General features: G+C 42.7%; 1 long non-coding RNA gene and 3 other non-coding genes across 4 annotated transcripts; 1 reads left to right on the top strand and 3 right to left on the bottom strand.

Annotated features, from left to right (window-relative positions):
- Window positions 1–16,303: 16,303 nt before the first annotated feature.
- Window positions 16,304–16,385, bottom strand: trnas-uga (transfer RNA serine (anticodon UGA)). Its single transcript has one exon. It is a non-coding gene; the product is annotated as a tRNA-Ser (tRNA).
- A 3,145-nt stretch (window positions 16,386–19,530) lies between these two features.
- Window positions 19,531–19,603, top strand: trnaa-agc (transfer RNA alanine (anticodon AGC)). The gene has a single exon. It is a non-coding gene; the product is annotated as a tRNA-Ala (tRNA).
- Window positions 19,604–32,173: 12,570 nt separating this feature from the next.
- trnag-gcc (transfer RNA glycine (anticodon GCC)) lies at window positions 32,174–32,244 on the bottom strand. The gene has a single exon. It is a non-coding gene; the product is annotated as a tRNA-Gly (tRNA).
- Window positions 32,245–36,370: 4,126 nt separating this feature from the next.
- Window positions 36,371–40,211, bottom strand: LOC114430991 (uncharacterized). Its single transcript, XR_003670032.1, has 4 exons — window positions 39,164–40,211; window positions 38,056–38,103; window positions 36,943–37,098; window positions 36,371–36,707 (listed from the first exon to the last, which is right to left on the bottom strand). It is a non-coding gene; the product is annotated as an uncharacterized LOC114430991 (long non-coding RNA).
- Between the last annotated feature and the right edge of the window lie 31,878 nt (window positions 40,212–72,089).

Raw genomic sequence — 72,089 nt, 5'->3', positions numbered from 1 at the left:
ACCAGATGGTGACTGTTATTACCATTCTATATACTCCTACATACCCGGGCATAATAGGCTCGTTAACAATGTCTGTATATCTTTGCTATTGTTACTTTTAATGTCGCATCTTCACAGCTCATCACCGGACAGTTTGAAGTATCGCAGGCACATTGGAACACAGTAGATGTGCAAATGTGGTCATGAAGGCACAAACACTGAATCTTTGCTATTGTTACTTTTAATGTCGCATTTTCACAACTCATCGCCGGACATCTCACGCTGTTGCAGGCAGCCTCCCTGTATAATGCCCTCTTGCCATGGCACAAGTCCTTGTGGTGTGTTAAAAACTCAGTAAAGTCTTTCCTTATAGTTTAGTGGGCGGGCCGTATGAGGAGTTCTGCACACACGCGTCTCGCGGAGTATGGTACCTCAGTGCGGAAAAGACCTTTTTTTTTGTATCTCTTACCACCCGTGGAGCGCGTTCTTCGCTCTTTGTCTCGCGGAGTATGGATCCAGCTTTAGGGCTCTCAAAGTTAACGCCTTCTGTGCCGGGTGGCTCTGTGTCTTGTAGTGCAGGGGTATGACAGCTGCTTTTGGTGCGACAGGTCCTGGTTCGAGACCTCGATGTGCTGCGTGTGTGAAATCTCCCAGTGTGGCGGCACACGCACACACAGGCCTGTCGATAAACAATAAATCAATTAATTGCACGATAACTTTAAATGGGCTCGATAAGTTTTTCGGCCGCGATAAATTACATTTGCACGCTTGTTTGTTTTCCTCTCTCTCTCTCTCGCTACCAAAGAGGCTGGATGACAAAAGGCGTCACTCGGTGCGTCGTAGCGTATAAAGTGTGCCGGCCGTCAGATTTAATATGGCCCGCGGCTTCTGTCTTAAAATGTGTCAAATCAACAGGTAGTTCTTATTTTTTAACTCATTGTGTGACGTTTACGGGATGTTCTGAGCAGACCACGGTCAGCTCGCTGTCTGCGTCGCCACGGTGCGTCACAGCGCTGCAGGGCTTGGACGCTGGTTACAGCAACACAGAGAGCTGTGAAGCTGCTCAACACTGGTTCAACACTTCGACACAATTCACCACAAGACTAAACATGCTTATGAATACAACGTGCCATCAGAGAGAGTCCGCGTTGTACGAGTGAAGTTCTCTGCCTTCTTACTGGCGGCACTCGCTGCAGCGCCACCCAGTCTAGTCCTCTTGCCCAGTCCTCTGGTGCCAGCTCTGCTATTTTATGTGTTTCTGTCTACATGGTGGCGTTTTTAAAATTCGCTGATGCGCATACACACACGCAAACGCGTGCGCACACAAACACATGTGCGCACAGGTGAGCCCACTCCCAGCAGCAGGTAGAGTGTGTGTTGTTTGGCTCTGTTGCTCATGACGTGCTAGTTGGTTTGACTTAACTCCATTGACTATGCTCAGATAAGCCATGGTAATAGGCCTACCAATATCATTAATAATAACAATAATAATAATAGTGTTGATGATTGGGGGCCTTTCCAGTGTTAAATGTTCTTTAGAAATCGTGACAGGCCTACACACACACACACACACACACACACACAGGTTTTGCCGCAATGAGTGCCTTTATAGAAAGTATCGGATCGGGACTCGGTATCGGCAGATACTCAAAATCAAATGACTCAGACTCGGACTCGAGGGCAAAAAAACCTGATCGGGACATCCCTACTTTGCAGAGTTCTTCAATGATCATGTGGGTCTGCTTGGCTCTGTAAAAGACCCATAAGCAGGTCTGTGTTTGTAGATGTATAATAGAAAGTATCAGTATGTATTTATGTTGTCATGTTATCATCTCATGGTGGTTTCTGAAGGCTTTAAGTAAAGGAAATAACAAAGGTCTGCAGTGTCATGTGTTACAACCGGCCAATTCAGAGTGGTTGCGATTCTTTCAAAGGCACTAAAATAGCAATCCACCTCAGACTCTCTGAATGGTGGCACTAAAGCAATGTGCTTGCTCACATCAAATGTGTCACGAGGAGAATGAGGAACCTGTCGTGAGGCAGATGGGTGTGGAGTCGCAGAGGGGAGACGCTCTAGCTCTAAGGCCCTCACCTTCAGGTGCATGGCCTCCACCTCTAACTCGCGATTTCTCAAATCAATTTCTTTTATTCTGAGAGTTAGCTGCATCTCCTCTGCCGTCATAGCAGGCGTAACAGACGGACCAGAGGGAGCGGTTGGGCTGGGCCGCACCGTGTCACGGGAGCTCACGTCAGCTTTCGCCGCCTCCTCTACAGAGGGCACAGACACACACAGACCTTCCTCCACCAGCTTTTCCTGCAAAAGCTCTTTCAGTTCCTCCTTTTTAACGTGTTGAGGCACTCTGACCTGAAAACGCGCAGCAATCATTAATAAATCCACCTTCCTACACTTGTCCAACTGCTGGACTGTAGGATTCTTCACAAAATACTCTAGATCAAACTCCATATTCAGAGCAAAACTGTCAACCAGTATTATGCAGAGTAATATGAAAAATACAATATTCCAAAAAAACGACGAATTGCCAATTACTTACTGACACGAATCAAAACACGAACGAGCCAAATTTAACTTACCGATAACAAACGTTTTACTTACCAACACGCTTTCAAAAGAATCGACGAGCCCCCAATTTATGTTACAACCGGCCTAGGGGAAACCTAGTTGTAGCATAAAGTGACTCTTCCTTCCTGTTCCGACTCCCAAGGTAGATATGAAAAAATATCAACGACGAATGGAATTTATATAAATTTATTTATAAACGAACCGAGACAACAGAAACCTTCAGGGTGAGCAATGCCAAAATAACAAACAAAACAACTAAGGTTCTCAGCTCCTGTCTTTCCTGAACAAAAGAAAAGAGATTCAAACAAAAATACAGGTGACTTCCCTGACTTCCTAACAAAAAACAGGAGAAAACGAATAAACAAAAACGGCTTCTCACTACTACTCACCCCTACTCAAATGTGCCTGGTATGTAATAATAACTTAAATTCAATTACTCTAGGTAAAGCCAAAATCAAACGACGAGTCTAAATTACATAAATTAATATTCACAGTCTAATGTCTAATATACAAGCAAAAATCGAGTGCAGTCTTCTCGAGATGTGGAGAGGAGGGCAAGAGCATCGGGTGGCTGATGTGGAGGGTTTTTAAATTCAGAGCCCATCTGTGTCCTCCAATCCTCGAGCTCCATGTCATCCAGCTGCAGAACCAATAGTATGCTCCCCCCTGTTGGCGGGGAGGGAGAACACTCACACACACAAAATATGACTTAGTCATAACACATGATATAGACTCTATATCATGACACTGCAACATTGTCTGACTGCGATTCATTACAAACCCATCCTGCTGCACATCGCTTAATGTTAAAGAAAGAGAAACATGGTGAGTGGAAGATTTAACTGAACTCTTACAGCTGTGCTGGCAGCCATTAAAGCAGAATATGTGAAGAAGAACAAATTACAAACCTGCTGGATGCAGCTGAACAGTGTGGAGTCAGGATAGTTTTCATTTTTAATACACACATTTTGTGTATTAATTAATTTTCTTCACCAGTCTGTTGACTGTTGTGTATCTGTTTAAAGTGAAAACACATCAAAACACTTAGTGAAGTGATTGTGTTGTTAAATGCTGATGTTTCTGTCACAGACTGCAGCAACCCAGTGTTCAGACTCCTGCTCAGGACGCCATATTTATGGTGAGTACAAACCCAGAGCCTGACCCCTGAGCAAGCATTCACAGAGACAGAACTGTGGTAGTAATACTTATAACTACAGCAGCTGTGCATACACAACACTTCATATCTAATGTTGTAGATTCAAGTAATACATGTATGAACATAAGCTGTAATATCATGAAACACTAAACTGTTATTCTGCTCCTCAAAGTCTGAGAGTTTATACTCTGTTGTTCTGTTCCAGCTGCTGGAGGAGAACATTGTCAGGTTTGTGAAGGACGAGCTGAAGAAGATCCAGAAGCTCCTGAGTCCAGATTACCCAGAATGCTCAGAGAGTCAGAGGGAGGATGAGGAGGATGAAGAGCAGAGGAGCAGCAGAGAGTCATTAGTGCAGATCACAGTGCACTTCCTGAGGAGGATGAAGCAGGAGGAGCTGGCTGAGCGTCTGCAGAGCAGTAAGAGGATTTGAAGAGCTTTAACATGATGGAAAGAGGAAATGAAGTTTACATTTACACACTCTGCTGTTAATATGATGCAGACATCTGTGAATTCTTCTGACTGAAAACACAAACTGTTTGTCTACAACTGATGAACAGATTTCATGGAGACAGAAAATATTTATTTGACACATTTATTGTAGCGTTCACTTATTAATGACATTTATTGTTTGTTCAGGAACTCCTGCTGCAGAGTGTGGACGTAAACTCAAGTCTAACCTGAGGAAGAAGTTCCAGTGTGTGTTTGAGGGGATCGCTAAAGCAGGAGAGCCGACCCTTCTGAACCAGATCTACACAGAGCTCTACATCACAGAGGGGGGGACTGCAGAGGTCAATGAGGAACATGAGGTCAGACAGATTGAAGCAGCATCCAGGAAAGCACACAGACCAGAAACAAGCATCAGACCAGAAGGCATCTTTAAAGGCTCACCTGGAAGACAGGAACCAATCAGAACAGTGATGACAAAGGGAGTGGCTGGCATCGGGAAAACAGTCCTAACACAGAAGTTCTCTCTGGACTGGGCCGAAGACAAAGCCAACCAGGACATCCAGTTCACATTTCCATTCACTTTCAGAGAGCTGAATGTGCTGAGAGAGAGAAAGTTCAGCTTGGTGGAACTTGTTCATCACTTCTTCACTGAAACCAAAGAGGCAGGAATCTGCAGCTTTCAGCGCCTCCAGGTGGTCTTCATCTTTGATGGTCTGGATGAGTGTCGACTTCCTCTGGACTTCCAGAACAATGAGATCCTGACTGATGTCACAGAGTCCACCTCAGTGGATGTGCTGCTGACAAACCTCATCAGGGGGAAGCTGCTTCCCTCTGCTCGCCTCTGGATCACCACACGACCTGCAGCAGCCAATCAGATCCCTCCTGACTGTGTGGACGTGGTGACAGAGGTCAGAGGGTTCACTGACCCACAGAAGGAGGAGTACTTCAGGAAGAGGTTCAGAGAGGAGGAGCAGGCCAGCAGGATCATCTCCCACATCAAGACATCACGAAGCCTCCACATCATGTGCCACATCCCAGTCTTCTGCTGGATCACTGCTACAGTTCTGGAGGACATGTTGGAAACCAGAGAGGGAGGAGAGCTGCCCAAGACCCTGACTGAGATGTACATCCACTTCCTGGTGGTTCAGACCAAAGTGAAGATGATCAAGTATGATGGAGGAGCTGAAACAGATCCACAGTGGAGTCCAGAGAGCAGGAAGATGATCCAGTCTCTGGGAAAACTGGCTTTTGACCAGCTGCAGAAAGGAAACCTGATCTTCTATGAATCAGACCTGACAGAGTGTGGCATCGATATCAGAGCAGCCTCAGTGTACTCAGGAGTGTTCACACAGGTCTTCAAAGAGGAGAGAGGCCTGTACCAGGACAAGGTGTTCTGCTTCATCCATCTGAGTGTTCAGGAGTTTCTGGCTGCTCTTCATGTCCATCTGACCTTCATCAGCTCTGCTGTCAACCTGCTGGAAAAACAAAAAAGAACATCTCTGTGGTCTAAAGTCTTTGGACACAAAGCTGAACTAAAACACCTCCACCAGAGTGCTGTGGACAAGTCCTTACAGAGTCCAAGTGGACACCTGGACTTGTTCCTCCGCTTCCTCCTGGGTCTTTCACTGGAGACCAATCAGACTCTTCTACGGGGCCTGCTGACACAGACAGGAAGTAGCTCACAGACCAATCAGGAAACAGTCCAGTACATCAAGGAGAAGATCAGTGAGAATGTGTCTGCAGAGAGAAGCATCAATCTGTTCCACTGTCTGAATGAACTGAATGATCGTTCTCTAGTGGAGGAGATCCAACAGGCCCTGAGATCAGGACGTCTCTCCACAGATGAACTGTCTCCTGCTCAGTGGTCAGCTCTGGTCTTCATCTTACTGTCATCAGAAGGTCTGGAGGTGTTTGACCTGAAGAAATACTCTGCTTCAGAGGAGGCTCTTCTGAGGCTGCTGCCAGTGGTCAAAGCCTCCAACAAAGTTCTGTAGGTGGATTTATGAACCATTTCAAACATGGTTGATTTTTATATGAACAATAAAACATTGACTTTGTGTTCATTCTTTTTTTTCTCAGACTGAGCAACTGTAACCTCTCAGAGAGAAGCTGTGAAGCTCTGTCCTCAGTCCTCAGCTCCCAGTCCTCTAGTCTGAGAGAGCTGGACCTGGATAATAACGACCTGCAGGATTCAGGGGTGAAGCAGCTGTCTCGTGGACTGGAGACTCCAGACTGCAGACTGGAGACTCTCAGGTCAGGATCCAGCTTTTTGATCATCAGTTAAATTCTGCTTCATGTTCATGTTGAAGATCTGTTGGATTTTCCTTCTTTCTTCTTGAGTTCATGACATGTTTTGTACCTCCAGTCTGTCAGGGTGTCTGATCACACAGGAGGGCTGTGCTTCTCTGGCCTCGGCTCTGACCTCCAACCCCTCCTATCTGAGAGAGCTGGACCTGAGCTACAATCATCCAGGAGACTCAGGAGTGAAGCTGCTGTCTGCTTTACTCAACAGTCCAGATTGTAGTCTGAAGACTCTCAGGTACACAGAGACCACAGAGCATGAGTCCTCCTCAGTCTGTCAGTTTAGCTCATATATCCACAGCTGTTGATGGATGGACTGAAACTGCAGAGGAGAAATAATCACTGATCCCTGATGTTCATCTTCCTCCATCATTAAGTGTCCATCATGTTAACTTCACTTTTCTTTATACACCTTCTTCATGTCAAAATACAAACAGACTGATTTTCAGTCACACTTAGTGCAGATCAAATACTAAATGATGCCCTACTTATTAATGTCCTCAGCTGTAAGAACCACTGAATTATTTCCACAAACAAATGTTCCTGAAACAATCCATATGTGAAGCTTCAGAGGAGACAACAACACAATGGTAGAAGGAGGAGTTCCTTCAGTCAGAGACAGAGAGCAGGGAGACACTACAATATTATCACTGTAAAAACTACACACAGACATGAGTGAATGTATTTATTTGAAGTGTGTCAGAAACTCTTCCATCCATGACACATGTGAACCAGGCTTGTGTTTGCATATAGAGTGAAAGGAACAAACAGTCAGAGACAGTGTGGCTTGTTTGCTGCTTTGGATAAATGCACAATGCTGAGATCAAACCTACACTGTTGCTGCATGAAGAGGATTTTACAGTAAAGCACTGACAGAGAGCAATATTTCACAGAATGGAGGACATGAATAAACACAGAGCAGATCAGGAGAGACTCTTCTGGAGTCGACACAGATGAGTTTCAGTCTGTTTGTGTGTCTCTGACAAACTGAGGAACTCTGCTTCATGTTGATCAGCAGTTTGGACTCATGTTGGTTAGAAAATCATTCTGACTGTGTTTCTTCCTGCAGGGTGGAGCATGGTGGAGAGCAGAGGTTAAAACCTGGGCTGAGGAAGTGTAAGTTTGACTCAGTCTTTCCTCATGTTATTGTGCATGAGTCAGTGTTCTATCAGTCCATCAGAGCTGTTGTAGCGCAGCCTCGGCGGTTGGATTTCTTTGGTGTTTACTGGAGTTTATTACTCCCCAGCAGGAGTTTTAGGTTCCAGCTTTGTCATTGGTTTTCCTTTTTTCTCTTGTTAGGGAGCTTTAGTGTGTTGTAGTGTCTCTGTGTTTGTTTGGGCACTGCTCAGCTCTGAGTTCATGAACTGCAGCCTAACACTGAAACCAGCCTGTGTAGCTGCCGATCTGAGAGTGGGGACGAGTGGGGAGGTGCAGACATGCTGTGTGTGGGTTTCCCCTCAGCCTGGGACATAACAGAGACAACCAAAGCAGACAAAGGACAAAATCCAATAAGAGACCACAAAGGGTTGAAAAGGTCCAAACACAGGAATAAACAGCTCCACAGTCCAAAAGCAGGCAGGACTCAGACACAAAGAATCTCATCCAAAGGGTCAGACTGGACTGATGGACTGAAGAGTGAAGACACTGAGACACTGAGCTGTGAGCAGCATTATTAGGGTTAGGGTTAGGGAGAGCGAGAAACGCCACTGTTTAAGAAAACGAGTTACCACCAAAATAAGTTTCACACGGGGTCTCTGTTTAAAGTTTGTAATCAATTAGTAACAAAACACGTTATCCACCATGTTTCCCTGCACCGCTTCTTCACTTTTTTCCCAATCTGCTACAAACGCCCTGATTTTCAGCACAATGCAGCATTTCCATTCAACCAATCACGGGGCAGCTTTCCAACTGTCATGGCGGAGGGTTTATATGAAAACTAGAAGTTTCATATAAACCCTTTTTGGAAAGAAAACACTTTTTTCTGGATTTATAGCGTTTTGGAAGCAATCTCTTCATTTGTTAGGCGGGACAGCCGAAACCAATTAAACAAGCTTTTACTGACAGCTCTGAACAGACCACATTAACTTATCATTCATTTTAGTGCAGCCGCCACAACTTCCATTTCACAAACCATTGTTTAATCTTCAGTTATTATATTTCCTTTTATTTTGCTTTGTGCTTTGGTTTCATTCTGTAACACTGGACTTATTTTTATGAAGGTTTGAACTCTGACAGTGTTTGAACAGGAGAGAAAGGAGTATAAAGTGTGTAGTGAGGGCTTCACAGCCTTAAAGCATCTAGAATAACTGTAAAAAATAAAGCCCATCACTTCATGGATTTCACCTTTTGCGGGTTATTTTTGGAACGTAACCCCGCGATTAACGAGGGACCTCTGATGAGAAGGAAGAGACTGGGCTCTCAGCTGCAGTAAAGGGGGCAGGTCTGGCTCCAACACAGGTTTCAATGTGCAAGATGTCTTGCCCTCACATTCTTCTTCCATTTCCACTTGTCCTGAAACTTCGGCCTTCGCTGTCAACCTTCCTTTTCTTACTCACACTTGCCATTTTAGAAATGGGCAATAAAAAAACACAGATCACTGGCAAACAGGGTGGTGAGAGTTTGACCATGTTTGCTGCCATCTTGTGGTGAAATGTTAAATATATATAAATAATAATCATTTTTAAACGTGTGATTTCATCCTGTGGACAACAGTACTGGTGGCATATTAGGACATTATTGATTTTATGACAGAGGCTTCGGCCCAGTGAACATATGAACTGGACTTTTGGTCTGTTCTACAGGAAGAACCCTCAATGATAATGCACCAACAATCCCAACCAAAGAAAGGAACATAAGGACAGAAGAACCAAACAGGAAAGAAAATAGAAATAACTATTGTATATATAACCTAGAAAATTTCACAAGAAATTTTGAGTGGGCCAATGCACGCTCACCCACACTCTGCTGCCGGTCCGCCCCATTATATACCACCAAACCTCATTCCTGATCACCGGCAGATGTGAAAGATGCCACTGATGACATTTCATGCTTTTCCAGTGTTTCTGATTGGTTTTATATAAGGTTTAATAGGCCCCAAGCTTCTCCATTCATTCTGAATGGAGGAATCCTAAAGATGTGGATGTGACTTTGGCTGCTATTTTATGAAGTTTGGTAAAAGACATGAACATGAGGACTCAGTATGATAAAGTCCAACTCCTTATGAGCAGTTTGCAGTTGAAATGAATATTCTGTGTAGAGGCATGCCAGACTGATAGGCTTCCAAAGTTAGCTGGGTTTTGTCAGGGATCTCACCAGTTTCCCATTATTTCCTATGAGGGGGGTTAGGTCAGCTTAAGTGGCTTGCCTGTCAAAACAAAAAGTGGCACAGACATGGGGACTCAATATGTCAGAGGTCTAATGTTTATCTACATTTTACATTTTGAATGAAGGTTCTGTGTGAAAGCATGCCCAAACGCCATGCCTTCAAAGTTTTGACAGTGATTTGATGCCTGTGGGGAGGGTCGATCGCAGTTTTTCTGGATTTTTTCAAACACCGTTTATCCGATCGCTACCAAACCTCAGAGGGTAGTAGTCCTGACCGAGCCGGTCGATTTGATGTATAATTTGTAGGGGTGGCTAGCGCTAGTTAGCTGTGTAATGAATTACAGGCTTTTATTTTGAAAATCAGTGTGTGTCTGTGTAAGTGTGTGTGTGTGTGGGGGGGGGGGGGGGGGGGGGGTTGGGGACACTCCCTAATGCATGTTAAAACAGGTTTAAGTGTTTTATTTTGAAAATCTACACGTCAGCATATCCTGTTATTGTGCAGGGTCTTTTATTTTGAAAATCCATGTTTGTGTGTCTGTGTGTTGTCAGGTGTGTATAGTGTGTGTCTGCATATTTCTGGGTGGCTTGTGTGTAGTTTACCAGGCCTAGTAAGGTCTGTAATGATGTGGAGGCTTTTATTTTGAAAATCAGTGTGTGTGTCTGTGAGTGTGTGTGTGTGTCTGAGTGTAGTTGTGTATGTTCCTGTATGGAGCTTTTGGATGATGCTCTTTATCCAATGATATAGTTGATGCTGCTGTTACGGTTACCATGGAAACGGCTCCCTCAGTTTTCGGCTTCCTGGTTTTGTGACTTTTGCCTTTTTCTCTCTCTCTCCCCATTCACCGTCTATGTCGTTCGCCCACTGGTTTTTTTTGCGATTTACGTGAAAACCGTACGTCGGAACGGAAAGAAAAGTCACAGCACAGGTGTCCCGGTACAGCCGGACGTCCTGTAAAAGTTTCAGGTCGCTCACATTAAAGCTGTGGGACTAGTTCTGCTGAAAATGTGTCCAGAAGAAGGAGAATAATACAGAAGCGGAATAAGTATTTACAATAGTAACAGTGGAACAATATCAGGATAGATCAGGAGGTCTGAGTCTGGTCTTTCAGTCCAGATCCTCCTCCAGACTCTGATGAAGGAGCTTTTGGATGATGCTCTTTATCCAATGATACAGTTGATGCTGCTGTTCTTCTCATGTTCTAAATGTGTCGTCTGTCTTTACTCACATTGCTGCAAATATCCAGTTTGTGTTTGAACACAAAGCTGATAGTTGTGTGTTTGTTCATTCAAACATTAGTGACAAAAAGTCTGATGATAAACTTTGTATGAATGAACAACACATCAGTCAGTAAAGACAGAATGAAGCCATCAGATGTGTCAGATGATAAACTGCAGCTGTGTCTTTTTCTCTCCATCAGATTTCTGTCAACTTGAAGTCGACACAAACTCAGTGCACAGAGACCTCAAACTGTCTGACAACAACAGGAAGGTGACACATGTGGAGGAGGAGCAGCCATATCCTGATCATCCAGACAGATTTGACATGTGTCCTCAGCTGCTGTGTAGAAATGTTCTGACTGGTCACTGTTACTGGGAGGTCGAGTGGAGAGGAGTGGTTTATATATCAGTGAGTTACAGAAGAATCAGAAGGAAAGGACTCAGAGCTGACTGCGTGTTTGGAAGAAACAATCAGTCCTGGAGTCTGATCTGCTCTGATCGTGGTTACTCTGTCCGTCACAATAACAGAAGAACATCCATCTCCTCCTCCTCTGTCTCTCACAGAGCAGCAGTGTATGTGGACTGTCCTGCTGGCACTCTGTCCTTCTACAGAGTCTCCTCTGACACACTGATCCACCTCCACACCTTCAGCACCACATTCACTCAGCCTCTACATGCTGGGTTCTGGTTGGGTTCTGGTTCCTCAGTGAGTCTGTGCTGTGTGTAGAAGCAGAGTGTGTGGAAGTGACAGCAGCTTCAACTTTGTGCTTTAAATGTTGATGATGTTTCACTTTCATTTGAATCACTGACTGTGATTTCAGGTCAGAACATGTTTTTGTCTTAGAAGCAGTGAAATGAAGAATGTGAAGCTGAATTTATGATCATGAACTTTGACATGTCCTCACAAATGAAACCCTTACATTAAGAAATGCATGATTCCATGTTGTTATGGCTCTGATATTAAAATGTAGTATTATAATAGGAGTTAATGGACCTAAGTGGAAAACACCATTTAAAACTGCTGCAATACAAACACTAATAACTCCAACTCAATATTTTGGATCAACTTTGACATGACAGATATAAAATAATGCCTGAGCCTCCCAACTTGTAACATGACTTGTCTGTCCGTTCTTTCTCTCTCTCTCTCTCTCTCCCTCTCCCCCCCTCTCCCTCCCTCCCTCCCTCTCTCCCTCTCGCTCTCTCTCTCTCTCCCTCTTGCTCTCTTCTCTCTCTCTCCCTCTCTCTCTCTCTCCCTCTTGCTCTCTCCTCTCTCTCTCCCTCCCTCTCTCTCCCTCTCTCCTCTCCCTTCCTCTCGCTCTCTCTCTCCCTCTCTCTCTCTCCCCCCCTCTCTCCCTCTCGCTCTCTCTCTCTCCCTTTCTCTCTCTCCCGCTCTCTCTCCCTCTTGCTCTCTCCTCTCTCTCTCCCTCCCTCTCTCTCCCTCTCTCTCCCTTCCTCTCGCTCTCTCTCTCCCTCTCCCTCTCTCTCTCTCCCTCTTGCTCTCTCTTCTCTCTCTCCCTCTCTCTCTCTCCCTCTTGCTCTCTCCTCTCTCTCTCCCTCCCTCTCTCTCTCCCCCTCTCTCTCTCTCTCTCTCTCCTCTCCCTCTCTCTCCCCCTCTCTCTCTCCCTCGCTCTCTCTCCCCCCCCCTCTCTCTCTCTCCCTCTCTCCTCCCTCTCCCTCTCTCTCTCTCTCTCTCTCCTCCCTCTCCCCCCCCCTCTCTCTCTCCCTCTCCCTCTCTCTCCCTCTCCCTCCCTCTCTCTCTCTCTCCCTCCCTCTCTCTCTCTCTCTCTCCCTCTCTCTCCCTCTCTCTCTCTCTCCCTCTCTCTCTCTCTCCCTCCCTCTCCAGCCTCATCTCCTCCGTTATCAATTGTCAGGTTTCTTCTGTTTCTCTCTGCTCCTCCTACAACAAAACGCCAACAGGCAGAATGACCGTTTGATATAATAATGATAATATTGCTCCTCACGTGAACTATACTTTATATATTACTACAGGTTTCATAGTTTTTTTATATTATTTATTTTATATGTTTTTTTTTCATACTTCTTGATTCCACTTAGTATTTCGTGAGAATTACTTACTCTGATTACTCTTATTACTTACTCTATATTGGCCACTACTTTACTTTGACAGCAAGCGAGAATATTTTTTCCAACTGACTAATAATTCAAAAGTAACATTTTCACAAAAATATTCTAGAAAGATAAATCACCTTTGAAATCAATCAAAAGACGATGTGGAAAAATTCTATATTTCTGCTGTAGACTGAACACAAGTTGAGTACCTTAGTCCTGACAAGTCTTTCCCAGTGTCCCTGCTGCTGTTTGACTAGTTTGAGAACGGGTTGGTTGGACTTCATTTCCCAGCAGCACTGTTCAGCAACAATATTCTGGTAAAGCTCCAGGTCGGCTCTGTACTGACGACCATTCACTCTGCCACTGCAGAACAAAAAGAGGGCATCAACACACTCCAAGTTTCCTCCATACCAACATTAATATTCTACATTGTTTCATGATCATCTGTCAAACTCTATAATCTTCCCCTATATCCCTCCTCATTCTTTGTCAGGGTGAACCAATAAACCACTATAATTCCTTGGAAGCTTCCCACAGGTGAGCAACCACAAGGAATCATGTATACTGACAGTCAAGAAATGCACCAACAACCAAGTTACATATTTGCTGCTGATAGAAGGTCTTAGGAATCAGATGGGCAAGCTTTATTCTACTGTTATGTAATGTATACAATGAAAATCTGACACAAATGAGGGCGGGTATATTGAGTCTGTGCAAACAAAGAAGTTTGTTCCCTGACAGACCACATATTGTACGACGTCTCGTGCCTTTTTGTTGAGTCGTCTCTTCTGTTAGTGCTGATGACCTGCTGTCTGTAGCTTCCATCTGCCCCTTCAGGTACACCTGTACACATGATTTATGGAGTGTCTCAGCTCATTCATAGTAGCCTATATAAAACATCTTTCTGTGTGCTAGTTTACACCATCTCTTGCCTCTTAGTGTCAATCTGCGATGTTTAGTAAACTGTGGATCTGTATAGAAGTTACAAAAATGCTTTTACCATTTCCAGAGGGGTTTAGAGAGGCAGCCAGGCTAATCACTGGATACACGTCTATCACATCCCTCTACCTGTGTATGATAGCCAGCGTTCAATTACACATTTGTGACAGTGTGTATGTGACAACAACAACATCAAAATGGATATAAACCTTAAGTGGCTACAGAGCAGAATGAAAGGTATTACAGGACCACAGAAACAAGAGAGCAGAGGCTGTGTGGTTCCCTTACGCCAGGGGTCTCAAAGTAGCGGCCCGCGGGCCATTTGCGGCCCGTGAACCGATATTTTGTGGCCCCCCACTTGACATCAAAGTTTAGTGTTAGTGCGGCCCGCACATATTTCTCACACGCACTTATTCACTGAGACTTGTCCTGTGCATTTTATTTTTATTATTAATTGCCCGTCAGTATTTCTCTGATATTTAGTTTGAATTTTTTTTTAGCAGTGGCAGCCTCCGTTCTGCTCGGCGTGTCGTTTCTGTCTCTGCATGCTCGCGCATTTCTCCGCTGCAGAGGAGTTCCGCCCCCCCGACACACACACACACACACACACACACAGGCGTGCACACACACATGTGAGCGTACTGCACCAGAGGAATGAGAGCGCGCATTGAAAACTGTGTCAAGCGACGCGCTGTCTGTTGGACAGGTCTCAGCAGCCTATAGCCATGCTGGTATGTTGACGGTGTGTTTTCAGGTGCTGTCTGTGCGCATGTAGCAGTGCTCCGTCAGAATATAGTCCCAGAATGGATCAAACTAGGAGACTGCCGCGTGTTAATCAGCATTTCCATTTGTGCTCGCTGTGAATACGCAGCTCACATGAAGTACTTGGAGTTTCTTTCTTTCTTTTTAATCAGGATGCTGGTTGAATAGAACACATGTTCTCAGTAGCTGCACTCACTGTAAACAAGCTGCACACGCCTGACTCCTGACATGTGTCTGTGTGAGGAGCCAGTGAACAACTTCTTTTCATGTTAAAGCAGCTGTTTTATTTAATATTATAATCACAATAGATTTTGTTATTCTAGCCTACATAAATGTCATTGTCTGTCCCTTTTCCCCTCCCCTCCTGAGCTCCGTCACATACTCAACACCAATGATGGTAAATAATATGAGTAGATGTGAAGCAAACAGATATTTTGAACATGTAAAAATTCAGGGCTCACTGCAGATTTCCAGTCGGGTTACAGAGACGCTCCTTGACACGGACATGTGCGGGTTTGCACCACTGTTCACTCACATACAGCACAATCCCTCCTCTCTTCTTCTTACCGCTGCCAGTCACATCTCTGTCCACCCGTATGGTCACAAAGCCGGGGGCAGCAACGGAGGTTTCCGGGATGATGACATTGTAGGGTGTGTTTGATGACATCACATAATGCCTTCATGTCAGAGTTGTAACCTCAAAAAGTGTCCTTGCTGTGGGCCTTCATTTTCCCACAGTTGATTCATCAACTTTTAATACTGATTAAGACCCCGCGGACACCCTGACCTCAAATGTCACTTTGTATAACAACTTGGTGCAGTGAAACTGAAAGTGTAATGTATTTTATTGTGTCAGCCTGAAACCATTCAACCATGTGTGGTCGAACGAGACTACACTAGTGTGCATGTGCATGGAGATCCAAATCCCAAACAATCCATGAACCAATAACACGCACCGCAATTCATTTTATTCACCACTAGATGTCCTACTCGAGCACTGTGTCAGAGAGTGATAAGAGAAGATAAGATAAGATAAAACAGTGGAGACTGCGACCTGAACGCAGCGCCTTGGACCGCTCGGCCATCCTGACATGAACAGCATGCTGTCCACAACAAGTTTGGAAAAGCTCAAGGATGAACACTTAATAAACAATCTGAAATCTTCACTGACACTGATGTGGACAGACTCAGAGTGTGTCTGTCTATGCTATCTCAACAAGTCTTGAGCCAGAGATGAGATTTTTCATCTGGTCACCACATGATGAATCATTCTGACTATTGTAGTACCTTGAGATCTGCCTTTCCCAGGTGTTTTGTCCTTAAGGTGAAGCAGTCTCTGCCTCAGGGTGAAACTGGGTTTGAAATGTGCTGGGACGTTTTATCCTTTGCCTCCTCATTGCACACCAGTTGCTCTCGGTCCAGCAATTTTAAAATGACAGTTTTTGGAAGTGTCAGATGGACTGTGCCAGGGTTTGGTCCTCAGACATGGAGGGGCATAAAGTGATCTTGGAGATGAAAAGAACCGTTGTTGGCAGGATTCGAACCTGTGCGGGGAAACCCCAACGGATTTCAAGTCCATCGCCTTAACCACTCGGCCACAACAACTAGGAAAAGGTAACAATGAAGAGTCTGATGACCCAAGTTGGTTCTGTCCATGAGTGCATGGTCTTGTCCAGGTTGTCCTGTCCAGTTTGGTGTTGGTGCTCCTTTACTTGTTTCCATTTCATTCGAAGGTAAATCTGCGCCGCCCAGAGTCTCCGTTTGACAGACAGCTATCACAGACAGTTAAGTCAAAGTCAAGAATAAGTGGCAGCATTCCAGTATAGACATCAGTATTCCAGAATGATAGGCAGAATTCCCTGCTCTCACTAATTTTAATTAATTAATTGCTGCTCTCACTGACACTTCTATCAGCAGTATTACTACACAGCTGGCTGCATGGCAGTGAATGACATGCTGATTACAACACAAGTCCACTGTGATGGTTCACTTAGACAGGCACTGAAATGTTCTTCTTTGTGGAGCCTCTTCCAAACCATGATCTGACAACTATTAAACATCCAAGACATGAACAATAAAAATCAACCTTTCATTCATGTTAGGCTGAAAACACATCAGAAGAGTCTTCGTCACTTTGTGAGATCAGTGAGGAAGAGTATGTTCCTCAAACAGAAAGTGAGACTTCAGTAGATGTCAGACAGCACAAGAGAAGCAGAAAGACTGATGTGAAGCATCAAGGTATCATGCTGAAGGTTAGTTCATACTTTTAGACCTTCCTCACTTTGTGAGGCCTCAAACAGTCTTTTTGCTGCTAAATATTGTATTAGACAAATGGAAAAGAATCACTGTTGTGCTAATATCACAGATGGATAGCATCTCCATCACAGTCTAATATAATGTTGTGGTCCAGGTGCTCCTAAAGCTGTCAGAAGATGCCATGTTTCAGTGTCTCCTTGAAGCCTGTGTAGATGAATGTATGGAGAGCAGCAGCAGCTTTGTTGTGACTCACAGCTCTCAGTCCTTGTAAATGATTGGAATGCATGTAGTGCTGTTTATTTCCACATTGTCCTGTTTAGCTGTCCAGGAGACTTACAGGCACACAGGTCAAATGAACAGTAACACTTTGGATTTGTGGGATCAACAACTCAAACTGCAGCAAACACACAAACAATGTCTCATTGTAGTAAGTTAGTCAATCAGCTACAAGCTGAATGTCTGTCCTGACCTGGACACATACAACTTCTGTCTATGCACACAATTTACAGCCATAATCCCGGTGAGGACAGTTGTGTGTCTTTCCACTCTCATTGTTGTACAGTAAGACGCATGAGCTCAGGACATTTTCAGCAGTACATTTGCTCTGTTCTAGTTCACCATTTTGTCTGGCTCTCTGCTTATGTTCTGCTTTGATTCCAAATACAAACATCCAAACATTTTCAATGTATATGCTGCACTAATCTCAAACATTCTGTTCAGAAATAAACAAATGCATCTTCATTTCACAGTCACACATGTAACCAACTTAACCTCATAACTTCATATAAGCGTACTTACTCTCTGGTTATGAGTCTAGCTTTAAGGTAACACAGACAACATGGAATTAGCGTCTGTTAGCAACATGCTATTACGTGTTTCTCTCACTTTGTGAACACTCGTAAACCATAAACAAATCTAACAACACTGTCTGCAGTCACTTAAGATACCAACGGAACAGATCTGATCACTGACAAGTGAGCTGAATAACACTGATGACCTGGTTACCATGGTAACTGTCAGTGGCTGGATATATGAGGCAGCAAGAGAACATTTGTGTGTCTAACATGGACTGAGGGTCATGGTCTGGGTACTTCCTGGTTGTTGTTGTTGGTCTTTTTCTCCTTCTTTGTGTGTGAGTGAAGGGGTGAATGTTTACTGCTGTATTAGCTGCAGTACATATTCATGAAAGGATCTGATTCTTCAGCATTGAGCTGTGTGAGTGCTGCTATCAGGAAATCAGAGTTAAACAGTGAGAGCAGAAATCCCCCAGAGGGCTGGACCTGACTGCTGTCCTGATAAAGACATGAGCAGAGACATGAGGAGGACTGTCTGGAGGACACACAGAGTGGACATGGGTCACAGAGTGCTGCTGCTGTTTGTGTCTCTGCAGCATGGGCAGCTGCTCCTGCTCCACTCGTCACCGGCTGATTGTTCACACCTGTGATCAGTCATCAGCCAATCCTGCTGCAGCTTCCATCTAGTATATGTGTCCAATGGAAGCTGAGCAACATGTCAGCTACACACATAGAAACACTACACATAGTTTGTCATATAAATAACATGGATTGAATCATGTTGTACAGTCAATGGAAACAAAAAGCACTGAGAGTGGTGCTGGTAGGGCAGCAGTGGATGGAGGCTGAAGTGCTGCCACCTAGTGTCAATATTTGGTATTAACTCTGACTACATATTCCACCTTTAACTCTCTGCCATATATACTGTGCCATGTGTGAAGTGATAATAAAATGTGAATGTGAATTTATTGTAAAGAACTTTACTTATTATCCCTGTTATAAGTGAGCAGTGTGGGGGCCTGTTCTGTCTGGGGCCTGTTCTTTGCTGTCACTCAGGGGGCCTGTTCTGTCTTTGTTTCTATGGTGACCCCACAGGCTGCAGCAAAACACCACTACAGGTGCTGGTCATATAATTAGAATATCATCAGAAGGTTGATTTATTTCAGTAATTCCATTCAAAAAGTGAAAGCTGTATAATGCAAACATTCATTCCACACAGACTGAAATATTTCAAGTGTTTATTTCTTTTAATTTTGATGGTTATAACGACAACCAATGAAAACCCACATTCAGTATCTAGGAAATATGTGAAAAGGTTCAACATTGAAGACACCTGGAGCCACTCTAACCAGATAATGAACTCAAAACACCTGCAAAGGCCTTTAAATGGTCTCAGTCTAGTTCTGTAGGCTGCACAACCAGGAAGACTGCTGACTTGACAGTTGCCCAAAAGACGACCATTGACACCTTGCACAAGGAGGGCAAGACACAAAGAGGCTGGCTGTTCACAGAGCTCTGTCCAAGCACATTAACAGAGAGGGAAGGGGAGTACAAGCAAGAGGGAGTACAAAGTGTTCTGCCCAAACAGGGACTTGAACCCTGGACCCTCAGATTAAAAGTCTGATGCTTCCAATACTTCACTAGTACACTTCATGTAGTGCAGTGAGTCCTGATTGACTTGCAATTGACCCTTTATACAAGGGGGATTAGCTCAAATGGTAGAGCGCTCGCTTAGCATGCGAGAGGGAGCGGGATCGATGCCCGCATCCTCCAGCCAGCATTTTAGGAGGGAGGGTGTAGCTGGATGGATGAGGATGGATGGATAATGTAGTGGACTCCCACCCAGCAGATCAAGTCCCAGAGGTTACAGCATCATTTATTAGCTGAGTTTCCCCTCAGGGAAGCTGCTGTTTACAAGCTGTTTACAGAGAGAAGCAAGAAAACAACAGTCAGCATCATCGTCCATAAAAACAGAGTGAGACAGAGAGTTTATGATCAGTGCTCCCCCTGCTGGTTAGGACATATGATGACATTTAAATGTACCAGTCAAAAGTCACTCAGTGGTTTGTCTTTGTTCAGACACATTCGAGTAGGGGTGAGAAGCCGTTTTTGTTTATTCGTTTTCTCCTGTTTTTTTGTTAGGAAGTCAGGGAAGTGACCTGTATTTTTGTTTGAATCTATTTTCTTTTGTTCAGGAAGGACAGGAGCTGAGAACCTTATTTGTTTTGTTTGTTATTTTGGCATTGCTCACCCTGAAGGTTTCTGTTGTCTCGGTTCGTTTATAAATAAATTTATATAAATTCCATTCGTCGTTGATATCTTTCATATATACCTTGGGAATTGGAACAGGAGGGAAGAGTCACTTTATGCTACAACTAGGTTTCCCCTAGGCCGGTTGTAACATTGTGAATGTGAGTCTTAAAGTTTGGTTAGAATTCAATATCTGTCTTGTGTCTACCTGAGCAGTTGGTCCTCCAGGCCAGACTCAGTCGCAGTGAAATTGATGATTGTAACTTTAATACATTTCTGGAAAACAGAAAAAAATGTACATGCCAAAAGACACATTTTACATTAATCGAAGCCAGGATCACACACACTACAATTCTAATGAAACACTAATTAATTTATGAAGATTTAACTGTCATGTCACTCTGCATCATCAGTGCCTTTGTTTTTTCTGTCTAACAAAAACGCTCCTCAGACTTATTCGGCCGTTACAGTCACCATGCAACCCCTGGTTTGAATAAACACTGGAGTAAACCCTTGCATTCACAGGGTCCTTCTGCTCTCCTGGCTGGTGTTGAACAAAAGGGCATTGCACACAGGTGTAGCTGGCAGGTGATTTAATGTCTGCAGAAACATGGTTTGATGCCAGGCGTTCATTATACTGCCCAATATGTAGCTTCAATGGCAGAAGGATTCACAAAGGTTCTTGTGTGCGATACTGTTTTTATTCCAAACGTGTGCTTCTTGGAAAGCACATAAATACCTATTATAGTTGATAGCCGTTTGGGATTTTGTGAGCAAAGGTTTGTTGAATGTGAATTCCAAGACTCCATAGTGACCTAACTGTCTCTGGTGCACACTTGCTGATGCCAAGTGTATTACCTACAGCATTCACGGAAACATGATCAGACATGGAAACACAATAAAGAAGCAGTGAAAATATCTTAATTTAGTGCAAATTTGCAATGCTGAACGAGCTGGTTGGTGTCCTTTCTACTGTATGAAGGGAAGCTTGGTATTGTTGCGTTAGGTATGCTGGGGCGGGGGCCAGTCTGTGACTTTGTCTCTGACTGTGTCTGAAAGGAGGTTCTATTTTCATAGAATACATATGTCCTCTGAATTAATTTACGCCACCTGATCCTGTGGGTCGATCATAAGAGGCCAGCGACGGTCTTTGGTTACCAGGATTGCATTCTCTGTAGATACAGTGTCACAGGGCAACCCTTCAGTGTTCCACTGGAGGATGTCATATGGATCACTCAGAAAGTCGATCAGGCTGAAGGGGGAACTAATGGGTATGTTTAGCTTCTGACACTGCTTAATCCACTGGGGAACAAGAGTACACAGGGTATATGGTATTAGCTGTTTTTTCACAATATGTTTCTAAAAAAAAAACTCTAGACCAGGCTCACATTGGCCATACCAGCTGCACACTTAATCACAGAGGCCCTAAAGGTTTTAAACCATCCCATCACACTGTACCTACCAGCTGTCTATGGTGGGAAGTGAAGGCTCCATAGTAGGCAATGCAGGCAGCTGCAATGCATACATTTCCCACAACACTGTTGATGTCCTGCTCAAGATTTGCAACATTTTTTTCCCAGCGTATCTGCTGTCCCCCAGAGCAGAAGTCAGTTTCCCTGCTCTGTCCTGTCGAGCCTGTGTCAGAGCCATTTTGTAGGTCCTTCATCTGATCCTCCACCTCCTTAAGTTGTTGTTGCTTTTCCCTTAGTGTTTTCTTGGTTGTATCCAGCTCTGCCTGCGTAGGTAAGGGTAGCGGGAGAAGAGTATGCAGACCAGTCACACAGAGCGGTGCATGGCAGATGAATAGCCAAAGTGACAAAGGAACAGACAGCAGACTGTGAAGAAATATTGCAAATGTGCATGTGTATCAGTAATAATAAACTGCACTCTTTATGACTGACCTGTGCTTTAACCACGTTTTCTCTTTCTTTGGAGTAAAGATCCATAGCTATGACCCACATGCACAACGACCCGCAAGCTTTGGACGCCTTCTCCACCTAAAAGCAGCACATGATAAAGTATTACACCCAGCACACTGAAACAAACTGTCAAATTCCATCTATTTTTTCAGAATATATATCATTAAATCTACATAGCCTACAGTACAGTGGATAAAGGATATAAATTACATTGCCATTCCAATACTGACATTATGACATTTACTACAAAACTGCCCAAGTGTCTGAACTCTAATCTTTTTTTACTTTAAGTAAAAGAAAAGATAAGAGAAGTTCTGTTGATAGATCCGATAGATCATGTCCAAATGTTGGACATGAAATTCAAACAGACCTTCTCAGGTAGGAACTCAGAGTTGTTGATGTATTTTTGCAGCTTCAGCAGGATCTGAGGTTTGCTATTATCCTTGTCATAGTCTGTCAGACGCCTAAGGAAATTGAAATCTCCCAGTAATTGCTTGGCAGAGCTCCAGTCTGGTCTGTAAAAAATAAAGCAATATTAGTGAGAAACTCTGGAAAAAATGGGGAGGTCAAAAACGGTCAATTCCCCTTGTTTCTTCTGATCACCTCCCGAGTTGGTTTATGAGGAAGGAGTGGATAAATTCTGGGCTCAAGATTACAATTTATTAAACAATGAGGCAGATTCTGAGTCACAGAGCTCTGGGTTGTTGACCACAAAGAACCAAACAAGAACAACACAAGAACAGGACAACCAACAAAAACAAACAACCACACAGCAACAACGAGCAACGCAACAACAACTGGACATGGAATTCACACATTGATATACCACATGGGCGTTCCTGCCTGCCGGCCCACAGGGGCATCTACTGCCCCTCCTGCAGACCCTGGGTCATACAGCGAATAGACTATTAGTGTTTATTCCCTAATAAGGTAAAACTCCAATTCCTCAAATCTCATAGGTTGTGAGTCTGATCTAGGGATGACCATAACATGGGGCACTCAGGAGAAAAACACATTCCTTTAGAATCTGGCTTTTATCAGGTCAGAGGTGCTGCTGTCCTTAGTCTGAATTTATGACCATCTCGTACCAAGCGGAGCTCCAGAGAGCAGAAAAACAACTGATCTCATCTGCCACAGCCTGAACTGCAGAAAACAAAGTTATATGACACACTATGAAATGACTTATTAATACATTCAGTATCCTCAAATGACTTTGATTTTCTATAAAACTTCCTAACACATAAACACTTATGAAAATCACATTATTAAGTGATAAACACATTTAAACATGAATACTTCATGTTAGGGACACACTCCTATATATCTGAACACACACTGCAGAATCAATTCTTTCACCCTACACTAGACAGGCTGATTTCACACAAGTGTGGCCAGATCAACCTGTCTCTGGCAACAGAGTAAGTACCACAGGCTTCTGAACTGCTGTGATCTCCAACCTCACCTTTATTTCTAAGATATTTCAAAGGGTAGCTGCAAGTCAGTCCACCTACAGCACCGGTCTGAAGTGTTCCTGGATTCAACAATAATCTGTTAAATATCACAGACCAGAGTGAAATCAAGTCCTTTTGAGGCAGAAATAAGCCCCTGGACTCACTGTGGGGCCACAGTCCCTTTTTGATGAAAACACCAGTTTTTGAGGTTTATTATTTTAAAGGGGTCTTCATGGTATAAATGTGCTGGCTGCATCATAAGTTCTTGTTATTTAATGATAGTTAATTATAACTTCCTGGACCTGCAGACTCTTTGTCTTCATATGGGCTGAATGAAGGGAGACTAGCACAGATTTGACATGTGTGACTTCCACATGCTTTCCTACCATGAATGGAACAAGTCAAGCAGCACATGATGTGTTTGTGTAACACTGGAGATGTTAGCTGTACGTGTGCAGAACAAAGACATGACCCACAGCAGACCATCATGTCCTTCTGATCAGTTTATTGAGTCTGTTTGTGTCCACTGCTTTCAGTCTGCTGCCCCAGCACACAACAGCAAACAAAATGGCACTGGCAACCACAGACTCATCAGCAGCAAGTTAGGTGATATTCAGGCCTAAAAAAATCCTTCAAACTTGGCACACATGTATAAGGCTGTATGTATATTGTACTGTATGTACATGTATATTCCTGCGATTGAGTCCTGTGAATTTGGTGCCTGTGTGTCAAAGTATTGCTGAGAAATTGCTGGAAATACGGTAAATCAGGTTTTCTTCATTGGAAGGAGGCCTGAGGTGTGTCACAGAATTGCTGAGTTAGTGCTGGAAATCATGTTTGGATCCCTACAGGGTCTCTGTAGGACCCAGAGGACAGAGAGTCCCACAGTGCAGACAGGCCCCCCTCTCAAAGGGGACAGGCAGGACATCTGGCCGGGGGAGAGGGAGGGGCCAGGTGGAGGGAAAGACAGTGCAGCAGCTCATTCTGCTGCAGACAGAGGGAGAGAGCAGACCACTCTGAGAGAGCTCCAGCAACTGTAAGTTAAGCTAGTTTCTTCTTCATGCTAATAGCTTAGCATAGATCCCTGTGCAGGTCAAAACAGCTCATATTACCAGTGTTGATGCATGTACTTTTATACAGCTTCAGTGATTTGATTCTGCAGGATCTGTAGCTGTAAAATTAGATTTGAAAAACTTTTCTGTAGCAGAAAAAGTCAAATGATTCAATCTAGGCCACCTGCATTGCTGCATTAATTTCAGATTGCAACCTTTCTCCCAGTTTTTCTTTGACATCAACAGGCATCAAGTAGAACCAGAGATATATGATATATTAATGCTGAATGAATCTTGAACCCCTTTTTCTTTCAGATGACAAAGCCTAAGCAGATGCTGACATGTCCTGTATGTGGTGGGACCTTCTGGTACGTCTCCAGGCACCTAATGAAGGCCCACCACATACAGAACACACAGGAGTGCACCCTGGTCAATGGTCTGGCCACAGGCCATATAGCCCTCGGCTGTGTGCAGTGCCAGTGGGGACGGCCTGCACCAATTGCAGGGAGCTGGTGGCCAAAAGCCGGGCTCTTCGGGAGAAGCTGGCACAGCTGGAGGTGAGTGAAGGGTAACAGTATGGTTTCAGTTCATAGGATTAGACTGATGAAGTATGTGTAGTATGTGAAGCTGGGATTGTGTGTGTGGAGTCTAGCATTACCCAGCAGTGAGGGAATCCTGTCTCTGGCCAGGCGGATGCAGGTCCCGAGCGCCTCCCGGCTCACCAGCTGCTGCTGCTTGCGAGCCTTTACGGCAATCTGGTGCCCCAGGATCGTCCTGTTAAGGTCCCGTTACATCTTTTTCAGGTAACTGAACAGGACAACCACACCCTGTGCCTTGAGCCGGCTGTGCTGCGGAGGGGGGTCTCAAATAGCCGATATTTTGTGGCCCCCCACTTGACATCAAAGGTTTTTTTTTGCATATTTATACAGATCCTGGCCAAAAAGCCACCAAAGGAAGGCTAAAATGCAGACTTTGCCTCCGGGTGGACAAAAAGAGGAGTGACACACCCTGGAAGTGTCAGGCTGTGATGTGCCCCTCTGTGTTGTGGTGGACAGGAACTGCTTTTTCAAGTGGCACAAATAATGTGTGTGCCACCTGAACTGTATATAATACTTGTAAATAGCTGTACAAAAAACGCCATAAGGCATTTCTGCATTCAAGGGTAAATAGTTGTAAATAATTTTGTTTTTTGCTACATTTGTACATATTTTTTGACATTTACAATTTGCATAAGCATTCTAAGTTATAAAAATGGTTTGTTAAACATGTTTGTGGTTTGCACAGTAAAAAATCTAACTTTTTCCCACTCGGATTTTATATTTTTTGTGTGATTTTAGGTCCAGTGTGTTAACACAGTATGTCAAAATGAAAAAGTAACACCATAGTCACACTTGTGGGGTTGTACTGAAAAGAATGACACTAAACAAAGCAAGGTGAACCATTTTTAAGCTGAAATATAAAGAAAAAATTAAAAGTAGTCAAAAGTGCGTTTCATCTTCTGATCCAGCGGCCTCTCTTCTTGCGTTTTCCCCCCTTTTCGGATGTGGTCTTCACGACGGGGTCTAGGACGCCGATGCACATTCAAACTTTGTACTTAATAAATATTTCTCATTCAGTTCGCTGAGTCTCTCATGATTGAACTGTTACTGAGATCCATCCTGTCCAACAGACAGGCAGCAGCTCAGAGGACAGATGCTCCACAGACAGGTGCAGCTTCCTGACAGCTTCCACTTGTGTGTGTGTGGCTACAACCAACCTGAAGACATAGATGACATAGATAAATGGTCAAATATGCACTGTGTGTTCAATATAGGGAGAGGAACTTCTCCATTTTTCTGTTATGTTCACGTACATTTCAGAGGGAAATACTGTTACTCTACCCAATATTTGTATAACTTTAAAGTTACTTTTAAGCGTAAGTTAAAACAAATATTAAAAGATCAGGTTACACTAGTGGGTCAGTCTCTGAGCAGTGTGTAATATGAGTTGTTATATCCCCTAAAATAGTAATCTTTCCCTCTTAATTTATCACATTTCATTCATATTCAGCATCCTTTTGTAGCACATATATCTTCACACACTGCCACTGTACACACTTACAGTTAAAGAAAAGCTGGAACTTTATTCATAAATAAGTTTTTAATGTCTTTTCACATAAGGCACTTCCTCATGTTACTCAGACTTTTCCTAGTAGCTCATCAGGGAAATGAAACAGCGCCATCTCAAGTCCAACAGGAGTAGTAAGATAAAGTAGTAAAATAGTAAAATAAAAATAAAACAGGTTAGAAATTCTAAACGTTAATAAACATTCAAGTAAAATCCAGGCAAGTGAAGACTGATAGTCATATATAATACAACTAACACTGTGTGCAGTAAAATCTTGTCTACTATAAATCCAATATGGGTATAATTACAAGACAGTGCGTTAGATTGTCTGATCTCAGAGGGAGGAGTTGTACAGTTTGATGGCCACAGAAAGGAATGACCTCCAGTGGCACTCAGTGGTGCATTTAGGAGGGATCAGTCTGGCTACTGAAAGTACTCCTGTTCCTCAGCAGCACGTGGTGCAGGAGTACTTTCAGTGCCAGACTGATCCCTCCTAAATGCAAATATATATAATAATGTTACCTCCATTAAAGTGCTGATGCTTAATGACATCCTGTCTATTTACCTGCAAACAATATATATCTTAAAGAGGAGTCTTCACAGTGCAAAATGTTTGAGTTTGGCTCACGTCCTATGAAGTGGCCGTTTCACCACAACCGGCCACGTAGTAAGCGTAGGTGAGACTTTCTGATGCGTGTCCAGCTGAAGTGACTACAAAGTCCTGCAGGTCCGAGAACAACGTTTATTTTAATTCAACATTCCAGAGAATGAACCCAATCCACTATTGGGTTTATGTGATGCAGACAGGAGGAAGGCCACTGTCGTCACCTCCAGCGTCTCTCACCCACCCTCTTTCCTCACCAGCTTTTTGACCAATCTGTCTGTCAGGACTGACAGGTAACTGCAGCGGCACCACAGGGGTAATGGTTGCATCTTCATCCCCCTCAGTGGTGCAGACAGGAGCGGGGCCACTTTTTTCCCTGTCGTCACCTCCAGCGTCTCTCACCCACCCTCTTTCCTCACCAGCTTTTTGACCAATCTGTCTGTCAGGACTGACAGGTAACTGCAGCGGCACCACAGGGGTAATGGTTGCATCTTCATCCTCCTCAGTGGTGCAGACAGGAGCGGGGCCACGAATACGTGCAGACTTGGCTCTTAAACGTGTTTTGAGCGTATCTTCCTTTGACTGAAATATCAAGCATGTGAGAGAGAAGACATTAGAAGAAGGTGGTTAGTACACACACACACACACACACACACACACACACACACTACCTTGCGTCTCTCATCAGCGAGCCTCATCTTCTCATCAATCTGTTCTCTGGTGCAGGGAGCTTTTTTGCCCCTCAGAGACTTAAGTCTGGCAGGGTACCTTCGCCGGAACCCTTCACTGTCATCCAGCTGACACACACACACACGTTACATATTTTATCATAGCATTGATATTGTGAATGAAGCATGCTAACCAGGTGCCCACCATGATGCTGTAGGCCTCTCCTGCGCCACTGCCGGCCTCTCTTTGCCCTTCTATGATGATTCCCTGCTGCATCAGTTCCTCCAGGATCTCTCTGGCCTTTGGACGGTTCTGTTCTGTGCCATTTTGCAGCAGCTGACCTGGAGCAGCAGACAGAACATAAACACATTTTAAGACACATGTTTTCTCTCTCCAGCCTGTGTGGAGCACATCCTCACTGTGCTGTGTTTCTTTGTTTCCCTCACTTTCTGTGACGCTCACTGATGTTAGAGGAGGAAGGTTACTGGGCACTGTGTCGGGTAAGTTGGGGATCTCTGTGTTCTCCATCACCACCCCGCTGTCCGCAGTGCCCTTCGACACAGCAGAGTCCCTACGACCGCTGAGTTTACTTTTAGTTTCCTCCTGGCAGCACACACACACACACACATTATCACAATTTGACAGCATCCTGAATCCCAGACGTGACGTTGTCATGGTGACATCATCATTGTGTTGACATATTGTCATGAATACAGTAACTCAGCAACAACAACGATACACTACAAAGAGATTGAAGTAAATTTTGCCAATTTTTGCTGGTGTAAATGTAGAACCAGAGAAAATCTGTCACGCTTTCATTTCAGAGGACAGGTATAATTTATATTTAACTAAATCTAACACTAAATTCATTTGTAGTTTTTTTAATTCAGGTTAGTCTACAAACATTTTAAGGTTTATTATTATGTCAATGCCCGTTTTATTTATATATCACATTTATAAGGGCATTGCCCACCAAAGTGCTTAACATTAAAATACATGAAATAAACTCAAACTAATAAAATACATAAAAGAGACAAACTGCAGTAAAATACAATAAAACAAAGATACAATCATGAAGCATAAAATCCCCAAGAGCTGCCAATACTCAGGCAAAGGCCAAGATTATTAAGTATTAAATTGTTTCATTCAACTTATCCTTTTGTTAGTGACATGTTTTAAAACATAAATATTAGCACTATGATGTGATCATTTTAAGGGCCATTTATTCACATTTATGTTCCATCCTGTAATTTGATTGACTGATTTTATTGATAGTGTTGTATGAGTTAGCAGAAGTTTCTCACTTAGAGTTGCTAGTTTTGGTTAATAATGAATGAGAATCAGCAGCTAAATCATTGGTAGGATACAGTACGTAAATCTCTGTAACACGTCTCCACACACCGAGCCTACCTCCTGCACCTCCGCGGCTACCAGCGGCTCAACCGCCGTGTGCGTCGAGCTTAGGCATCCCATCTTCACCTCACAGCAGCGGTATGAAGTGAGCCCATAAAAAGTCCTCAAACATGCAGTTTAATCAATTTCTTTCTTCGTGTCTGTTAACCGTGCAGCCCAGCATTCCCTCACTACTCGGACTGTTGTTTGTCTCCATGGACCCGCCGCGTTGCTAAGGGCGCCGTTGCCACAATAAATCTGACCCCGGTTAAAGAGGCGACACCCAAAAGAAGCTCATGGTGTCACTGAGGGCGCCACATGTCACACTAGTGGTCACATTGGTCCACCTTATCAGAGAGCCCTGCTTTTCTGTGTCCTGTCCCCCAGTCACAAAAACTGCTTTCCAATTTTAGTGCATTAAAAAAACCCTCCTAGCAGTAGGTGTCAAAGCTGCACCAGTGGCCTGTGCTAATGTAGGAGGGGGTGCAATCTGCAGATCTAAAACCAGACCTGCCAAATCATCAAATAATCGACTGAAGACAATCCGCCCAAAACTGCAGTGTAGTTCCTATAAACGGTGAGATCAGACTCTAGACCAGACCTGGGCAAAGTATGGCCCGCGGGCCACATCCGGCCCGCTTGCGTCTTCAATGCGGCCCGCGGACTCGTACACACAATAAAAAAAAAGAAGGCATCAAAAGTCAGCTGTCAGCACGGCATTACCGGTAACGTCTTTCCAACCCTCCTTGTCTCTTCCACGCTGGTGTACTGCTTCATCCCATCTACTTTTTGTAGAGACACGGTCGCGCTGTGTACACTTTAAAAATGCTGCGCGACTATGCTGAAATGTACGGTAAAGCGAGAAGAAACGCCACGGCGCATTCAGATGTTACCGCGGTGCTGCAGCCGACATCGTCATCTGCTCTTAAAAAGCTCAGACCTTGTCCAACTTTCAGAGCTTTGGGATTGTTTTTAAAATTAGTTTTAACTCTAATGGTTTTCTTCTGTAAAAATATCTTTACATCATCTGTGCTGCTCTGCACTGTGCGGGAGTGTGTTTCAACATACAACCAGCAACACTCAGTGGACCTGGACACACACAGAGGACAGAGGAGTGAGCAGTAAACACACAGACCAGTTCACATCATCAACTCCCTCCGCCACACATTGATTCTGAGCCTTTTTTCCGCCAATGCGACTTTATAATATCGCTATCCATTCATTCAACTCCGCGCAACTCTCTCTCTCCTCCCGTCCGCGTTCACACACACGTACACACATAAGCGCGGATATGTTCACAGAGAAGACGACCAACGTTCTTGATAATGGAACATCGCACCCCAACTCAGCACAGACAGAGCTGGTAACGCAGCAAACATTATAGGTGATTTAAGGTGAAACGCGGTTGCGGTTGAGATAAACTACGTCATATGACAATAGTCACATATGAATAATAACATCAAAAGCTGTTTTATTAATCAGTTAGTTGCCTTTAGTAGTTCCATATATCTGATTATAGTATTTATGCTATTAATGTATTTATGTGGTTATATCACATTATTTATTTGAACCTTTATTTTACCAGAAAATGTCATTTTACAAAACAAGAACAGGCTGATATATGAGGTCAGTGTTGACTTCATATAGTGAAATAAAAACCTTCAGCTTCAGATGTTTTTGTATGTTTTTGTGGCCCTTTGCTTTTCTAATGGAAGTCTATGTGGCCCTCGCAAAAAAATAATTGCCCACCCCTGCTCTAGACCAACGAGCCATGTGTGACATCTCTTTTTTCATGTTTCAGTCAGTGGAAGAACAACACAATGTTCTTCTTAGTTTGACATTGGTAAAGTTATGAACAAAGATTTCTGGTTAGGAATATAAAGCCGCTGCATTGAAGTTCATGGCCCAGCTGAACCACTTCTCAAAGAAGCTTCTGTAAGTTTCCCAGAACAAAGGAGGAACTTCAATATTAATGAAAGATTCACATGTTTATGTGATGCTCAGGATCAACATGAGGGTTATGTGTGTTTGTGTTTTTTAACCCTATAGGAGGGCAGCTTACATGTTCTGAAGACAGGAGCCCAGCGATGTGGGAGTTTCATCCAACTTAATTTGGTATATTGAAATGCAAAGGTTTATGTCCTTGTGTCCCGTTTGAGTTCAAAGAACAGATGACCTACCAGTGGATGTCATGGTCATGGTTTTCTGCAGAAAGTCTCGTTCGTTTTCTAACATGGCAACCTTCTCCTTTAGAGTTTTGATTTCTGTCAACAGGCTCTTGTTCGGACTTTTGCAACCCTCACCTCTCATTAAAGCTGGTTTCCAATGATGTGTGTCTGGGTGCGTACACACTGCCCATAGTTACTGACGGAGCCACTGCGTCACACCCCAGCTGATACATGACCGCACCAGGTGACTGCTGCTATGACCCATGTTGGTTGTCAGCATTCCTTCCATTCCATTACAGCAGCATGAAAACAAGGTCCTGAGCAGCATAACAATAGATAAAGTAGAAATAAAGACTATGTACAGAGCAACCATAAGACATGCAGATATACAGATGAGAAATGCACAGAGATGTATTATGTCCTGTTATGATATCATGAAAAACTCTGAGTATTACACTGTAGGTGAGGATGTTATTGTCAACTATGCCTGTTGATATCAGACAAAAACTGAAAGAAAACTAGAAAGTGGTAAGTGCTCTTGTTTCAAATGTGATGTGCACTGTACCACTGAAGCTCGTCTGTGAAGTGTAGAGCCTCTGTGTGTATGTGACAGTGATGTTAACAGAAGTCAGATAGGTCTGTTAACACATATAAAAACAACATGCTGAACAACAGCATAGATGTGAAGGTGAATATATGTCCCCTCACATGTTCCTCAGTTAAAAGGGTCATTGCATTGGCCGGGAATCGAACCCGGGCCTCCCGCGTGGCAGGCGAGAATTCTACCACTGAACCACCAATGCTGTGAAAAGCTGACATCTAGTGGTGCCATCGCAGGTTGCAGCCTCCTCATTCCAAAATCAATCCCTCCTCCACATAAAGTCAAAATTTATAAATTCGCCTCATTACATGAGCGGTTGTGTGTAATGACGCGGCTCACCAGCAGAGGGCGTGTGACGGAGCAACAAGCAGGAAACTACAGGGGAGAAGAGACACAAGCATCCACAGATCAGAACAGACACTCAGCTCTTCTCTCTGAGACCATGATGATACCGTCACATATCATCACTGCACATGTTTTTGGCTGCACGTCTGGAAATGAGAGGAGACAGAACATTATCATACATGTTGCATAAGTAAAGTCACATGACATGCACCACTGTAAACAAAGGAAACCACATATTCTCAGACTCTTAGAACACAGAGCTGAAGGATGAATGTAAGACAGCAGTTTGTTGCTATCTGACTTTTCTTCCAACAACAGTGAACATGGTCTGGACCAGGGTCCCTTTAGCCACCAGGCTCTCGATGGCCTCCACATCGTATCCTCCGGCAGCCAGAGCCTTCTGGAGGGCGGCTGCAGACACGCCGCTCCGCTCCTTGGAAGCGGCCACAGCTTTCACGATGAGCTCGCTGACGCTGGGGCCGGACTTGTTCGGCTTGGAGACCTTCTTCTTCTGCGCTTCGGCCGGAGCGGCGGCTGGAGCTGGAGCTTCTTCTGCCATGTTCAGTTCGTAGCTGCAACACAAGCACAGTCAGAGTGTAGTTATGATCAGCTGAGAGCGGGAGGCGGTCCTTGAACACACCATGAGAACCGCGGAGACTCAATCCAAGGCACCAGAGAAGTAATAAGCGTCAGTGCTGAGTTACAGCGAGACTCAACTGGTGAAAACACCGAATACGGCGCAATATGGCAGAGAAATTACCAGTGAGTCGGAAAAGCCACAACCAGAAAATGTCTTGATGCAGAAAGATGTGAGACAAGAGTGGTTATCGGTACGACTTCACCTGGCGACGACTGGCCGAGCAGAAGCGGCTACATGCTACTTCCAGACAGGTAGGTATTACTATTACTATAAACACATTACATTACTGTAATGTGTTTATAAGTACTTATGTGTTAAGTAAGTTTTACAGAAGATCAAAGGAAGACAGGTATACTGAATGTATTGAGAAGTGTGTCATTTCCCTACTTCTCATAGACTTTTGTAATTCATTTCCTCTGTTAGCTGTTGTCTGCTCTTTGGAGACAGCTCTGGTTGATATCAAGCTAAGGTTGTAAATCTAGATCTTGATTGAAAGAATGTGTTCATCCCCATGACCCCATTTTATGACCCACCCTTCCTGTGAGTTTGTCTTCCTGGTCACCTCCAGAGCAGCGTCTTCTGTCATAGACCTGCTGCTGTTGTCATTGTTCAGTTTACTGCTGCTCTCTTTATGCTGTATTTACTGTACATTGTGTAATTGTGATATTCTCTCCACAGCTCTGTGATCCTATGGCCAGACGCTGCACCAGACCAGTCTTCACCTGCCTGAGGACAGCACGTGATAATAATGATCACTGATTTTGTTCATATATATGTAATGTATTTTATTTAAATCCAAATACAGTAAACTGTTGCCAACATATCTGGTTTTCATTATTTGTGCAGCTTTTTAAAATAACAAAGACTGAATATTTTCTGTAATCGACAACAATCACAGTTACAGTTAAATGAACAGATATTTATTTTAATTTTTTAAATTTTAGATACTGTATTAATCCCAGAGGGAAATTGTGTCATACAATGACTAGCAAGGCGCGCCACAGGCTAGGGTGAAGTGTCTTGCCCAAGAACACACAACAGTGACTAGGGAGGAGTTGGGATTGAACCAACAACCTTCCGGTTACTGGACAACCCTGCTATACCACTGCGCCACTGCTGTCCCCAACATGTCCTCATGTATGATCAACATTATAACATATCAACATATTAATATGTTGCAGCCATGTTTTTGGCTGCACGTCTGGAAATGAGAGGAGACAGAACATTATCATACATGTTGCATAAGTAAAGTCACATGACATGCACCACTGTAAACAAAGGAAACCACATATTCTCAGACTCTTAGAACACAGAGCTGAAGGATGAATGTAAGACAGCAGTTTGTTGCTATCTGACTTTTCTTCCAACAACAGTGAACATGGTCTGGACCAGGGTCCCTTTAGCCACCAGGCTCTCGATGGCCTCCACATCGTATCCTCCGGCAGCCAGAGCCTTCTGGAGGGCGGCTGCAGACACGCCGCTCCGCTCCTTGGAAGCGGCCACAGCTTTCACGATGAGCTCGCTGACGCTGGGGCCGGACTTGTTCGGCTTGGAGACCTTCTTCTTCTGCGCTTCGGCCGGAGCGGCGGCTGGAGCTGGAGCTTCTTCTGCCATGTTCAGTTCGTAGCTGCAACACAAGCACAGTCAGAGTGTAGTTATGATCAGCTGAGAGCGGGAGGCGGTCCTTGAACACACCATGAGAACCGCGGAGACTCAATCCAAGGCACCAGAGAAGTAATAAGCGTCAGTGCTGAGTTACAGCGAGACTCAACTGGTGAAAACACCGAATACGGCGCAATATGGCAGAGAAATTACCAGTGAGTCGGAAAAGCCACAACCAGAAAATGTCTTGATGCAGAAAGATGTGAGACAAGAGTGGTTATCGGTACGACTTCACCTGGCGACGACTGGCCGAGCAGAAGCGGCTACATGCTACTTCCAGACAGGTAGGTATTACTATTACTATAAACACATTACATTACTGTAATGTGTTTATAAGTACTTATGTGTTAAGTAAGTTTTACAGAAGATCAAAGGAAGACAGGTATACTGAATGTATTGAGAAGTGTGTCATTTCCCTACTTCTCATAGACTTTTGTAATTCATTTCCTCTGTTAGCTGTTGTCTGCTCTTTGGAGACAGCTCTGGTTGATATCAAGCTAAGGTTGTAAATCTAGATCTTGATTGAAAGAATGTGTTCATCCCCATGACCCCATTTTATGACCCACCCTTCCTGTGAGTTTGTCTTCCTGGTCACCTCCAGAGCAGCGTCTTCTGTCATAGACCTGCTGCTGTTGTCATTGTTCAGTTTACTGCTGCTCTCTTTATGCTGTATTTACTGTACATTGTGTAATTGTGATATTCTCTCCACAGCTCTGTGATCCTATGGCCAGACGCTGCACCAGACCAGTCTTCACCTGCCTGAGGACAGCACGTGATAATAATGATCACTGATTTTGTTCATATATATGTAATGTATTTTATTTAAATCCAAATACAGTAAACTGTTGCCAACATATCTGGTTTTCATTATTTGTGCAGCTTTTTAAAATAACAAAGACTGAATATTTTCTGTAATCGACAACAATCACAGTTACAGTTAAATGAACAGATATTTATTTTAATTTTTTAAATTTTAGATACTGTATTAATCCCAGAGGGAAATTGTGTCATACAATGACTAGCAAGGCGCGCCACAGGCTAGGGTGAAGTGTCTTGCCCAAGAACACACAACAGTGACTAGGGAGGAGTTGGGATTGAACCAACAACCTTCCGGTTACTGGACAACCCTGCTATACCACTGCGCCACTGCTGTCCCCAACATGTCCTCATGTATGATCAACATTATAACATATCAACATATTAATATTCTCCCTTTTGATGCAACACTGTCTACAACTTTGCCTGGTGTCAGTGTTTTGCAGCCAGTCACGTCAATACGATAGATAGCGCATGTTGAGTTTAACGGACACACGTCCGATGTTCCCTGAAGGCACCATGGCCGAGCTAAGGCCTCAGCATCATTGTCCTGCTGTCACTCAGCAGGCCACACCCATGTCCCACCCCCCGCAAAATCGGGGTCAAAACCTCAAAGGTGAAAAAAGGAGAGGCGAAAGTGGAAAAAAGATTTGAACCTGAAGAAACAAGATGTGAAACTGTAAAAAATTAAGATTTGAATCTGAAAACCAAAACTTTGAAACTGAAAAAAATAAATATAAATAGTATATATAGTAAATATAAAAATGATTATTGAAATGAAACCTGAAAATAAACAATTTATTCAAAAGAATTTCAAAGTTGATTCATAATCGTGAGGGATTGCCCAGAAGGGGGCGGTGAGTCTGGCCCTACCCCGGATCCTGTAGCATATAAAAAAAATGAGCGCGCCCGGAAGGGGTGGCGCAGGGATCAGTGCGTTGACAGCCGTGGATGGGGGGGAGGTGAAGAGCCCTGCCTGGAGGCTGCCAGGTGGTGAAGAGGCTCTGTCGTTAGGATCCAGCCTGGATGACGTTAGCCTATATGCCGGCTCCCAGGAGCTTGGGCAAAGCACCATGAAAGACGGTTTTGTGAGGCTCACCCTTCGCTCCAGTAAGTCCCTGCTGGCTGAAAAAGCCAGGGCAAGAGAAGCCGTCTCTGTGCCCGCCTTCCTGGGACATAGGGTGATCTCCTCCGACTCTGACCTGGAGAGAGAGGCAGGGCAGAAATTATATAGAAAAAAGATGCAGGAAGCAAAACAGAATAGGCATGCTAGGAAAAAGAAATGATACTGTTACATTAAAGTTTGCCTCCACCTTACTTCTTGATCACAATCACATCTTTAAACATTCCTGGCGCAAGGACAATAAGGAAAATACAGGATATAACAACATACACACGGATATTCTCTGTATGCAGGAAGTAAGGTGGAGCGCAGACCTATTAAGTCAAGTAAAGAACATTTGGAGAGGAGAAATATTTTATGCCCCTGGACCCTCTCTGGCAGCGGGCGCTGCTGTGCGGATCAAACCGGGCCTCCCTCACGATGTGGCCTGTGTGCACACCGACGGCGGGGGCCGGTTGGTCATGGTGGACCTGAAAGAAGGCAGCAAGGGTCTAAGTAAACAATGATGAAAAGGGAAGGAAAGATTTACTATGGGAAAAACTAAGCAAATGGGTATCGGGGAATTGCATCATAATTGGGGATTTTAATATAATAATTTAGGTGTGGGGCGCCTTCCTTCTATTTAATTTAATAAATTAAAAATTTATTTAAAGTGATATGAGCAGACAAGAATTACTAAAGTTAATGTCGGAATTTAATTTAATAGATTTATGCTAAACCCGGGAGGTCGGGACTACTCCAGGAGACAGCTGGTGCGGGGGAAGCTGAGACAATCCCGAATAGACTTGGTGCTGGCGTCTCCTGGAGTAGTCACAGAGGTGGACACCGTGGATTACATGCCTAACAGGTGGAGCGATCATTCCCTGCTTCAGGTTCGCATGAGAGGAGCGGGCAGGCCCAGAAACGGCGGTCTGTGGGTTCTAAACAATAAAATCTGAGAAAATGAACATTTCAAAATAAAGATTAATTCTTTTCTAAACGAATAAAATATGAAATAACGGAAACCGAAGACTTATTGAAATGGTGGGAGGGTGTGAAAAATAGGATAAAAAAACTGTGGTAGGAAAAACAGGAAGAGAACGAATTATTAGAAATAATAAAAATAGAAACGAAAAAAATAGAAGAAAATCCGGATCGAAACACAATCATACTCGCAACAGCGCAGGCAAAATACGGTCAACAAATGCAAAGCAGCAGCAATAAGAGCAAAAGCAACATATCCAGTGGAAGGGGAAAAATCAACAAGTTACTTTCTGGGTCTAGAAAAACGAAAACAGGAAAACTCTTTCATAAAATCGATAGTAAACAGTGAGGGGGAAATAATAACGGATCTGGGAGGGATTTTACAAACGGCGCAGAATTTCTATAGCAAATTATTTCAAACTGAAGCAACAGATCAGGACGAAAGGGAAAAAAATGTAAATTACCTGGAGAAAAAGCTGGACGAAGCAGACAGGGCCTTCTGTGACTCCGACCTGACAATACAACAAATCACAACAGCCATAAAATCACTGAATACGGGGAAAAGCCCAGGATGGGACGGACTGACAGCTGAATTTTACCAAGCGTTCAGTCCTAACCTGGCCCCCATCCTATTTCAACGAAATAGAAAGAAGAAAAACAACAACGGAGAATTTTGCAAAAGGAATAATAACAATAGTGTATAAAAAGAAAGGGGATAAAACAAACTAGAAAACTACAGACCGATAAGTCTTTTGAATACGGATTATAAAATAATGGCGAACATTTTAGCAAACAGGCTGAAAGGGTCATTGAGGAGGTGGTGGGTGAGACACAGGCACATGGCGTGCCGGGCAGAGACATTTCTGACTCTGTCCTGGCCGTCAGATGCCTGGTCAAACACATGCACAACGGGGGTTTTTATTGAGTGTAGATTTTGAAAAAGCTTTTGACCGTGTGGAGCACACCTTTCTATGGCGAGTCCTAGAGAGGCTGGGCTTTGGAGAGCGGTACATTAACTGGATCAAAACACTGTACAGCGGAGCCACCAGCTGCGTCAAAATAAACGGCGCGTGCACGGGCGCGTTTCCGCTGAGCAGATCGATCAGACAGGGCTGTCCGCTGTCTGCCATGCTCTTCACCCTGGTGACAGAGCCTCTGGCAGAAGCGAAATGTAAATATTAGAGGGATTAGAGTGGGAGAGTCTGCGTGCTGCAAGATTGTGCAGTACGCAGACGACACAAATGCCACGGTGGTAGATAAAGATAGTGTTAATGAGGTGATGGGCACGATAGATTCTTTTTGTAAAGCATCGGGTGCAAAAATGAATATTAATAAAACACAAATAATGATGTGTGGGGGAGCACAAAGCACACGCAACACATGGGGGTTTCAGAATGCGGGAGAGGAAATAAAGATACTGGGGGTGTGGGTGGGGAAAGATGAAGGGAGAGCAAATCAAAAACATTGGGACATTTTAACAGGAATAATCAAGAACATAATTAACCTGTGGAAGCAGAGACAGCTGGGGATAAAGGGAAAAATAACTGTAATCAATTCACTAATGATGTCTACCATGAATCATGTCCTGGCTGTTTGTCCTCTGTCCCCACAGCAGGAGAGCAACATTAACAAAGCCATCAGCAGCTTCCTGTGGAGGTCTAACATGAACCAGGTCGCCCATGACGTCATGATACTTAGTCCGGTTCGGGGACATTGTCGACCCGGCCGGTGGCATAGAAGCTGCGGGGATCCTGGCCATCCTAAGGAGGGGGAGAATAGTTTTCAGAAAAGGCAACATTGTTGATGTATGTGATAAACTGGCTGCCTCTGTCCCTCAGTGCTGGTTACGGTTGCTGAGGGAGGGAAGGCAGCCAGGAACAACTAATCCACTCTGTTGTGAGTTTTATACCCGACAGGACCAGAAAAACCTACAAGACATCCCCACAAAAGGGTTGTATCACATCTTCGTCTGGAACAAGAGGAGACCACCAGCGGCTGACCAGGCGTGGAGGAGGGTTTTCCCTGGCCTCCGGGGGGACAGGATCTGGGCCACACTCAGGAGCGGCATGGCCCCTGGGAATGTGCTCACAATGGACGTTAGATTAAGGCACAGAAAGATACACCCTGGAATAGTGCTACATCAAATAAACAAAGAGGCATTCAGCAGGGGCTGCGCCGTCTGCGGGGCAGCCGAGGTGTTGTCTCATCGGGAGCTTTATCAGGAATGGATAAACTTTTCCCCACCAGGGTCTATATCAGGCAGAAGCAATCCATATCAGAATGGTGCATTAAGGCTGTTCTAGTCGAACACTGAGTGCAGTGTGGTGTCAGGATGTCAGCTAAGTGCTTAACCACATTCTGTGTGACTGAGTTTGTGCTGCTGATGATGGCTCTGTGGAGACTCCTTCTTGGTGTATCTTGGAGTCCATACAGGCCTGGATAAAGCTGGAAGCAGAGCTGACAGCTGATTATTTGATCCCTCTCCAGTTTCTGTAGGTAGCTGACAATCTGTTTCTTAGTTGCTAGTGGGATCTCTCTTCTACTGTGTGTTGAGGACTCCACCTCATGATAAGTTCCACCAATGGAATCTGCTCCAGCAATTTGGCACTTTTGGAAGTTTAGTCCTTCAGCCAGTGCTTGTTTTTCCAGCTGGCTGACATCCTGTTCCTCGCCCAAGCAGCCAATGGTGTCCAGCCTCAGCTTCAGGTTGCAGCACTTGGATGAGTGGCTTCAGACAGCCAAATATATCTTTGTCGTGGTGGCACTCACAGCGGGCCAAGTGTGTGTCGATCAGCAGTCCACTCTTTCATGTAAAAGAACATGTAGAACATGTCTCCTACCTGCTTGCAGTCTCATGTATCTGCTGTGTATCTGCGGTGACCACCTCACCAACGCTGCCTGCACATCTTTGTGTTGGAGCCGTAGGCAGCTTCATCCACAGAGTCAGCACTACATTAAAGACATATAAAGATCGTTCCAAATATAAAACAGGTTCACCTTCAGCAATCTTTGTCAGATGAGCAGGCCCAGTTCCTCACATTACAGTTACTGTTGCTGTGGCCTTGATGGTATCAGTCTAGTCCATAGAGGACAGTGGTCCTATCTTTCCTATCCTGTCCTATAACAGCTTATGGCAGTAAAAGTACCTGAATGAAGGGTTGGCTGGAGGGAAGAGAAGGTTCAGCAAGAAAAGTTCAGCCTTTTATAGGTCTGTCATTTATCATCTAATGACCAGCAACAACCAATAAGAGGCTGGCATTAATGAACCACATGAAGTTCAGCTTTGCTGTATTGATGATGTCACTGATTGATCAATGGATCAATGGACAACAAGAATCAATAAGAAGTTAATAATTGGTCAGGATCAATGAGAGGGGAAAAGGTGTTCCAAATTTGTTGTTGATAGTGTGGGTTCAAATCCCACTAACAGTTCAGTGTGTTGTGAGGTCATGTGACAAGATGGATGACTATAATAAGGATCTACTGTAGTGCTGTGTGAGTCCTCAGAGGACACTTCTGTCTCATTTGAAGCTGGTAGGTACAAACTGTACCACTGCTAGCAGGAGCTCCTTTGTTCTACACCTGGACATCAGCTCACTCATTTTAACCAATGACAGACTCCGTTTCTGGAAAGACAGACCATCTGGACAAGACATGTCTCTGGTTCTCTTCCAGGCAGGTTTACATAAAGAGGAGGTTCCATGGTGTAATGGTTAGCACTCTAATGAATGAAAAAAAGAGAACAATGAAGAGAAGAAATCTTTGTAACAATGTAACTCCAAGTCAGTCACACTTGTGTGAAATCAGCCTGTCCAGTTAGGATCAACACTGACTGACACTGTCCTCCATGTCTAGATAAGGCTGTCTTTATGCAGTGCTGTTTAATTTTATTGTATAATATTTGACCTGTATATGTTGTATATATTTTCACATGGGTGAATGGGCTGAATAGTATGTTATAGTCCTGTATGCAGTGTGTGTGTGTATTCACTTGTATTTGTTTTATATTTGTTCTGACAAATCTGATAAATCATATGAACATTTAAGACTCACTCTGATCTTCATCAAAGAAGCTCTCGCACAAAAACACGTTTGAATGCTCATTGTTCATATTATTAAACCATAAACAGGTAAAATTACGGCCGATGTTGTCAAATGCAGATCTAGAGCTGATTATCCATGCTTTTATCTGGTTTCGTTTAGATTACTGCAATTCACTTTTTGTTTTTTTACAATTCTGGACTCAAACGCCTGAAATTGGTTCGGAATGCTGCTGCAAGGCTTTTAACAGGATCAAACAGATGGTCACACATTACCGCGAATTTATCTTCCTTACACTGGCTCCCCATTAAATTCAGAATTGATTTTAAAATTTTAACCCAAGCTTTCAGAGCTTTAAATAGGCAAGCCCCCCAGTACATCACAGACATGCTGGTGTGTTACTCCCCTAGACGCACTCTTCGATCCTCCTGCCAGCACCTACATGAGGTTCCAAAAACCCACCTTAAAACTCAGGGAGACCGATCCTTTCAGGCATGGCACCCGGACTATGGAACGCTCTGCCCCTCCCTATCTGTGTGGCTGAGTCTGTTGATTCTTTTAAACGCCAGCTGAAAAAACTTTTATTCAGACAAGCTTTTAGTTGACTGGGTTTTTTTGTGCTGTTTTGTTGATGAAGATTCTCAGTCATCCAGGTCATCATACATAGAGAAGATTGAAGCAAGGCGTCTGGACTTGTAGAGTTTTCTTGAAGATGTTTCGCTGCCCATTCAAGCAGCTTCATCAGTTCTAACTTTTCTAACAGTAAGAACTAGAATTAAAACTAGAACCAGAACTAGAACTAACAGTTAGAACTGATGATCAACATACACACAAATCAACATGACAGATCTCAGTGTCAGCTGTCACTTCACATTCAATAGTACACAGAAATAAAACCTACCAAGGAACATTAAACAAATGGTTCAGTTGGTCACACCTGTTTGGCAAACACTTGACTTATTTGTGTGGGTTCTCTTGTGGACAGTTAAAACACTATTTTGTCTAAAACATTTCCACCATAATTTGCAAGAAAATGGCTTCTCATCTGTGAGTTCTCATATGGACAGTTAAGTTACTTTTATGACTGAAACATTTGTCACATGTTTTGCAAGAAAATGGTTTCTCACCTTTGCGGGTTCTCATGTGGGCAGTTTAAGTACCATTTTGAGTAAAACATTTCCCACACGTTTTGCAAGAATGTGGTTTCTCACCTGTGTGGGTTCTCATGTGAGTAGTTAAATGGCTATATCGACTAAAACACCTGCCACATGTTTTGCAAGAAAATGGCTTTTCACCTGTGTGGGTTCTCATGTGAGTAGTTAAATGGTTATATTGACTAAAACACTTGCCACATGTTTTGCAAGAATGTGGTTTCTCACCTGTGTGGGTTCTCATGTGAATAGTTAAATCATGATTTCGACAAAAGCATTTTCCACATGTGCTGCAAGAAAATGGCTTCTCACCTTTTCTACCAGGTTTAGATTTTACAGATTTTTTTCCTGGAGGAGAGTTGTGAGAGACAATCCTGTCACAGCTTGGTTCTAGTTCAATATAGTTCCTTTCATTAGCAACAGTCAATATAGAGGGCTCAGTCTCCTCTCTCAGTTCATGCTGCTCTTCCTCATGACTGCTGCAGAGAACATGCGGTTCCTTTCTAACCTGTGGGAGTTCTGGTTCCTCCCAATCCAGGCTGCTGTTCCTGTTCTGGTTACAGAGCTGCTGGTCAGCCAGAATCAGCTCTTTCTCCTTAAAATTGTGTTGAGTGAGATCTAAAGGGTTAGAAGAAACAAGAAAACATGTTTCACAGTTTTGATCATTGAGCTTAATATAAACGTTGCACAGAACTGAGTAGGATCCTGCATGAGTCACTGGATTCACTGCTTGTTTGCAGTTTCACATACCTGCTCTGTGTAACTTTATCTCAGGTGTCAGCAGTGGGTCCTGATGGTTGATCTCTTCTTTGTATTGGATGACAATCGGTTCAAAATGGTCCAGACTGGATTTTTTTTCCTGGTTACAGAGCTGCTGGTCAGACAGGATCTCTTCCTCCTTACAGTCATGTTGTTGAGGGAAAACTGGAGGAACAAATGGACACAAAGCAGAGCTCTCAAGTTTTCCAGTTCAAGCTTAGAGTGAGTTTCCCAGTACCCCTTTGGTATACTGCTGCATCATCAACATTGTTATTTAATACTAATACTAATACTAACATCTCAAATACCATTGTGGTTGATAGAAAATATCTATGATGTATTTTTTTTAGGGCTGTAATGATTACTCGAGTACTCAAGTAATATTCGAAGGCAAAATTCATTGACAACTAATTTAGCATTCGACGACTGCCCAATGTCATTGCGAATGATTTTCTTGTGGTGCAGCGGGATGATCAGTGTTTTGAGTGCAAGAGGTCCTGGGTTCAAAAGCGAGTGAGCAGTTTGCAGGTCGGACACATAGACACATGGTTTTGGCGCCGGGTATGGAGGAGTGACGGACTGAGTGATATGGCAAAAAATTTATCATGATCATTTATTTCCATATCAGTCACTATCGATAATTAACACGATATGTAAAATCTATATTTATTTCACATTTAGAGGAGAACAGTTTGTAGAAACCAGATGGTTAATTGTGGTGTTAAGCTTCTCTTTATTTGTCAAAATAATGTTGATCTTGCTCGATCGTCCGATTGGACACTGACTTTCCCATAGACGCAGCCTGTAAACAGGACAGGGACATGGCGGAGTATACTAATAGAAAGCATAAAGTGTCCTCTTTTCGGAGAAAAAAAAAAGTTGAACTGTAAGCGTTTGTCGACTCCGAAGGGGCAATATTATAAAACACAAGTAACGTGGCTGCATGTGCAAGTTCTAAGTGCTTTAGGTATAATTTCAACAAACAAAAACAAAATAGCCAAAATATATGCCGTTAATGTTTCTCTCACCACTCCTACAAGTGACTGTACAGCTCCACATGTAGCACTTGAGAGCCAAGCATGCAATGCACATGTGCAGCGTCACACAACGTGTACACATTTATTGAGCATTATCGAACTTTTGTCATGTTGTTATTGAAAAAAGTTATAGTTATATAATTATCAGATAATTATCGTTATCGTTTTTATCGCCCAGCCCTAGACTGAAGCAATGCCGCTGCAGCCGTTTCCATGAGAAAACTATGACATTTACGTGTGATCCGAGTACTTGAATAATTGCTAAAATAATCAGCAAGTATCTGAGTACCAAAATACTGGTTTGTTCCAGCCCTAACCTTTGATCACATTATGCCATCCCCAACCCAAAAATGTGTTCCAGTCCACTGGGCATTACCCGGAATGCCAGATGGCCAGTCCATACCCACATACACATACAAGAGCCCTGACTAATGTGATGATGGAAAGATCTAAAACCTGGAACAACCAACTGACCTGAACCAACATTCAAGTTCTAATAAACACAAATAATAACAAACATTCAGGTTCTGACAAAGAAAAAAAAACACTTTTAATCTGGTTATGGACAATATTTTCCACAAGTTTGACACTTTAGAGACGTTTTACCTTGAGGAGCATTGTGAGAGAGAACCATGTCATGGTTTGGTTCTGGTCCATCATAAGCAGCAGTTACTATAGAGGGATCAGTCTCCTCTTTCAGTACATGCTGCTCTCCTTCATGACTGGTGCAGACTTCCTGCTGTTCCTCTTTAACCTGTGGAGGTTCTGGTTCCTCCTGGTCCAGAATGGAGTTCTTCTTCTGGTTACAGAGCTGCTGGTCAGCCAGAACATCCTCCACTTGTAAACTGTGTTGTTGAGGGAGATCTGCAGGTCAGAGGGTCAGACGGTTTACAGCTAACAGAGAGATGTATTTTCTATATATAGAGAATTCTAACATAGAAATACCATCAGCTTTTCAGTAATATCATGTCAACAGACATTCAGCAAGTCTAACTTAGGGTGCAGTAACAAAACATTAGGCTTCCCCGTGTGGGACATTCACACACTACTAACTTCTGTTGTTACATCATATTCCACACTTACCAGTGTTTCCCTGCCATTATATAGGGAGCAGCTGTTTTCTATACAGCAGCAGATCATAACAGAAGTCATTTAAGGTCACCTTTCCTATAGAACAGGCCTTTGTTCTTCTTATTAAACACAATAAATAGCTGCCCCATGCACACACACACACAGGCATGTTTTTTTTGTACAAACCAGGAAGTAACATCAGGAACGTTTCTTCCTTAAAATAAAATTTTTCATTATTTCAGCAGTAACAGTGAACGTAGTGATGTCGGCCAGCATGTGACAGCATGTTCAACATCATCATTAGACAATTAGCACCTGCTAGCTGTGATCAGGTAGTTTATATGTGCTGTAATTGAGCGAGTCTTGATCCCTGACCCCCAGGAACCAAACCATGGACTTTGTTTAAATAATACTGCTGTCTGTGTCTGTCATTGGCAGACAGGAGGGTGTTAAGCTGTCACATCTGAACCTGGCTGTGGTCTGTGGAGGTGTGCACCACGGCACTGGTGGAATTCAGCTACCAGCCAACATGTAATGATCATATCAGTGCTGCACTGTTTACTTACCTACATGTAGGTTAACCCTTGTGCAACGTTCGCAAACACTAACATTATGTGTTGTTCGGGACAAAAACGTCCCCTAACTTTAACGGTTTTAAAAATATATCAGATAAATATTTTTTCTTAACTTCAGTTCTGAACAGTAGTAAAAAAATCATTTTCCCCCAGGATTTTAACCCTTTAATCATCAATTTTATAAGGGGTGGTGCAAATAAATGGAAAAAAAAAAAACACAAAATGGCTCATTTTTAATAGTAAAGGTGAATGTGGATTGGATTTTTTGTAACCTTTATTACAGTCTTGGTCATGTCAAACATTAGTAACAACATTGACTTTATTGCATTATTAGTTTTTTTTTTTCTCCCTATTGTGTTGTTCGTGGCCATTTTTGTCCCATAGACTTCCATTTTAACCACATTTTTTGGCACTACATAATCATGCATTCTTGATTGTTGGTGGTTTACCCTGTTGGTAATGGAAGTCTATGGAACAAAAATGGCCACGAACAACACATTAGGGAGAAAAAAAGAAAATCCAGTGCTGTGCAAAAACTAATAATGCAATAAAGTCAATTTTTTTACTGATGTTTGACATGACCAAGACTGTAATAAAGGTTAAAAAGAATCCAGTCCACATTCACCTTTTCTATTAAAAATGAGCCATTTTGTGTGTTTTTTTTTTTCCAATTTTCAGCGCCACCCCTTATGAAATTGGTGATTAAAGGGTTAAAATCCTGGGGGGAAATGATTTTTTCACTACTGTTGATTAGAACTGAAGTTAATTAAAAGGTCTATGCAAAAAAATTTCAAAAAAATATTTATCTAATATATTTTTAAAACCGTTAAAGTTAGGGGACGTTTTTGTCCTGAACGACACGAAAGGGGGTAAAATCTGCACACAGTGTATTATTGGCCTATGAAAAATTTTAAAATCATATTAACAAAATTGATGTAAAATTAAGCTTGTTGAGCAAAAATGAGTCAATATGCTCACATATTAACAAAGTTATGGCCAAAATAAACAGGAAAATTACTCTCAGAGGACAAAAATGTCCCGAACAGTCCATGAGGGTTAAACCACAACTCAGCAGTGAACTACACAAACCATGACGATGATGACAACAACATATAAGGATGTCCGCGCATTCTAAGCAGCTGTTGTCTGTATGGATTGTTTAGTGCTGCAGTATTTTGATCAGGCAGATGCGCGGACACCAAAAACCTCTGTTGACGCCGCTAAACTTTTGGTTGTGAACAAAAACTCATATTGTTGTTGTTCAGGTCACGTTTGAACGGATGAACCGCAATAAATGAAAACGTTTATCAACTCGGGCTACATCGATGATGCTCAGCTCAACGACTGATGACGTACACAGTGGTAATGAGCGAGCGTCTTCACCAGCTCAGCTCCAAGTCATGAAGTCAGTGTCCTCCTGTCAGAAACACTATGTGCTGAATGTCACTCTTTTCACACAGAGCCGTTGTTGTTCCGTGACATTGTCATGTTTACATACCTGTTCTGTGTAGCTTGATCTCAGGCTTCAGGAGCAGATCCAGCAGTTTGCGCTGACGGTCCAGCTCTCCCTCGTACTGGACGATAGTTTGTTCAAACACTCCCAATATTTCAGCAGCAGCAGCAGTTAGCCGCTCGCTGATAAAAGCTCTCAGAGACTCCGCAGCAGCTTCAGATGATGAAACACTCACAGTAGTTACACTTCTGTTCAGCTAGCGAACAACAAACTCCTTCTTCACATGTGCTGTCGCTGTGCTCGTCTTCTTCTCTTCCCCCTCCTTCCTTCTTTTCTTCTTCTTCAGTTTATTGGCGGTGGGAGCCACCTTGTAAGGCGCATTACCGTCGCCTACCGGACTGGAGTGTTACAGCAGCAGAACAAATAAGACAATGCAGTGTGCTACTAGAGAAGCATAAAAACTGGAAACAGATAAGTAACAAATAACCTAGATTTAAAAATACAATTAAAAACAATGATAAGAATGATTTTATCTTTAATTAAAATAGAATTAAAAATAAAAGAATAAAAATGGAAAATTAAGAATAACCATGAGCTTTACAGCTGAGATATGTACAGTGCTGTATTTGCATCCTGCATTATGAATGTCATGACATAAAAAACTAACAACTCCAACAGGAGTATTATACTGTTGGTTATAGTGCTGCACAAGAGGAACTGTACTGTTGTTAGTGTCATAAAATAACACTATGGAACACAGTAGTACAGAGACATTTAAACACAGGTGGTGGTATGGGGGGCAGAGGAAGAAGCAGCAGTCCTCAGTGATGCTCTGATTTGTTGCAGTGCTTCTTTATAATGGTCTTTAATTCTGACTAACTGCATTGATTGTGAAAAGAATTACTGCAGTAGAGTGGTTACTCTATTCCACAGACATGAGAATTGTAAAAACCTTGAGGGTTTTTCCTCAATTACGATTAATGAACGATCATTTTTATTGTTTAAAAAATAATTACAAGCTTCAGAACGTCCCCTGTCCATTCTCACCAACAACTCCACTAATACCTGTGCTCTGCTTCATGTGTGTGCAGCGGTGCAACAATGAAAAACGTCCCATGTGAAACAATTCACCACCGCGCTGAGTTCCGGACATTTTAGGCCATTTAAACCGGTGTTGTCGGTATATGAAGAATTCATATCATAATGCTTCGCATGTATGAGGTCCTGGGTTCAATCCCCAGCATCTCCACAGGAACATTATAGTTCTCTATCAGCTGGAAGATTTGTTTGTTTACACTTCAGCACTCGTAGCATGACAATAGATAGAAGATTAGTACAGCTGACTGCAGAGCAGACCTCTGGGATGTGTGAGTTTCATTTTGTGAATGTGTGGATGACTGTCTGGAATAATATATCCCATCTCCCAGTGTTTAATGTGCATGTCCAGCCACTGTAACACTGTGATCAATACTGGGATTCATTTCTTAAAACGCAGGCATCGCCACCTTTTGGACAGACGCTCTCCTCTGTGCGACGTGTGTTCCTGGAGTTGTTTACCAGCTGCTCATCTAAACTGTCCATCTTTGTTGTACTTCCTTCTGTCTGCGTAGAAGCTCTTGTTCATCACATTCATCACGTCCACTAAATTCTAACCAATCACACAATTGTTGCTAGCAAAACAAAATCTCAAAAATAGAAAAGAAACTTAAAATAGGATCATTAGCTAAAACGTTATGCTTGCAAAACAAATATCAAACAGAAGAATGCTACTTTCATATAGTGTTTGCTAAAAACATATGCTAGCTAAAAAAATGCAAAAAAGAAAATACTGTTAGCTTAACCAAGTAGAGTGTTAGCTAGAAACCTAAATATAAAAAAGAAAATAATGTTAGTTTAATAAAGTGTTAGCTAAAACATATGCCAGCTAAACAAAATACAAAAAAGAAAATGTTAGCTTACTAAAAAGAGCTTTGCCTAAACCTTATGCTAAAACCAAAACAAACATCAAACAAAGTGAAAAACTACTAAACTAAAAAATGCTAGCTAAAAAAAATACAAAAAGATCATGTTAGCTTAACAAAGGAGTGTTAGCTAAAACATGCTTGCAAAACAAATATCAAACAGAAGAATGCTAGTTTCATACAAAGTGTTAGCTAAAAACATATGCTAGCTGAAAAAAAGAAAGAGTAGAGCTAAATAGCATCGGCTAAAACCTGATGCTAGCCAAGCAAAGAATGCTTTCAACATATTAATGTGGCACAGCCTGCTTTTCTGCCTACGCTCCGGTGTGTAATCACGGTCATTTACATTTTCTGGGACCGTGTAAGAGTGGATGTGTTGAGTTTTGGTCATTATTTGCCCCAAGAATCCCTCTGAATGTGTGGTACCAGTATATATTTCATCAACACACAGAGACAGATGGAGGTCAGTGTTTGTTACAGGTGGAGCTCATTCTGCTGCTTTATTTTTATTATGGAGAAGAGAAAAGCTGAACTCCATCTGTCCAGGATCATCAGTGCATCAGTGCAGTTTTTACAGGAGTTCAGTGGTTAGGAGCTCATTTCACTGCTTCTAAGACAAAAACATGTTCTGACCTGAAATCACAGTCAGTGATTCAAATGAAAGTGAAACATCATCAACATTTAAAGCACAAAGTTGAAGCTGCTGTCACTTCCTCACACTCTGCTTCTACACACAGCACAGACTCACTGAGGAACCAGAACCCAACCAGAACCCAGCATGTAGAGGCTGAGTGAATGTGGTGCTGAAGGTGTGGAGGTGGATCAGTGTGTCAGAGGAGACTCTGTAGAAGGACAGAGTGCCAGCAGGACAGTCCACATACACTGCTGCTCTGTCAGAGACAGAGGAGGAGGAGATGGATGTTCCTCTGTTATTGTGACAGACAGAGTAACCACAATCAGAGCAGATCAGACTCCAGGACTGATTGTTTCCTCCAAACCTGCAGTCATCACTGTCTCCTTTCCTTCTGATTCTTCTGTAACTCACTGATATATTAACCCTTCCTCTCCACTCGACCTCCCAGTAACAGCGACCAGTCAGAACATTTCTACACAGCAGCTGAGCCCACGAGTCAAATCTGTCTGGATGATCAGGATATGGCTGCTTCTCTCTCACACGTGTCACCTTCCTGTTGTTGTCAGACAGTTTGAGCTTTGTGTGCACTGAGTTTGTGTCGACTTCAAGTTGACAGAAATCTGATGGAGAGAAAAAGACACAGCTGCAGTTTATCATCTGACACATCTGATGGCTTCATTCTGTCTTTACTGACTGATGTGTTGTTCATTCATACAAAGTTTATCATCAGACTTTTTGTCACTAATGTTTGAATGAACAAACACACAACTATCAGCTTTGTGTTCAAACACAAACTGGATATTTGCAGCAATGTGAGTAAAGACAGACGACACATTTAGAACATGAGAAGAACAGCAGCATCAACTGTATCATTGGATAAAGAGCATCATCCAAAAGCTCCTTCATCAGAGTCTGGAGGAGGATCTGGACTGAAAGACCAGACTCAGACCTCCTGATCTATCCTGATATTGTTCCACTGTTACTATTGTAAATACTTATTCCGCTTCTGTATTATTCTCCTTCTTCTGGACACATTTTCAGCAGAACTAGTCCCACAGCTTTAATGTGAGCGACCTGAAACTTTCACAGGACGTCCGGCTGTACCGGGACACCTGTGCTATGACTTTTCTTTCCGTTCCGACGTACGGTTTTCACGTAAATCGCAAACAACCAGTGGGCGAACGACATAGACGGTGAATGGGGAGAGAGAGAAAAAAAAGGCAAAAGTCACAAAACCAGGAAGCCGAAAACTGAGGGAGCCGTTTCCATGGTAACCGTAACAGGTGCTCTAACTGACTTCTCTGATTACATCATCAAAGATGGCCGCTCCCATTAACAATGCATTGGGTTCATTCAAACCAATGTAACTTCACTGTATTGATCCATACAGAGGCAGACACACACACACACACACACACACACACACATACACAACCATACAGGAACATACACAACTACACACACACACACACACACTTACACAGACACACACTGATTTTTCATTACACAGCTAATGCTATTACACAGCATCAAATCGACCGGCTCGGTCAGGACTACTACCCTCTGAGGTTTGGTAGCGATCGGATAAACGGTGTTTGAAAAAATCCAGAAAAACTGCGATCGACCCTCCCCACAGGCATCAAAACACTGTCAAACTTTGAAGGCATGGCGTTTGGGCATGCTTTCACACAGAACCTTCATTCAAAATGTAAAATGTAGATAAACATTAGACCTCTGACATATTGAGTCCCCATGTCTGTGCCACTTTTTGTCAGGCAAGCCACTTAAGCTGACCTAAACCCCCTCATAGGAAATAATGGGAAACTGGTGAGATCCCTGACAAAACCCAGCTAACTTTGGAAGCCTATCAGTCTGGCATGCCTCTACACAGAACATTCATTTCAACTGCAAACTGCTCATAAGGAGTTGGACTTTATCATACTGAGTCCTCATGTTCATGTCTTTTACCAAACTTCATAAAATAGCAGCCAAAGTCACATCCACATCTTTAGGATTCCTCCATTCAGAATGAATGGAGAAGCTTGGGGCCTATTAAACCTTATATAAAACCAATCAGAAACACTGTAAAAGCATGAAATGTCATCAGTGGCATCTTTCCCATATGCCGGTGATCAGGAATGAGGTTTGGTGGTATATAATGGGGCAGACCGGCAGCAGAGTGTGGGTGAGCGTGCATTGGCCCACTCAAAATTTCTTGTGAAATTTTCTAGGTTATATATACAATAGTTATTTCTATTTTCTTTCCTGTTTGGTTCTTCTGTCCTTATGTTCCTTTCTTTGGTTGGGATTGTTGGTGCATTATCATTGAGGGTTCTTCCTGTAGAACAGACCAAAAGTCCAGTTCATATGTTCACTGGGCCGAAGCCTCTGTCCTAAAATCAATAATGTCATAATATGCCACCAGTACTGTTGTCCACAGGATGAAATCACACGTTTAAAAATGATTATTATTTATATATATTTAACATTTCACCACAAGATGGCAGCAAACATGGTCAAACTCTCACCACCCTGTTTGCCAGTGATCTGTGTTTTTTTATTGCCCATTTCTAAAATGGCAAGTGTGAGTAAGAAAAGGAAGGTTGACAGCGAAGGCCGAAGTTTCAGGACAAGTGGAAATGGAAGAAGAATGTGAGGGCAAGACATCTTGCACATTGAAACCTGTGTTGGAGCCAGACCTGCCCCCTTTACTGCAGCTGAGAGCCCAGTCTCTTCCTTCTCATCAGAGGTCCCTCGTTAATCGCGGGGTTACGTTCCAAAAATAACCCGCAAAAGGTGAAATCAGTGAAGTGATGGGCTTTATTTTTTACAGTTATTCTAGATGCTTTAAGGCTGTGAACCCCTCACTACACACTTTATACTCCTTTCTCTCCTGTTCAAACACTGTCAGAGTTCAAACCTTCATAAAAATAAGTCCAGTGTTACAGAATGAAACCAAAGCACAAAGCAAAATAAAAGGAAATATAATAACTGAAGATTAAACAATGGTTTGTGAAATGGAAGTTGTGGCGGCTGCACTAAAATGAATGATAAGTTAATGTGGTCTGTTCAGAGCTGTCAGTAAAAGCTTGTTTAACTGGTTTCGGCTGTCCCGCCTAACAAATGAAGAGATTGCTTCCAAAACGCTATAAATCCAGAAAAAAGTGTTTTCTTTCCAAAAAGGGTTTATATGAAACTTCTAGTTTATGTTTCAAACTGTAATATATCATCATGAGTTTGTCATAACATCAAAAAATCTAATCTATATTTTGATTTTAAACATTTATTAAACAATCAAATCTTTTTCCACCCAAAAACCTATAAATCCATTTCATCACAAAACTCATTTTATGTATTTATATATGTATTTCTAATAATATTATTTCGCCGGCTGTCAGTTGATCCGCATGACAAAAGTTTTTCTCTTTAGTATGTGAACAGGAAGTGGCCGGTATTTTCCCTCCAGCTGAGTTTCGGGATTCTGTATGGAAGGCTTCCGCTTTTTTCCCATGGAAGGAAAGAGGACTGCCTCATGGATACTGTCAAAGTTATTCATGTCACATAGCTAAAACATTTAAAAGACGGCTGGACATACATTCTATCTACTGACAGGGCTCCGCCATGACAGTTGGAAAGCTGCCCCGTGATTGGTTGAATGGAAATGCTGCATTGTGCTGAAAATCAGGGCGTTTGTAGCAGATTGGGAAAAAGGGAAGAAACGGTGCAGGGAAACATGGCGGATAACGTGTTTTGTTACTAATTGATAACAAACTTTAAACAGAGACCCCGTGTGAAACTTATTTTGGTGGTAACTCGTTTTCTTAAACAGTGGCGTTTCTCGCCCTAACCCTAACCCTAATAATGCTGCTCACAGCTCAGTGTCTCAGTGTCTTCACTCTTCAGTCCATCAGTCCAGTCTGACCCTTTGGATGAGATTCTTTGTGTCTGAGTCCTGCCTGCTTTTGGACTGTGGAGCTGTTTATTCCTGTGTTTGGACCTTTTCAACCCTTTGTGGTCTCTTATTGGATTTTGTCTTTTGTCTGCTTTGGTTGTCTCTGTTATGTCCCAGGCTGAGGGGAAACCCACACACAGCATGTCTGCACCTCCCCACTCGTCCCCACTCTCAGATCGGCAGCTACACAGGCTGGTTTCAGTGTTAGGCTGCAGTTCATGAACTCAGAGCTGAGCAGTGCCCAAACAAACACAGAGACACTACAACACACTAAAGCTCCCTAACAAGAGAAAAAAGGAAAACCAATGACAAAGCTGGAACCTAAAACTCCTGCTGGGGAGTAATAAACTCCAGTAAACACCAAAGAAATCCAACCACCGAGGCTGCGCTACAACAGCTCTGATGGACTGATAGAACACTGACTCATGCACAATAACATGAGGAAAGACTGAGTCAAACTTACACTTCCTCAGCCCAGGTTTTAACCTCTGCTCTCCACCATGCTCCACCCTGCAGGAAGAAACACAGTCAGAATGATTTTCTAACCAACATGAGTCCAAACTGCTGATCAACATGAAGCAGAGTTCCTCAGTTTGTCAGAGACACACAAACAGACTGAAACTCATCTGTGTCGACTCCAGAAGAGTCTCTCCTGATCTGCTCTGTGTTTATTCATGTCCTCCATTCTGTGAAATATTGCTCTCTGTCAGTGCTTTACTGTAAAATCCTCTTCATGCAGCAACAGTGTAGGTTTGATCTCAGCATTGTGCATTTATCCAAAGCAGCAAACAAGCCACACTGTCTCTGACTGTTTGTTCCTTTCACTCTATATGCAAACACAAGCCTGGTTCACATGTGTCATGGATGGAAGAGTTTCTGACACACTTCAAATAAATACATTCACTCATTTCTGTGCATTATGTTGCAGTTTCAATCCATCCATCAACAGCTGTGGATATATGAGCTAAACTGACAGACTGAGGAGGACTCATGCTCTGTGGTCTCTGTGTACCTGAGAGTCTTCAGACTACAATCTGGACTGTTGAGTAAAGCAGACAGCAGCTTCACTCCTGAGTCTCCTGGATGATTGTAGCTCAGGTCCAGCTCTCTCAGATAGGAGGGGTTGGAGGTCAGAGCCAAGGCCAGAGAAGCACAGCCCTCCTGTGTGATCAGACAACCTGACAGACTGGAGGAACAAAACATGTCATGAACTCAAGAAGAAAGAAGGAAAATCCAACAGATCTTCAACATGAACATGAAGCAGAATTTAACTGATGATCAAAAAGCTGGATCCTGACCTGAGAGTCTCCAGTCTGCAGTCTGGAGTCTCCAGTCCACGAGACAGCTGCTTCACTCCTGAATCCTGCAGGTCATTATTATCCAGATCCAGCTCTCTCAGACTAGAGGACTGGGAGATGAGGACTGAGGACAGAGCTTCACAGCTTCTCTCTGAGAGGTTACAGCTGCTCAGTCTGAGAAAAAAAAATAACAATGAACACAAAGTCAATGTTTTATTGTTCATATAAAAATCAACTATGTTTGAAATGGTTCATAAATCCACCTACAGAACTTTGTTGGAGGCTTTGGCCACTGGCAGCAGCCTCAGAAGAGCCTCCTCTGAAGCAGAGTATTTCTTCAGGTCAAACACCTCCAGACCTTCTGATGACAGTAAGATGAAGACCAGAGCTGACCACTGAGCAGGAGACAGTTCATCTGTGGAGAGACGTCCTGATCTCAGGGCCTGTTGGATCTCCTCCACTAGAGAACGATCATTCAGTTCATTCAGACAGTGGAACAGATTGATGCTTCTCTCTGCAGACACATCCTCACTGATCTTCTCCTTGATGTACTGGACTGTTTCCTGATTGGTCTGTGAACTATTTCCTGTCTGTGTCAGCAGGCCCCGTAGAAGAGTCTGATTGGTCTCCAGTGAAAGACCCAGGAGGAAGCGGAGGAACAAGTCCAGGTGCCCACTTGGACTCTGTAAGGACTTGTCCACAGCACTCTGGTGGAGATGTCTTAGTTCAGGTTTGTGTCTTTTGTCTCTAAAGACTTTAGACCACAGAGGTGTTCTTTTTTGTTGTTTCAGCAGGTTGACAGCAGAGCTGATGAAGGTCAGATGGACATGAAGAGCAGCCAGAAACTCCTGAACACTCAGATGGATGAAGCAGAACACCTTGTCCTGGTACAGGCCTCTCTCCTCTTTGAAGACCTGTGTGAACACTCCTGAGTACACTGAGGCTGCTCTGATATCGATGCCACACTCTGTCAGGTCTGACTCATAGAAGATCAGGTTTCCTTTCTGCAGCTGATTGAAAGCCAGTTTTCCCAGAGACTGGATCATCTTCCTGTTGTTTTTGTTCCACTGTGGATCTGTCTCGGCTCCTCCATCATACTTGATCTTCTTCACTTTGGTCTGAACCACCAGGAAGTGGATGTACATCTCAGTCAGGGTCTTGGGCAGCTCTGCTCCCTCTCTGGTTTCCAACATGTCCTCCAGAACTGTAGCAGTGATCCAGCAGAAGACTGGGATGTGGCACATGATGTGGAGGCTTCGTGATGTCTTGATGTGGGAGATGATCCTGCGGGCCTGCTCCTCCTCTCTGAACCTCTGCCTGAAGTACTCCTCCTTCTGTGGGTCGGTGAACCCTCTGACCTCTGTCACCACGTCCACACAGTCAGGAGGGATCTGATTGGCTGCTGCAGGTCGTGTGGTGATCCAGAGGCGAGCAGAGGGAAGCAGCTTCCCCCTGATGAGGTTTGTCAGCAGCACATCCACTGAGGTGGACTCTGTGACATCAGTCAGGGTCTCAGTGTTGTGGAAGTCCAGAGGAAGTCGACACTCATCCAGACCATCAAAGATGAAGACCACCTGGAGGTGCTGAAAGCTGCAGATTCCTGCCTCTTTGGTTTCAGTGAAGAAGTGATGAACAAGTTCCACCAAGCTGAACTTTCTCTCTCTCAGCACATTCAGCTCTCTGAAAGTGAATGGAAATGTGAACTGGATGTCCTGGTTGGCTTTGTCTTCAGCCCAGTCCAGAGTGAACTTCTGTGTTAGGACTGTTTTCCCGATGCCAGCCACTCCCTTTGTCATCACTGTTCTGATTGGTTCCTGTCTTCCAGGTGAGCCTTTAAAGATGCCTTCTGGTCTGATGCTTGTTTCTGGTCTGTGTGCTTTCCTGGATGCTGCTTCAATCTGTCTGACCTCATGTTCCTCATTGACCTCTGCAGTCCCCCCCTCTGTGATGTAGAGCTCTGTGTAGATCTGGTTCAGAAGGGTCGGCTCTCCTGCTTTAGCGATCCCCTCAAACACACACTGGAACTTCTTCCTCAGGTTAGACTTGAGTTTACGTCCACACTCTGCAGCAGGAGTTCCTGAACAAACAATAAATGTCATTAATAAGTGAACGCTACAATAAATGTGTCAAATAAATATTTTCTGTCTCCATGAAATCTGTTCATCAGTTGTAGACAAACAGTTTGTGTTTTCAGTCAGAAGAATTCACAGATGTCTTCATCATATTAACAGCAGAGTGTGTAAATGTAAACTTCATTTCCTCTTTCCATCATGTTAAAGCTCTTCAAATCCTCTTACTGCTCTGCAGACGCTCAGCCAGCTCCTCCTGCTTCATCCTCCTCAGGAAGTGCACTGTGATCTGCACTAATGACTCTCTGCTGCTCCTCTGCTCTTCATCCTCCTCATCCTCCCTCTGACTCTCTGAGCATTCTGGGTAATCTGGACTCAGGAGCTTCTGGATCTTCTTCAGCTCATCCTTCACAAACCTGACAATGTTCTCCTCCAGCAGCTGGAACAGAACAACAGAGTATAAACTCTCAGACTTTGAGGAGCAGAATAACAGTTTAGTGTTTCATGATATTACAGCTTATGTTCATACATGTATTACTTGAATCTACAACATCAGATATGAAGTGTTGTGTATGCACAGCTGCTGTAGTTATAAGTATTACTACCACAGTTCTGTCTCTGTGAATGCTTGCTCAGGGGTCAGGCTCTGGGTCTCTGTAGAGCACCAGGACTGTTGTGTTGTAGTTAGAAGCTGTTTGTACTCACCATAAATATGGCGTCCTGAGCAGGAGTCTGAACACTGGGTTGCTGCAGTCTGTGACAGAAACATCAGCATTTAACAACACAATCACGTCACTAAGTGTTTTGATGTGTTTTCACTTTAAACAGATACACAACAGTCAACAGACTGGTGACAAACAAGCATTGTTGTATTAAAAAATGAAAACTATCCCAACTCCACACGTCCAGCTCATGTTGAACCTGTTGCTGCTGCTTTAATGACTGAAGCACAGCTTTAAGAGTTCCATTCCACTTCCACTGTCATCATATGTTCACATTGATTTAGACCAGGGGGGTTCAATTAAAGTCCCTGAGGTCCAGCTGTTCACATTTGCTCCAAGTCAAAGGTCTGAGCTGATGTCTAGCTTGTGTCTTATTAGCTTCCCCTATGTCCACATGTTCATATGTTTCAGTAATATCTATTGTCAGTTTTCAATGCAGGAAATGTTTACCTGGGGCACAGCTAGCTCTGTTACCATGAATAAAAGTAGTCCCAGGCAAATACATTGAAGGCCTTTATTTCAGATGAAAGAAAACTGAAACCTCAGACTGAAATAAATACAAAGTGCAACAGTCAATGGACTGGTGAAGAAAATTAATTAATACACAAAATGTGTGTATTAAAACTGAAAACTATCCTGACTCCACACTGTTCAGCTGCATCCAGCAGGTTTGTAATTTGTTCTTCTTCACATACTCTGCTTTAATGGCTGCCAGCACAGCTGTAAGAGTTCAGTTAAATCTTCCACTCATCATGTTTCTCTTTCTTTAACATTAAACGATGTGCAGCAGGATGAATCGCAGTCAGACAATGTTGCAGTGTGATGATATAGAGTCTATATCATCACACTGCAGACCTTTGTTATTTCCTTTACTTAAAGCCTTCAGAAACCACCATGAGATGATAACATGACAACATAAATACATACTGATACTTTCTATTATACATCTACAAACACAGACCTGCTTATGGGTCTTTTACAGAGCCAAGCAGACCCACATGATCATTGAAGAACTCTGCTAAGTTACAGAAACAGGACTTAAAGTGGTATCAACATTTTTGAAATGTTCACTTTTCATGGACACAGAGCTGGATCAGTGTCCATGATGGCCACTACAAGAGACTGAAAAACTGTTATCACACAATTTATTTGATCACAATTTGACCAAATTCAACCAAAAACACCGAAGAACAGAAGCCACCTTAAAGTTCTGCACAGGCTGTGTTCAAGTCAGAATAATCAGCAGTGTGAGGTACGTGCAAAAATCCAAACCAGGACCCTGGGAATCTGAGGAGGAGACTAGCTCCTAGCTACATATAGGCTGACAGCTACAGTCGTTTTGGGAAGTTGGTCAAACTTTCTATATTTCTGCATAAATATGACCCGAAACACGATCAATGCTGAATTCTGCAGGCCGACAAATAAACTTTACTGCTGGACTGCATGTGGTTCAGACGAGTCCAGATGGAGATGAAGAGTGAAGGTGTCATGCTGCATGCTGTGTGTCAGTCATGATGTCAGTTTTAGCTACGGTCTGCTAACATGAATCTATTAATGACAGACTGATTCACATTGAACTGAAGTATGGATCCTTTACTCGCCGTCAGCTAGTTTTAAGAGTTCAAACACACAGTATTGCTATATTAGCCTAATGTACTAGCGGAGCATTGTCTGTTAGTATAATATTTACATACAGTGTATGAATCTATCATTTATTTAAATGTTTTATTACTGAAATGTCTTTCCATACTTTGTTTCAGTGGGCTGCCTTTCTAGTACAGTGAGGCAGATGTTTAAGTCATGTTTATGCAGACATATAGAAGATTTTAAATGATTCATACACTTTTAAGCAGCACTGTAAATATGCATTACTCTGTGCTACAGAGGCTCCAAACCATCAACCACCTGCAGAGCAAACAGACACATACAACCCCAAGAGTCCAGCAGAGCTCATCACAGCATGGAGACACTTCCAGAGTGATTCTTACCTTTGATCATCAGATGGCTGATCAGCTTTGAAATCAATGGGCTCACCCATCGACCGATCACTTTTCATGGACACACAGCTGGGTCCAGGTCCAGCAGAGTCTGCTCTCACATCCTGGATCCTGAGAGAATCACAAACACTGACTCTGAGCTTCTTCTGGAAAAATGATGCTGAACATCATGTTACACTTTAAATGTTTAATAATGATGGAAACAAACTGCAGCTGTGACATTAACTCTGACCTTTGACCCTCAGATGGATCAACAGCTTTGAAATCAGGGGGCCGATCCTTTGACCAATCACTCTTCATGGACACACAGCTGGCAGCTCCAGGTCCAGGCCCAGGTCCAGGTCCAGGTCCAGGTCCAGCAGAGTGTGCAGTGTGCTGCTGCTTTGTTCTTGAACACACAGATGTGTGAATAATGTGAGTGTGAGCTCTGACATGGAGAAGAGTCATGGACAGTCAGAGACGGTCCTCTTACCTCTGAGCTTTGGTCCGGCTCTCATGGTCCCCACACAGATGGCTTTTAGAGGGAGGGACTCCCTCCTCTCTGTCCTCACACTGACTCATAGCAGAGCTCACACCTTCACACAAACACAGCAACATGACACAGAAACACACAGTCAGCATGTTGTTATTGATCCTTCATGTAGATGCTAACAGGCTAATCATGCTGTTAGCTTAGCATCAGAGCCTCAGACCAGGTTTGGTTCTCAGGCTTTTATTTTGGTGAGTCTGTAAACACACCAACATCTCTGATGCTGTTATTATTGATGTCACATGCTGTAAGTGGAACAGTGCACACACACATTCAGTGTTTGCTTCAGAATTCTGTCACTTCTCTCCATGTGTGAACATGTGAATAAATGAACATGTGTTCATGTGTGTTTCTGTCACAGTGTGAACAGACTGAGTGAAGCACTGAGACCTTCCTCTGTAACAGTCTGTGGACTGTTTTCTATAGAAAGGACAAACACATGAGCAGCTACTGTCTGAGCTCTGAGGACTGACACACTTCTCCTCATGGCAAATATTAGATTCACATATTTATGAACCCTTGAAGAGAAAATGTTTCTTCTGATGAGTTTCAATCATCAATATGAATTCATGAAAAATAAAACGCACCACAGGCGCGTCAAACCTGAAACAGACTGATCTGATAAAGTCAGAATAAAGCGACCTTTTCTCCGCTTGAAGCTTTAAACGAGTCGATCTGAGTTTCAGAGCAAATGAAGCTGCTGAACTGAACTGTACAGAGAGAACGATCAACAGAGACGCTTGTTGTTTGTCTGTCTGACATGAATTGAATTACAGTAACTCCACACAGCTCAGTGAACACAAAAACTCAGAAAGCTGTCAGACCGGTTCTGATTGCATTTCTCACTGATCATGTGACCTGAGAGCTGTGTTCTACAGTCTGCTGTGACTCGAACAGAAAAACACTACAAGTAACAACTTGTTCTGAAACAGCTGTTCATCTGCTATAAAAGTCATCAAAGAGCAAAGAGAAAGCAGCCAATCAGCAGCAGAAACATCTGTACTGTACCATCAGTCAGTGATGCAGCACAGTGTGATCAGACATGGAGAGATTTCTCTGGAAGGACTCTCACCTGCTGGATCAGTTCAGATGGACTTACAGACACTTTCCAGCTTCCTGTGTGGAGAAGAAGCTGCTCCTGGTCCTCCTCAGGCCTGCTGTCTGACACAATCTGATCTGAGGACGCCGTCACTTCCTCACAGCCTCACAGTCTGAACACGTCAGTGACGGTGAAACCGGTCCAACAAGTGTCTGAAAGACATTTCCTGATTCACTTCTACTGTCTGTCCACTAGATGGAGCTCAGCAATCAATGAACTGCAGATCAGCATAGGATGGAGCAGAGCAGAAGCAGCATGGATCACACACCTTACAGTCAGTAAGCCTCAGCACCATGGAACTCTCAGCTTAAGGCAAGACACAAAGACAACTGGTAAAGACTGGACTTTGTAAATAGACAAATGTACTACTTGTGTTCATGAACAATTTAAGTTGAAGTTGAAATGAAAGCTGTTATAAATAGCTACAATGTTATGCTTTAGTTAAGTTTATTGTGTTATCTTGAAAAGTGTTTAACACCAGGTTTAATTTGTCTTTAAGGTTATCAACCTAGGCGATTCTAGGCGGTCAAGTGATTCTAATCAAACCAAACCAAGCAATCACCATTGCCACTGCAACTTAATGTCATCATATATCATCATATTTCTTGGGCTCTATGCTCTAAGTGTCTTAAAAATATGTGGTTTTCTTTATTTACAGTGGTGCATGTCATGTGACTTTACTTATGCAAATGTATGATAATGTTCTGTCTCCTCTCATTTCCAGACGTGCAGCCAAAAACATGTGCAGTGATGATATGTGACGGTATCATCATGGTCTCAGAGAGAAGAGCTGAGTGTGTCTGTTCTGATCTTTGTTGTGTCTCTTCTCCTCTGTAGTTTCTGCTTGTTGCTCCGTCACACGCCCTCTGCTGGTGAGCCGCGTCATTACACACAACCTCTGCTGCTGTCAGACTGTATAATAACCACTTCTGATAGGAGCAATATTCACACACCACAGTGTACAACACATTATTTATTTAGTTTCTGATGCACTATGTACAGTTTTCTTACAGACCACTTCTCCCTCCACTCACCTGTGCAATAACTGTTCATATGTAAACTGTTGATGATTCTATTCTATATTTTATCATATATATCTTTTCTTAACTTATCCTTTGCTGTCTGTACCTGCTGTTGCAAAAATGCAATTTCCCCATTGTGGGACTAATAAAGGTTTCTTAATCTTAATCTTAAGACTGTCTGGAGGACACACAGAGTGGACATGGGTCACAGAGTGCTGCTGCTGTTTGTGTCTCTGCAGCATGGGCAGCTGCTCCTGCTCCACTCGTCACCGGCTGATTGTTCACACCTGTGATCAGTCATCAGCCAATCCTGCTGCAGCTTCCATCTAGTATATGTGTCCAATGGAAGCTGAGCAACATGTCAGCTACACACATAGAAACACTACACATAGTTTGTCATATAAATAACATGGATTGAATCATGTTGTACAGTCAATGGAAACAAAAAGCACTGAGAGTGGTGCTGGTAGTGCAGCAGTGGATGGAGGCTGAAGTGCTGCCACCTAGTGTCAATATTTGGTATTAACTCTGACTACATATTCCACCTTTAACTCTCTGCCATATATACTGTGCCATGTGTGAAGTGATAATAAAATGTGAATGTGAATTTATTGTAAAGAACTTTACTTATTATCCCTGTTATAAGTGAGCAGTGTGTGTGTGTGTTTGATGGAGTGTGTAATGTCTGCTCAGTGTTACTGATGCTGCTGTGTGTGATCTGAAAACTGATCAAACTGTGATGTGTCTGATGCTGACAGAAGAATCAGAGGTCAGACAGTCGGATCCTCCTCTGTGACACCTTTAACATCATATCAGAAATCTCTGTCTGCTTCTGGTACATGCAGCTGATCACCAGCAGGGGGCTCACTGCTTTGCTGTCACTCAGGGGGCCTGCTCTGTCTGCCACTGGGATATGATGAGGTGAACTTCAGAGTTTGAATAGATTTCATTTGTCATGTGTTTATGATCATTTTATGAATCAGTTCAAATAAAGGAGACTCACTGAAGTCACAGTTTAGTGTTTTAATACTTATACACACTTATTTTGAAGCTGCTATCAACTTGATGAGTCTCCCTGTTGAAGCACGAGGCAGGACGTGTGTCAGAACATCCATGAACTGAGTAGATTAAGAGGAAAAGCTGATGTGTCACAGCTGCTGGTTGTGTTCTTTCAGTGTCTCCATCTTGATGAAATGAGGCGTTTTACTTCCTCCAAGTAGAGTGGACCTGGCTCACAGAGTGCTGCTGCTGTCTCTGTCTCTCTGTGAGCACCATGTTAAACAGCAGGCTCTGAATAGTGACGTCATGATGTCACAGTCACATCAGTCTAATCTCCCAATCGGAGAGAGAGCTGTCATCAACAGCAGGAAGTGCAGGAAGCTCATGGTGTGCAGGCCTCTGATGTGTGGAGGCTGTCGGCTTGTAGCAGCCAACAAGAAGGGAGTTTGTAAAAGTTCTCTGTAACTTTAGATGTGAGGATTCAGAAAGAACTTAGATCAGATATGTGCAGCACTTGTGCAACAGATACTCCAACAGTGACAGCTCTTCTGAAGAAAGCCTGAGGAGCTGAGACCTGGATGAGACACTGATACAGCTTTGCTCTGCTGACAGGAAGGATGAAGGCTGACCACACACACACACACACACTGACACACACAGACACACATACACACACACACACACACACACACAGACACACACACACACACAAGGGTTTTTATGGTTTAGATGGACAATTTCTCGAAACAGGCCCGAAGGTGGTTTAGATGGGCTACCCTTTCCCATGGTCCTAGAGCTATGGGAGTTGGCTTAGGTTACTCTAAAAAACTTGAAAAAAATTTGGGTCACTTCAGAGTTCAGATACACGCAACAGAACTCTATACACATGACCCTGCTCCAACTGTGGTTTGAGCAGACATTTCACTTTTTGATAAATCTGTGGTTTATGAGAACAAGAAAATGCATTATCTGGACTATGACGTCACTTTTAAATTAACATGGATTAACATAAATACACACCTGACAACACAGGATTAAATGGACAGGTTGTTTAATTAGTTTGGTTGCCTAGCAACCAAACTTATTGTTATTCTACGTGCTATTGCACAAATCCAAAACTAAAAATAATAAACATATAAACAGAAAGAGGTGCATAAAAATGAATGCACTTACATTTTCCTTCTTGCTAATATATTTTAACAGGAACATTCTACAAAATAAATATGGGAGGTTTCAATATAAAGATAACTTAAATAACACAACCGTGTACTCTTCTTTGCACAGAATTTAAATTAAATTTGATTATAAGTGCATTTACATTAATCAAATGTAAAAAAAGCATGTCACACATGCATACAAAACAAACTTTTTAACTCTAATAACTTTATATTAAATCTGTTACTACAACGTAGTTACTCTCCCATATTAGTAACTGATTGCTTTTAGAAACTTAGTTTCTATGTGCAAATCTGTGGATTTACATACATTACATTTCCTTCTGTGACTGTCTTTTTGCAGTTACTCCTCGGTTTCTAACAAAGTCCCTGATATTTTGCACTGTTCTCTGTGCTAAAACAGACCCTTCAGCCATCTTGCAGTGAGTGCATTCAGTTTTGGTTGCCAGTTGTCCTTTAGATATGTGATCTTTAAAATGTCGCATTACTGCGTTGACCTCAGCCTTGGACCATGGTTTCTTTGGTGCTCTTCTTACTTCATTATCTGGACAAGCATCTTGTAGAAAAACAGAAGACACAGACACAAACAAGTGTGTAAATACATTTACCTATTGCCACAGATTCCTGTTTACTTATTCCTAGGATTAAATCATTTTTTTACCAATTCATCATAATTTCACCACTGAGACAAAGTTTCACATAAGCTGCAGCTGAAAAATAATGAAAATACTCTTTATGTAGTAGAGAGCAATGTTTAAAATTAAATATTAAAATGATTTTGCCAGAGGTATCAAGTTACAATTAAAGTAGAAGAGTATAAGTAGTAGAAGTGTCACTAAAAATCAGTCTGATGGCCACTTTCAGGAAAGACCTCCTGTGGCGTTCTGTGCTGCTCTTGGGTAGTCCCAGTGCTGTTCATGCAGCGTGGCATGAAGGGGGTGAGGCGTGTTGTTCTCCTCTGTCACATCCACCACAGACTCCAGCTGAAACTCCCAGGAGGAAAATCTGCTTGTGGGTTAAACCACCTGATTTCAAACATACCCGGAACCCATCAGAAGGTGCTAACTACTAGCACTGCTAGGTGCAATCAATAGTGCAGCTACTATTGCATCATAATATTAGGGGTAACACTGACGTGTCAGCCCTCCTTGTGTGAAGACAATACTACGTTAAGACGTGCATGTCTACTTGGGGCCTCTGTAGCCCAGTCTTGCCGCACCTAACTCAACATGCAACCCAGCTCCTGATCCAGACCTCGCCTCTCTTGCCTACTGCAATGCCCTCCTAATAGGTGTTCCAGCCGGTGCTTCTGCTTCAGTATGCAGCTGCACGTCTGATTTTCAACCAGCCAAAAAGAGCATCACACTTCTGTTCAATGAGCTACACTGCTTACATTAAATTCAAATTCTCTTAGTAAGGTTTTTGATTGTGTTTGTTTTCATTTGAATGTTAATCCTCTTCTTTTAAGTTGCTTTAGACAAAGGCATCTGCTAAATGCATACATGTAATGTAAATGTAATGATCTAAACTTCTAAAATACACAACACTATATAGTTATCTATTTTATTCTTTTGAATTTGATTTGTGTCTTTATATCAACTTTTTGAAATGTGTTTTCCATCGTCTCCATGAATTTGTTTACGCCTTATGTAACATTGCTCTGCAACTAAACTTGCCTTACCTTCAGATACAGAGACAGTCTCATTTACCGTGGATGTCACTGTTGACACAGCTTCTGCTGAACACATATGGAAAAAAGTTTTTGTCGTGGTAAAATACATTTCATCATCAGAAACACAAGTATAGTGTAAGGCAACTTACCAAAACCTCCCGTGTCATGGAGCGGCTCTGTGACTGTAGACTCTGAAGCAGCATCAACAGGTTCACGAGTTTCACACTCTGTTGCCGTTGTGAATTCCGTTCCACTATCATCGGACTCATTCTCATTCATCATCACTAAACACAATTTCCTCTGGGACATGGTGTGAATAAAGGTCAAATGAAGACAGTGTACACATGCACTGTGTTCAGACTAAATAATCACTCAAGATATACATACCCTCAAGTTCAATCTCATCCAATGATTTTCCCTGCATTCTGGAAAGATGTCCTTTCTCCATTGAGAGAAGTAGTTTGAGGGTGGCCTCAAACTACTTCTCTCACAGCCTCCTCCAGGTTTTGTATTGAGAATTCCGAGCGCAGACACACCAACAAGCGACCAACTTCCCTGAGCTTCTGTCTCATGTATTCACTCTTTGTAGCATCTTGCCCATGTCTGTTGTAGAGGGACTGGGCAAACTGAACAATACACAGGTCATTTCGCACAACCGAAGCAACCTCATCCTGTTTCATGGCTGTCAGGAGCTTCCACACACCACCTGGAATCCGGTGACTGGATGCAGTCTGTAGAGCAGCAGCCAAACCCAGCACTCTGGTTCTTCCAGGTTCCTTTTCAGTATCTTAGTAGTAGTTTTAGGTTTTCTCTTAACTTTCAATGGTCCATCTTGTAAAACTGCAACGTTATGTCTAAAATTTCCCTTATTTCTCATTTTCTCTAATAGTGTTTTCCGCTCTTGTGAGTGCTCAGGTAGGGAAAAAACATACAAACATACAACTTCAGCGTGCGTTTTATGTGTTCTCAGGTGGCGAGAAATTTTGCTTTGTGGCTTACCACAAATGTAACAGTAATTTTTTATGGTCATAGTCAATTGACTTGAGTTGTGATTGAGAAGCTGTGCTTCATCCTTTGGCTTTTTCTTTGATGCCTTTTTGGTGGATGTACCTAAATGTGATTTTTTTTTTTAGCAGCACTGGGAATCACATGGTCTTTAAGAGGTGGTGGAGCCTTGGATTGGCTAGGCCAAACTTGGATGTCTGCATCTGATCCATGAGATGTTCCTTCAGCCATAACAGTTTTTTCTGTAACCTCTCTACCGCTAGACATCGAGGGTATGCTTGTATCTGAATCATTATCATTTTGTGACTCCGAGTCTGGTATGTACTCCTCATCAGACAGGCTGTGATCAAAATCTGATAGGTTACCCACTTCTGAATTGTCCTCATCTGACACCAGATTGTCCACAGAACATATAGAAGACTGTGGCTCCTGAAAGAATGAGAAACAAATTAAATAATTGGAAACAGCAAGAGATGTTAGATATTCAAGAAACCTTATATAGGGACTCACCTGTGAATGGTGCTGGAGGTCATCTGTAATTCACTCAAGGCATTTTTTATGCCAGACACCCAAACAAACTGTAACACATTTTAAAAGTTTTAATTTTATGGGTAAATTAAAAATGTCTTGTGTCATAGCAATGATTTACACAGAAACAATAGAAATGTTGTTTTAATTTTAATAGAGCGAATAAAAAGAATTAAAAGACAAGAATCGGGACAACCTTTAGCATAGTACCCACTTTTGTTGCCAGCTGTTTATATTTTTTAATTAAATTTTAATTTAATTAAATTATTTTAATGGCTGTATGTGGAGTTATTTTTAGTAAATCTATACTGTTATACGAGCTGTACAATGACTCCTTTAGGTTGTATCAAAGTTTTGTTTCTATAGTATTATCCCATGAAAAGATACAACAGATACAACAAAAATATGAGGGGTGGGCTCACCTTTGTGAGATACTGTAAATGAGAATGCATACACCAAAGGATCAGTTTATTACATGCAACTAGATAAAAATACATGTAGTGTACCATAAAAATGCCACAATAAATCCTCCATCCTGAAGGTTCAGTGTTTCAATAGTTTTAAATGTGGAGGCTTTATTTCTTGGTGGTGTTGAACTACATACAACACCACATTTAGACTTTATTTAATATAATTAAATTGACAAAAATGATTATTGCATGTGTCAGTAGGCTATGACAGAACACGACACAACAAACAACATATCTGACAATTGGCATCCAGTTGCATCAGTTTGTATGCACAAATGTTAGAAGGATTTATTTTTGGACTGTTGTATTAGACACCTTCCCTTTCAGGTGCACCTATGTTTTAGGTAGATGTAAGGAGTGCACGTCCACCTACGGCCCTGTACTACACCACTGTACTAAATACTGCAGCTTACCTTTGCACTTATATCCAAGCCACTTCAAGGAGGATACAGGTCCCACACACTGGATGCACTTGTCCAAGGATGATACTGTTGTGCACACAAGCTGATGCTTCTGACACTGTTGGTGAAAATGTATGGTAATATTTAATAATGTGAAAAGTCACATACTGATAGCTAGAAAACCATATAAACGTAACCTAATATTAACATGGCATACAATATACTGTACCTTTTTATTGCAGACAACTGGATCCATTTCATTAGAACCGATGAACTGTTTTTTCAGTGGTTCCCTAAAACAGTAAAAAAGAGCCAACGGTTAAAAACTACATCTGCATTGATATCCGTTTTCTCATGTTAGGTTTTGTTAATACCAAAATTGAGGAAGAAACGTAGTGTAAAGAAATACTTGCTTTACAACTTTATAGTTTTTTAGACATACAGTTTTTTAGACACATTATACTAAACCAGATAAAATTCAGCTTGTCCAAGAACTTCTAAAAACAAACTGATGACACTATCAACCGCACCTTGAGGATTGGTGGTTTACTGCTTAATTCACACACACATTCAGATCCTATGCCAACTTTCACTTTCAGGAGAGAGTACTTACAAAACACATTTCACATTCAGGTGACTACATACACACATACCTACATTACGTGTTGGTGGACTTACGCATTGCCACACGCAAAGAAGTGCTAAATTTTATGTACCGTTTCATTCTGGCTGTGTGGACCAAGCAGTGGACTTGTCAAGTTCCTGCCTTCATCCATCTCAGCCTGGTTGCCCACGGCCATCTCAGCCTAACTCCTCCCTAGTCACTGTTGTGTGTCCTTGGGCAAGACACTTTACCTGCATAGCCTCCAGTGTGCTCACTGGCGTATGGCGCTCTTTGCTGGGCTGCCTTGAGCAATTTCCCCATTGTGGGACTAATAAAGGTTTCAATTATTATTATTATTATTATAATTATTATTATTTAATTATACCTTCATTATATATATTTATACCTTCATTCCAGAGGCTTAGATCCTTAATTTAATATTATTTCTGTGTTCACTAAACCAAAAGCTGTGTCATTTAGTTTTGATTAGACAAAGCGAAATATAATACACACCACCAGAGTTTTCCATCAAAATGGAACTCAAACATGAACACCAGCTTGTCATGGTAAAGTCTCTGTCTTCTTTCACATTCTTGCTTGCTTATGAGTTCACCTCGATATTCCAACAGAAAGTCTCCTTTTTCAAATGGAGCCGTGGTGAAGATGCCACGACCTAATTAATACACATAACAAATAGATGACAAAAAGTAAGCTGATGTATTTAATCATAATTAAATCAAGGGATTCAACTTACCTTTGAAGGCATTGATGAATTTGATGTCAAATCCTACTTTGTCCCTTTCAGCACTAGCATTAAACTGTGCATCCTGCTTTGGATCGAGCCGTCTTCGTCTTCGCATTCTGTCTGATATGTGTCAAAAACCTGCAAAACAAAAAATAAATCAGGATTGTGTTCATTGCATGACAAGCATGAGCAACACACAGTAATCTATAAGTAATCTAGTAAAAAGACAAACAGAAGCAGGATGCTGTGCTCATAACTGCATCTTAAATGTTAAATGCTACTAAATGTATGAACCATCTCAGCCAGAAATAGGGTGGGGCGGCATTAAGGTATACGGCGGGGCACACAGGTAGCGACGGTATCATTTTAATACCGGCAATAAAAAAGTGTAAAAAGAGTGTTTTTATTACCATGCGTAACTTCTAACATAAAGACTGCACAATGCTGCGCTCTTAACATGGTAAAATTACAAAAACAAACATCGGGACGGGCTCAGCAGTTTAATACCGCGGTCCGTTCGCTATATGCGTTTTTAAATGGCCTCAATAAAAACTATATTAAGTGAAAAAGATCGCTTGTCATGTTTCAGGCAGTTTAAAATGCACTTTACCTGCCGTGAAGTGTCGGCTGCAGCAGCTGAATTAAAATGAGACGTGCGCGGTGTCTCTGCAACTTGCAATGCGTATATGCGGCTTAATGTTACGGTTTTGCTGATATTTTAATCTTAAATTAAACTACACTGCAAAGAAAACCTGGATTGTCAAGCAGCTGCTTTACCTGTCCGCCTCTCTGCCGAGCATGACGCAATGGCTGCGTTTAAATGTCCTCCCTGAGAACTAAGCACCGAGCCCGCGCGGACTAACGCCGTTTATGCAGCCGCTCCTAACGTAGCCGAGCTCCGGTACGCAACCAAAACACACAGCGGTGGCCTCACTCCATCCATTAGGCCACGTGGTCTAGTGTGTTTGTCACATAAACTTTTGTCAGAATGTTATTGGCATAGTGTTTATGATAAGAGTTTTTGTTGGTGCAGTAGCCAGCGCAAACACATAGACATATTCTGACTAACATGGGCACTGTAGATGTCTTTGTAAACAATAAATGGACAATATTTAACTTGTTTCTGAGCCTCTCTATCTTCAGTTAGCATAACTTTCAATGGACTTTGATTACTGTAGTGGTGCAGTATAATATAGTATTACTATGTCATAGCACTGTGTTGGTTTTCAAAATCCTTTGATAATATAATCGTTATAATAATAATAATAATAATAATAATTTTGGGTGGTTAAAACTGTTGATCTCTTAATTTAACTAGAATGGCAGTTCCTGAAGAAACTGTGATTGCAGAGCTGTTAGCAGTGTAACAGATATCAGCTATTACAGGCGACCATTTCACACCTGAAAGCTGTGCTGTTGAAGTCATATCAGGTATTTCACAGAAGCATTTGAAAAACAGGATGGATTTATGTTGAGTAATACATATGTTTTCACTATAGCGCCCCCCAGAGGCCAAACCGCATGAAACT

Source organism: Parambassis ranga, unplaced genomic scaffold, assembly GCF_900634625.1.
Source record: "Parambassis ranga unplaced genomic scaffold, fParRan2.1 scaffold_32_arrow_ctg1, whole genome shotgun sequence".
NCBI lineage: Eukaryota > Metazoa > Chordata > Actinopteri > Ambassidae > Parambassis > Parambassis ranga.
This window is presented reverse-complemented; position numbering and strand designations above follow the sequence as displayed.